Source organism: Pelodiscus sinensis, chromosome 4, assembly GCF_052426305.1.
Source record: "Pelodiscus sinensis isolate ZL-2025 chromosome 4, ASM5242630v1, whole genome shotgun sequence".
NCBI lineage: Eukaryota > Metazoa > Chordata > Testudines > Trionychidae > Pelodiscus > Pelodiscus sinensis.
The window spans coordinates 101257693-101329781 of NC_143055.1; the positions used below are offsets into that span (position 1 = coordinate 101257693).

Consider the following 72089-nt stretch of genomic DNA (forward strand, 5'->3'; position numbering starts at 1 on the left):
TAGATGTAGCCATAGTGCTGACCATGGCATCTGGTGCCCCTATCCACAGGTGCAGAACCATTGGAATGACGAGGCCCACTGCCAAGGGCTGGTCTAGAAGCTGGTGTGGGCCTTGGACTGCTGTGGGGCTATGATGCTGTTGACCACTATATGGAGACACGGTCCCTGGGTAGTTGGGTCAAAAGCGGTGCTGTGCCTGCACCCCTGAGTCTGGCACCAAGTTCAACTGCCACTTGAAACAGCTGCCCTGGAACAGCTACATGCAGCTGATCTGTGATGGCCAACTGGCAGCAATCTACGCCGCTGGCTAAATGAACGATGATGTGACATGACTGGGATCACAAGGCGGAGCAAGTCTTGGTGCCTACACATAACTGACCCGCACGATGTGTGAGGCAGGGACTGCCATCCAAACAGAGATTACCTTGAGTGGGCACATGGGCAGCTCCGAGGGCTCAGGGATCTTCAGCACCAATGCCCCTGTTCTCAGGCAGAGATCTGTGCCAGGAATCCCTGTCTGGGCTGCCAGCCTGACAGTTGGAGGGAGGAGTCAGTGGGGCTTGTGCTTCACTGCCCGTCTCACAGTGACCACAGGGAACGCTGCCTGGATCCTCCCCTTGGTGCGGTTTGGCATCACTTAGGCAGACTGGGGAGGTGTATGAGCCTGGGCAGCCAGCCCCAACAGCATCATCATGTCCTGCATGCAGGGCCTCTGGCATGGAGGGCACCTGGATCAGGCTGGAAGTCCTACCAACCTCTAGGGAGGTTTGTGTAGATTGTGCTGGGCTACTCTATTCCACAGAAGCCAGGGTCCAAGAGCTTGAGGGGGACCAAGAGCTCCCTGACATGGGTCTTTGCTTACCCCCCAATTTATCTTGCTGTTTGCAGGACCATGAACGGTTCTGCACTGTCTTCTGTGGCTTCTTTGCTGGAGCCACTGATGAGGAGCAGGTCGACTCCATAAGGATGAGAACCCCTCTTCTTTCTGGTCCTTGGCTTGCAGATATTGTGTTTGTCACTAATGTGACCTCCTCAAAGCAACTGCTCCATGAATCACTCATTGGCATAGGCTTCCTGCATGTGCTGCAGGATTTGAATCCCCAGCCTATGCAGAGCCCCAAAAGAGACAAGTCGTTAACTCTTGAGGTACTACACTAATAGGGAACTACATACACAAAAACAAAGGAAAACAGTTCAGTAAGAAGGGCTACATTGGGTAGCTGGAGTGAAGGCTGTTCTCTGCACCATCCCTGCTACCATGAAGGAACAGAGGGTGGGGAGATGTGCATAGTGCCCCTTACCTGGAGGCACCACTCCAGGAACGGCTAAGGGTGCGCTCCTATGGGTATTACTAAGAGGGGAAAAAAACTTCTGGCACCAGTGCAAGTGGTGAGCATGCACACCTACTGTGGAATGCACATGAGTGATCACTTGAAGAACTCTGAAGTTTCATTTTTATTCCAGTAGGTGGTGTTACTGCATAATGTAATCTACTGTGTAAAGCTCACAAGATACGCCAATATTAAACTGTTTATAAAACAAAGAGCAACATAGATTCCTTACTTTAAAAAAATCATTTTTCAATTACAGGTTTACTTTACACAGAATTGCTCTCTAGGAAAGACATGTGGATGGTTTTACCTTAATGCAAGTTAGTAAAAGGCTGCACACATGGCTATTTCATTCAAGTATTTTTCTACTTATGAAACAAAAAAGGCATGTAGCACAATCTATCCTGATCTAACACTGACAAGTCCCATGCAATTGCTTTTAGTGCATTCACTACTTATTTAGGCAATCCTTCATGTTTTTCTCAAGTCAAATCTTTATACTTTTTTTTTTTTTAATTCTATAGTGGAAGCTCATTTGCACCCAAGATATTTCAGATGGTTAATACATAAACTGTTTAGGTTTTATACAGATAAAGCCACCAGCTTCTGTGAATCAGTAGGAAATAGCAGTTCAGTGAAGCTTGGGTATCTCTATGTGGCCTGTCACTATCACCACCACAACAGCAGCGACTGGTGAACGTTGTTTAATTCAATGCATGAAGGATCCTCAGTTATTGTGTAATAAAAGCAAACCCTAGACATCTTTTTACTTGACATGAGGGGCTATATGGCCATACTGGTTTGTACCCGTGCAACAATCACTTGTAAAATAAAGTATTTGCATAGGAAAATGCAGCTGAAGTTAGAGTCTCCTTCCCTTAGGCAGGGAGAGGTTTGCAAATGAGTACAATAGCAGGATTGGACCCAGTATTTGTATGATTTATGTGCACAAACTTTTTCTGCCCATGAGAGTCTCTCACCTCATTGGTTTGGGCTCCTTTGGAAAACAGAGAGAAATATTTATCTTAGAGTGATTTAAGAGAGTGCAAAATGGAATAGACAAATACATTTTATATAGGAATGGACCTTTAAGTGAGGGGATGTTTACATTACATTACCCCATCCAAGTTATTAATTCCACTCTTTTTTGAGCAGTACTTATAAAAGGCATGTCTATACTAGGAACATAACTCAACCTATAGTAGGTTGACTGACCACCACCACAGTAATTTCTGCAGTGCTGCATACCCACCGTACCGTCCATGGATCAGTGGTGTGCATCCTCACCAGGAGCACTTCCAGTGACTTGAGAGGGCAGTGTGGGGAACTGCAAGCCTTGTCTCAGATTCACTGGCAAGCTCGCTGCCAGGAATCTGGCTCCGCACAGGCTCTCAGCAGGCTGCTCCCACCCAAATCCTGCCAGGAGCCTTTTCAGTTACACAGCCCAGTACAAATATATATGGAAAGAGGATAGACACACTTGCTATTAAAACTGTATCTCATCTTATTACATATTCTGTGCTAACCAGACACTTCCATCATGCACATTTTTTACAGACCTTCCCACCAGCTCAAACATTTTCAGAGAAAACGTTTATGCATATCATTATACAGGGAAGTAGACAAGAAGGTACAATAGAAAAGATAGATATGGGGCAACTGAATTACTGGGAAGTTTTCCTTTGTAGGTAACACTTCCTCTATCCTAATAATTTAAAAAAGAAGCCAATTGTTAGACAATGCTAGCATAGTAGCAGATTAACTTACCTTTAAGCTTGAGGGGCAAAACATTCTGCCAAGCGAGCCTATGACCACTGAAGAGAAATGCGATTTTTAATGTGAAACAAAACATGGGAAGAAACCTTTGACAGAGGATTTATTTTGCTAAGATGTGATTTTATCTCCTGGGTAAGAAACAATAAAACCCCGTTAAGTTGTGAACCAACAATGCTATTCTATAGACCAACCCCTGTAACAAATGTTTGTCTACAAAAGCATCGTTTTATCAAGAAGTCAAAAGTGGTTTTCAAAGCACCTAAGGTTGAAGTTTCAAACACACCTATGCTTTTAACTCACCTGTATCTTGCAGGCTACATCTTCCATTGTAGAAAAGACCTGAGTTGTGAAGTAGAACAGTAGTTTTCTCCCAGTGTTGAGCTGGGATACACTGCCCGGGGGAACAAAATGCCATCCTTAAAGAGACTGTAAGTAATGGGCAGATCAGCAACCCAAGATAGGTGAAGTAAAAAATAAGGTTTGTATCGGCCTCAGCATACCTACTATATGAATTAAGGACAGAGAGCCCATTAAAAAGGACAGTGATGATTGAAGTGGCCTAAAATTGAATGTTACAGGAGCTCTTGTTTTTAAATCTTCCAATGAACCTTTCCAGAGCTTGAGAAAAGTCTAAGATATAGGACTTGGCAACACAATACCCTTGACCAGATGCCCTAAAATTTAGACAACCTGGAGTAGAGGGGGCTATTTAAAAAGTTTACATTGGGCTGTTCTGACATTTCCTTCAAACTTCAATATCCAAGGGAAGGAAAACATAACCTCGTCTTGCTCTACATGGGACCCAAAAGGAATCTACCACCTAGCAGTCTAAGCATAGAACTAGAGGTTTGGACCATGGTAAACTTTATAGTTGTTTGCTAACTGACAGAACAAAGCCATATATGCTCATTACATATCCAGGTGAAACTGCTCTTTAATATAGCATTGAACAGCCAAAGGAGCTGCATCAACAGACAAAGCTGGCAAAGTCAACCACTCAGAAGTTAGCACATGCCAGAATCAAGGTTGCCTGTGGAACTTAAACTTGACCCCTTGTGCACGTGCACATTATGACAACCTATGATTACATGATCACACTCTTCCCCTGGCCATCAGGGCCCCAGCCTCATTCAAGTGCAAAGCACAAACAATATTCAATTAATGGGATATTATCCATTTATTTTTATCCTCATCATTCATTGTGGTTGCCCAGGCTTTGTGTTACACACCACTCACAAACCCTGCACTGAATATAAAGTTATCCATTTCCTCATAGGCTGTTCTATTGTATCTTAGTTCTTTATTACCTATTAATTAATTTATCTTCACCAAACATACCCCAATGAGGTGAGGTATGTTATGGTCATTAATATTTATTTTAATAAGTAAAAAAAAGTTTTAAAACACTTTATTTTTATATCGTTGAAAGTTATGAACTAAAGCAAACTTCTGCTTAAACAGCATCTTTGTTAACCCCTCTTGTTAACAAAATCCCAGCTTAATACAAGGTTGCTATCACATTGGCAGTAAATAAATATCAAACCACTAAAACAGAAGGATCTTTCAACACAAAACTTGTGATTTTTTTGTAAAGCTCTGTTTTTGCCAACTTTGGCTGTTGCAAATAACTCGAATGCAAAAGTGGTTCTGAAAGAACATCATTTTGTTTTTCTTGTTAAAGGAAGCAACAAAGCAAAAATGCCACCAGGCTTGAAGTTTTTCTATTAACCACTAATGTTTAAAAATTTCTCGGTTTGTGTAAATGTACAGGTTTAATGGCATAAACAACAAAAAAGGGGTAAGTTTTTTTCCATTTTTGCCCATTCTGGGCGTTCAGCCAAAGAAGTGATAAAAGCTGGTTTGTTCTGAAACATCTTACAAACATATAACAGCTGCAGTCTAAAGTTTTGTTTTAGCTACAAATAAAGTGACTTGTAAGGTTCTTCGCTTTGGTAACGTCTGGAAAGTTTAACATGTAATCAAGAAAGAATTGTAAGTGTACATTTTGAGAGAAGGAATTTGCAAATCTCAAAATATAACCAAGTACTCCCCACTCCCTTTTCCTTAATTCACTTAAGGTTTGTCTTTATAAATATGATTTTATGAACAAATATTCAATCCTAGTCAAAATGAGTTTATTAAAAAGAGGGATTTCCGAATACTGGGCAGATACATTTCACTAATTCTTTACTGTAAAAAGTAAATCAAAGTTCATGAAATGTTACAATAACCTATAACAAATAATAACGGAAAGCTAAGTTGCTTTCAATAATGTTATCAACAAGCACAGAGCCAAACTATATTAGTAGAAACAAAAAAGGTCCTGTTGATAATAATGATGCTTAAAATTATGCATACTAAAAACAGATGTGGGACTAAAAATTAATGAATCAAAACTGGTATGGCAGACATTAGGCCTGCCTGACAAAATAATAATAAGGTGAACTATTCCATGTACCATTTTCTTTGTGGATTCTTAAAGACATTTCATGGGGAGAATGGATGGAATCTACTGGAGTGAGCTTCAGCATCATGGCTATCATTCCCACAATTTCCCTTCGGCCTAACCCTAAGGAATGCCCTCACCACATCAAGTCAGAGAGAGGGATCCACATTACATGGCCATATCTACCAGTTCCAGCTGAATCCCTAAACAGCATCGGAAACAAAAAGGGATCAGTCTAATACCAGCAATAGTTCCTGATCATGGGTATGTCTACGTAGCAAAGTGATTTTGAAATAACAGCCCTTATTTCGAAATAACTTTCCTAGCGTCTACACAGCCAAACCGCCATTTCGAAATAAATTCAAAATAGCGGCACTCTTATTTTGAATTTGGTAAACCTCATTCTACGAGGAATAACGCCAAATTTGAAATAGCTATTTCAAAATAAGTGCTGTGTAGATACTTATTTCAAAATAGGGGGCCTCCAGCCTTCCCAGGGTGCCATGGTGGCCACTCCAGCCTCAACCAAGAATACTTCTCTCCTTCCCCCCTGCCCCTGGAGCCCTTAAAGGGGTTGACTCTGGCCACAGTGCCTGTGCCAACTCCAATCCTGCCAGCCCAGAGCCAGCAGTCACTGCCTCTGACCCAGTGGCCCCAAAACATGAGCCAGCAAGCCACTGGTAGCCAGCCCTCCACCACTCCCCAGGAGCCATCTGCCAGCTCCCAGGAGCCTTCCAGAGCCTGGAGAAGGTGGGCGCCTTCCTGGTCCAGGGTGGAGATCATGGACCTTATTCAGGTTTGGGGGGATGTCCCCAACGTCCATGATCTCCGCACTAGATGGAGGAACACGGCCGTCTATGGCAGGAGAGCTGCCAGCCTGGCCACCAAAAGCCACATGCGAACCCAGGAGCAGGTTTGCATGACAATCAAGTTGGTCTGGCGAGACCCCCAACCCTGAGCTCTGAGCTTCCCCCTTCCAGTTCCTTCCTCTCAGGCTTCCCCCTCCCCTCTCCCACCTCCTTTCCCCAGTCTCACAAGAGTTTCATTCCCTCCCCCCAGTTTTGTTAAATAAAGAGAGTTTGTGTTCATGTAAAATTTTACATTAGAAAGGGGGGTTAGGGAGGGGTAAGTGGAAGGACGTGAGGGAGGAATGAGGCACAAGACCCCAGTGGGGCAGACCAGGGAGGCTCTTAGTGGTCCTCAGGCTGGAAGCTCTCCCGCAGGGCCTCCTGGATATTGACAGCCCCCCGATGGACCTCCCAGAGGGCAGCCTGCAGAAAGTGCAGACAGGCTCGCAACAATGCATCCAAGAGAAGCACCAGAGTGCCCAGGGGCAGCTCTGGCTCCATGTTACACAGAGTGCTGTGGTGTCCCCAGTGAGGGCAACCAGAGCACGCAGAGACAAAATGCTTTGCTGTGCCTCATCGAGGTAGACAAGCAAGCAGGGAACCTGAGAACTGGCTGTCCGGGGGGGGGGTGGGGGGGAAGAAGAGGAAGGGTGTCCCTTTAAGCACAGACCTCAGATAGCCTCAGGCAGCAGCTCAACACAGTAAGTCCTGACCTGGTACCCTGCTGGAACTGGTTCTGGCCAGCCTTAAACACGATTCAGAGTCTACTCAGTGTAGACGCACTAATAGCAAAATGCTATTTTTCAAAATGCATTTTGTGTGTAGATGTGTTATTTCGAAATAAGCTATTTTGAAATAACTATTTCAAAATAACACTGTAGTGTAGACATACTCTATCTGAATTAACTTTTTTCCTCAAAAAAGGACAATCATCATAGAATCATACAATAATTAGAACTAGAAGGGATCGCATGAGGTCAAGTCCAATCCCCTGAACTCAAGGGAGGACCAAGCACCATCTAGAATGGATTATCCCTGACAGGCGTATGTCTAACCTGCTCTTAGAAGTCTCCAATGACAGAGATTCATATTTAGTAATCTCTAAAAGATGGATCAGAAAGGGTACTTTTCCATATAAAACTCCAGCGAATTGGGATGGGAACAAGAAAGGCTGTTAAAAATGCAAGCCTTAACTAACACTTTACATGTCAGAGTTTTTGTTTTTCCTCCTCCTCCTAATCTGTAATAAAACATTAAAAGGATTTGGAATGGTTTATTTGGAATGGTTTGTTTGCCATGGTATTGGGCAGGCTGAGGTCTCTGTATAGCAGCAAACCCTAGACCTTGTTTACCACTGTTTAATATGTTAACACTTTGGGTTATTTAATTCCTTCAATTTGTACAACTGGTGGCATGATCCCTATTTTACACATGGGATATGGAGGCACATAGATTAAAGCCAAAATGGCCAGAAGTGACAACTAATTTGGGTACTCAATCTGAGAAGCCAAGGACCTGGTTTTTCAGTGTACTTAGCATTGTATATGTTCAGAGCTAAGGTTCAGAGCTAAGGTCACTGACCTCAATGGCAGTTGGAGTACTCACTCCATTTACTAATCAGGCCTCGGGGTTTGATACTCAGAAAATAAGGACCTAAGCTGGGATAAGATCAATTTCCTTTGGACAGCATTCAACTGCTTGACCCACCTTTTCTATTCCTACCAGTTCCCAGCCTCATTTCCCACTCTTTCCAACCTTCACAACCAATGAGGCTGGAGTCCTCCACACCTCTTATTCACTGCCCAACTCATTCATTCCCAGAGCTCAGTCCATCGTTTTTACTGAACAAGGCAAGAATCAGGTGGGAAAAGCAGTATATGACCATGTAATTCGAGACCACATCATAAATAGGGATGTTAAGGATTAGTTGATTATCTGATAAACAAATGCTTATCAGACAGTCGATAGGATAGTCGACTAGTCACACCTCCCTCCCCTTTGCTGCCTCTATTAGGTAGAGGCAGCAAGGGGGGGGGGGGAGAAAAGAGGGGTACTTCCAAGTGGCAACGCCGCATGGAGTCCTGGGTCAGCTGCTCAGTGCTGCTCTGCCACTTTGAAACACCACGGGGGTGTGTGTGTGTGTGTGTGTGTGTGTGTGTGTCCGTGCCATGTGGAGCCCAGGATCAGTTGGGAAGTCCCTAGCTGACCCCAGGCTCCATGCGGTGCTGCCCCTTTGAAACGCCACTACGGTGTTTCAAAGAGGCAGTGCCACGTGTAGCCTGGGGTTAGCTGGTGAGTCCCCAGCTAACCCTGGGATTCGTGTGGCACTGACCCTTTGAAACACTGCAGTACTGCCCTATCGACTAATCGAACAGCAAATGCTAATAGTCAATTACACGATACTTAAAATCCTTAGTCATAATGCATACACAGAAGGCATCAAATTAAGGTTACACCTGGAACCCAATTATGGCATTTCCTAATTTCTCAGTGTTTGGCTTTACAACCTAAATGTTTTAGCATAGTACTTCTGAAATAAGTACCTACATTTTAAAAAGATATAAATGTACAGGAACCTGCCATTAGAGTGAGATGGAAACGAACTTTACCAGTGGGTTTCACATCTGGCTGCTAGACAACAAAGAAATGTTGAGACTCAGTCACAAATGGATTCTTTTCCAGCTCCTTTAGGGGAGTGTGCTTTAACGGTTACAAACCCTTCTACCACATTCCTCTCCTTCTACCTAGTTCTCCCTTTCTGCTCTTATCCACCCAGTCCCCAATTTTTTGCTATGGCTGCTATTCCTCCCAGATCCTGCTCACCATGACTCCTGCTCTGCTACAGACTCTGCCGCTCCTATTCTCCCATTGCCCAGTTCTCTACCATGTTTTTCTCCCTCTTCCTTTCCAGAATCTGTTCTGGAACTCCACCCCTAATCAGTTACTACCCCATCCGGCCCTCCACCCCTCAGCTTTCATGTCAGGCTTACTCCCCTTCCTCTCCACATCCAGTAGAGAACTCAGAGTGTAAAAAACCCCAAAACACCACAACAACACTGTTCTCCCTCCTCTAGCAACTCAAAGAGACAATTGAGAAACGGGAAAAAAAAAGTCTATTCAGCTGCTGCAGGCCCTGGGATGGAGCATGTTTCAATCACTCTTAACTGTACACATGCACAGTCCATTTGATATATAAAAGCTGTGAAAGGTTTGAGCAAGCGTCAGAGAATGTAACTGTCAAGCCCTAAGAAGTCTCTACTGAACAGATTTTTTTTAAAAGGCTTATAACTTGGCTACATGCAAACATTTCTTTATCAGAAGGGCAAATTGACATCACACCCTTACTCCAAGTGACCGCTCTGAGCCCTTGTTCCACAGAATGGCGAGGTTCTCAACAAAGAAGATGGAAATTTCCATCCCTAATAGCTTAACTTTGACAAACTTATATGTAACTTCAAACAAGAATTTATAATAGAAAATGCTTTTCAAGCTTAACTACAGTTGTCAGTAAAATATCACCTACCACCAAAAATAATCCAGACTAATAAAAGTATACTTTTATTCTTCAGAGAGACCAGGTAACTCTTTACACATTTAAAAAAAATCTTTAATACGCTCGTCTACATCTCTCTGATCCTTAATAGAATAATCTATCTGGCTAAAATTTGGTGCAATTTCTCAGCATATAAACAGCTCTTTTTTTTTTAAAGAGTTATTACTGTACACAAAATAGGTGGAGTCATTTATGAAGTGCTTTCCTTTACTCTAATTATCCCTACAAGCAGATGTCATGGGTCAAAAAAGGACAAAGATGACAGGCAGAGGCTTGTACCATAACAAAATGAATACTCTAAGGCTACGTCTACACTGGTCCCTTCTCTGGAATAGGCATGCTAATTTAGAACTTTGGAATAGGGAAATCCGTGGGGGATTTAAATATCCCCCACGGGATTTAAATAAACATGGCCGCCGCTTTTTTTCCGGCTTGGGGAAAAGCCGGGAAAGAGCGTCCAGACTGGCGCGATCCTCCGGAATAAAGCCCTATTCCGGAGGATCTCTTATTCCTACTTGCAAGTAGCCTAAGAGTGTTCTTGATATAATCGTCTTTGCCCTAGCCACAGTTTTCATAACATTGTCATGAATCCCTTTGAAATTAAATGTCACTGAAGTCAATGGAAGAATCACAATGAATTAATTTCATTAGATCCAATGTGGATGCTAGTGGAAAAAAAACCCAGATGTATTCGCTGGAGTTGGATTGAATGGCATTTAATTCTCTCAAGTGTATTCAAAGTTACCTTACAGATAGGAAAAACTTTAAAAAAACAATGAATAGTCCAGTAGCACCTTAAAGACTAAGAAAACATGTAGATAGTATCATGAGCTTTTGTGAGTATAACCCACTTCCTCAGATGACAGGATCGGACCCAATCCTTTCCAAGAACATTAATAGTATTTGGATTTAGAGAACCAAAATGCTTCAAAACTAGAGATTTTCTTGAAAGCTGCAAAGTAATAAATGAACCCCAAAAGGTCAGGACTGGAGATCACGTTTTCCCAGTTTAAGGTAATATCTTGCACATAAAAGGTTTCATGCACATAATGGATTGAAATAAGTATTAGGAGCAGAAGATACAATCTCTTTTTAAATGTTCTATTGTCTGTTTCACTACCTTAAATCTTATTTCAGCAGTTTTAGATTTTTTCACGTGACTACGTACATAAGGTTCTATTTACTGTATACCAGTGGTCCCCAACCATTTGAGGTTGCCGGGCACCAGGGGGCGTGGCCGTTTGCCCAACGGGGGCCAGGGGGTGGGGACACTTGCGTGCCCAGGGGCGGCCCGCCCCCAAAGCCGCGCGCCCGGGGGCCGGCACTCCCCCTGCCAAGCGCCGCGCGCCCGGGGGCCGGCGCGCCCCCCGCCAAGCGCCGCGCGGCCGGCTCCCCCCCCCCCCCCCCGCGCCCGGCCCCCCCCCCCCCCCGAAGCGTCCCGCGCCCAGAGCGCGGGCGGCCAATCCGCGGCACTCCCGGGGCCGGCGCTTACCGTGCGCCATGTGCCCGGGGCTAGGCCAGCCCCGAGCACTTGGCGGGCGCATACAAATGCCCCCGCGGGCACCATGGCGCCCGCGGGCACCGTGTTGGGGACCACGGCTGTATACAATAATGATATAACTATGAAGAGAGACAAGAAACCCAGTCACAGAATACGCCTTCAAACTCCTCCATAATGGCTGAAAAAAAAGCAAACCAATCCTAGTCAAAGTTCAAAAAGCTGGTATGTCTACAGAACTCACTGCTCTGTGGCTGTCTTACCACCTGCACTGTAACTATAAAAGGCAGTTCTCTATTAAGGCATTTACTGGACGTCAATCAACAAATTAAAGTTCTAGTCACACAATGATGAATAAATTCTTCCTAGAAGCCTCAAATTCCTATAAATGTTTTCCACCCATTGGCACCTTCATATAAAGAACCAAAAGAGATATCCTAAGCTTCCACCAGAATCATTGCAAGATCTCTAGCAATCACTGTAGAAATAGATGAATTGTTTTACTGTGTCTTGTAGGCCAGTGTTTTTTAACCTTTTTTTATAAAGTACCACTTAAACAAAAATTATAAGTTCCCCCAGTACCTACAGTTTTCAGACAAATTTTTTTTCTACCATTGCAACACATTTGTTTAAACAACTTAATCGTAGCAGGCGATGAAATTTTTGGGTGTAAAAAATAGAAAAATAATAAAGCACTATAAAACTTAAAAATTCAGTTTTCTTCAAGTTTCAGTTGTGTTGATGTACCCCTAAGAGTACTTGTACCACTAGTTGAGAAACACTGTTGTAAGCTATGTATTTAAATTTTTAAGTAAATGTTCTCAGCTAAAAGTATACTATTTCATTAAAATTCTGAAAACATTGTTTTTTCAAACAATTTAACAAATTTATTACAAGTGACAGCATATTTATTGCATGTGTGAGCAAATGACTCAAGACAGCTAGATTTACACAAAAGAATTTATAGTTAAAATTTCTGTTTCAAAATTCTTCTGAAGCAGTTTGTATAGTCATTCCGGTAGGCTAGCCTTTGCAATTGTCAAATCCTTCATCTACCGCATAATTTTGAAGATCATACTTTATAAGTAACTGCCTGAACAGATGGACATTACAAGAACTAAGCAGCTATATTATAAAATAGGCTGCAGAATGAGAAACGGTGGCGTTAAGTATTTGACAAAATTTAAAATGGAGAAATTTGTTGGTTCTGTCTTCAAGGATTGGAGGTACTTGAATTAGTTATGTTAGATAAAAGACTCACCTGATAGGAAATTATGTACAAGTGTAATTATCACACCTCTCCTGTGAAAATGCTCCTGTTGAGAGACTGGATGATCATTAGTAATGGGATACAAAGCATTTCCTCTCAGAATCCAAGTGCCAGTGTGACCCAGGTGAGTAGTGATCAGAAGTTACCAAAGGGTGGCATTTTTATATCTTACTAGTTGATTTACCCAGCATTGCTCGGGTCCTAAATCAAATAAGTTTTATTTTTCTTCATTTAAATCATTGGGGTGGGACTGTGGGTGAAGGGCAGGCTGCCCCGGGGAGAGAGGACGAAATGCAGCCTTCTCTCACCGCAGCAACTTGGGGCCAGGTGAGAAGCACCAGTCCATGGCCACAGCAGCTGCAAGTGGGCACAGCCGGGGAGAAGTGCATGTCCCCTGGATGGGGAACAGACAGACACACACACACTTTCTGGCCCTTACTGCCCGCGGTGGCCATTCTACAGTATATCTCCCTACTACTAGCCCCCTACCTTTCCATTTTACGAGAAAAACAAATTCCAGGCACATCCCATTGTCTTGGCACAACCAACCCTGACTTTAAGTTATGATAAAAGGAAACTGTATATCAAATTTGGTGATCCTAGCTCTTATCGTTTAGGAGTTCTTGAACAAAAGGACTCACAGATGGATGGAAAGACAGACACGCATTTCTAAAATATATAGTAAGAAGATCTGAAAAGAGTAACACCTCACTTCAGGTTCTGTTGAATGGAGGTCAACATCATGAAGCATTAATGAGCTGCATATGCTGTCAGTCAAAGACAGACCAAATACAGGTAACATCCTACCTTGTCACATGAAGAGGAAGTCTCTCTGTATCAGTGTTGCCATGACAATAGCATACCTCAGGAACACAAAAACTGCCATGGATTAGGGATGTTAGATGGCAGGAATTTGAACAGCCTTGTAACCGCATGAAATCTTTGCAGTTACATGACTACTCACTCCCAGGGAGCCTCCTACCAACGTGCACTGCTGCCTCTGATACAGCGGCAACAAGGGTCGGGGGGACGGGGAGAGAGAGATGCAAGTAGTCAACAAGATTAACTGATAAGCTTAGGCTTATTGGTTAATCATCTAGTCAACTACTTGCTAACATCCCTACCAAGGATGGAGGTTTCTTTGTATTTCTGAAACACACAAAACTGCCAAGGAAGACATTCAAGAATCCATATTTGCCTGTGAATCAACATCAGGTAACAAGGAGCAAGTTGTTTGTCAATGCGTCTACTGGACTTTCAGTGACATCAATGGGAGCAGTGTGCATCCACAGGCAGTCAGCATATTAAGAGTGATTGGCAGGTATTTACTGCTTTCCTTACATTGTTTTAGCTGCTTTGCTTTGACAGAGAGACACAAGAAATCTCAACTCAAGTCCTGGTAAGTAAATACAGAGGAAGTGATTTTCAATTATTTTGTTTCTGAAGTTTACATGCTTCACTAATTTGAGATCTTAAACAGTCTTTTCAACTCTGCTTTTCTGAACTAAACCAAAGCATCTCAGTTCTCCTTTAAAAAGTTATTTTTAGGTTAGACTGCAGTATCGAGGATTAATTGCTCCTTTCATATTTGATGCCAGGATACTTGTTCTTCAGTTGTAGAGAAGAAGCATGTGAGGAACAACCACCAGTGGAAGAAAGCGCTGAATTAATATCGCTTTCCTTCTCACTGTGCAGAGGTTGTTTTCAGTGGCATGGGGTTGTCTGGGGTTCAGCATCTACAATATTCACTACTAAAACATAGGATGAGTGCAAAACAATCAGGAAAAATAATCATTCCCTGCTTGTGGCACATAACTGTCAAGCATTCTGGGTTTATTCCAGATGCAATCCATTCCAAGCATCAAAGATGTTCAAATGAGCTACTAATATAATAGAAAATCAAAGATTCAAAGACCCCAATTCAATCAGAAATTGACTTCTAATTCCAGTCACTGCTCAGCTTTGGAGGGTGGAGGGGGAGATAGGATGTGCGTGCGAGTGTGTGTTTTTAAACCTTAAGCAAAACAACGATGGAGATTTCATCCAGCAACACAACAGGAACCTCTGTTTCTATACAAAGGAAAGCTGAATTGCCCAAGCAGAAAATCTACAAAATAAAAATCTTTAAAGGGAAGCTGAAGAATAAATAAAACTGGCATTTTTAAATAAAACCAAACAATCCTTGAAAATATTAGGAAACATTTTTATAAAAAAATACTGGAAGAAATATCACTATTCAACACTTCACAAGACATTTATAAAAGTTCAGTAGATGAGAAGTACAAGACACCTAGAGCCAAATTCTAGCCCAGATGAAGTCCATAGCAAAATCCTCTGGACTGTAGTGAGGCCAGGATTTATTCATATGCATCAAGTACTGTACAACCAGTTTACAGAGCTGGCTTTTCTACGAACAAATACCACACAGCTGCAACACGTGTGAATCACTTTCTCTTTAGAAGCTGTATTCTGGAGATGATTTCCTATAAGACGTTCTCGGCACCTCATCACTTACTGTTTAAAGATCCGCTGGCAAAGCAAAGCTAAAACACGATTTTTCAGTTACTGAACATAGTGTTTACAAGGTGAAATGTATCCAGATTTCTCTAGAAGCGCTTTTCATGGCTTTCTCCCCTTTCTCCAAATACTACCTCAATGGGGCTGTTTCAGTATTCATACTGAATTTACTGTAATAAAACTTGGCTTTCCCTAGTCATGAACAACACAGTTAACAAGCACTGGGCAAGACTCTCTACTTAAAAACAATACATGTCTATGTAAACAGAAGTTCTAGATCAAATATGGATCACTGCCACTTTCTGCTTTCCGTGAAGCATTAGAAAGAAGTGACAACATAGAATTGTTTCTTGTTTTTCAATCCAAACAGCAAAGATAAAAGTGTTTTAAATATATCTGACAAGTCAAAAATAAAAATACTAGAAAATTACTCCCAGGAATGAGTGGGGAAATTTAAAACAAATAGAAAAAATAGAGCTCTATTTATTCAATATTACACCAGTTTACTTATGAATCTAGGGGAGGAAGAAAGAGATGCCAGTATGGACAGCTTTTTTCCTTCCATAAATACAATGCAAGTCTATATCATCATCATGCAAAATCAAATTGCATTTCTGAGTCCTGACCCATTATATTGGCAAAAGAAACTAATATCTACATGAAGTATAAAGGGTGATTTGTTCAGAGTTTAAAGGGAAGTGTTAAAGTAAAAAAAAAATTAAAAAAATAGTTTTTTAAATTGAAAAAGATCAAAGCAAATGACTCCTCTTCAATTCTTATTCACAGCTTGGGAAGATAACCTCTTCTTGATGTTCCCAGTCTGCTCTGCCATCCTTCCTGGTGAATGAAAGCTGTCAGAAGGCATTTTAGCTCTTTGCCATCAGATTCTGTATCCCATCTGCCAAGTACAGTGATGTGCTAAATGCGGGCAGGCAAAGTATCTGAAACTGCTTGCAGAAAGCATAAGCAATTAAAAAAAAAGTCATCTTGACCCTAGTTGCTGGAATGACTCCCCTTAGTAAAAACAAGACTTAAAAAAAAGATACAGAGAAAAAAAGGCATAGGACCAGAGAGAGAACTAATGACTCAAATGAAATCAGCGTGGGGGAAAACCACCCCGGTGAGTGCCTCCACGGCCCCCTCTGAATCCACCTCTTTCACCTCGGAAATTAGTTCTATTTCTTTCTCTGCCTCTCTCTCCCCGACCAGCTGAAGTTCCGCCTCTTCCTCCTCCTCTGGGTGCTCCACCTCCTCGGTCTGACTTGGATTTTGGAGGTGGAGATTTAGGTCGAAGTCTCTCAATCTCTTCCGTACAACCAGTGAGATGAGAATTTGGAGCAGTGAAATATGAGGCATAGGTTTCTGCATTGAAATTACTGTTTGTGAGAGTGGGTCCCACGGTCAGCCAGCCTAAAGAAAATAAAAACCCACACAAGGTAGAAGATTAGCAAGAGCAACAAACTAAATGTTATGCTTTAAGGACATACTCAATTTTCTTAACATCTTTGTGTGGATGTTAACCAAAGGTCTAAGTTGACAGCAATGTTTTCTGAAAAACAATTCTGTTAGGTCTATGAGAAGCCGTGTGAACTCTTCTTAAAAATAGAAATGTGCATGGGAAAGTTGCCAACTTGTGGAAACATGAACATTTCAGTTTGAAATGTACACCAGTATCAATACCAAGGCAGGCGAGGTAATATCTTTTCTTGGACAAACTTCTACTGGTGAGAGACAAGCTTTTGAGATTCACAGAGCTCTTCTCTTTCATTAACAGAAATTGGTCCAATAAAAGATATCACCTCACCCGCCTTGCATGTCTCATATCCTGGGATAAATACAGCTACAGAAACACTGCAAACAACTGGGCTGAAAAGGCATGTATGTGAATGTGTAGTCCTCATATTAACTAATTTATGTAAAAATGAAGATATCAGTCAGGGAAAATGAAGTTACCAGAAAGACATTGAAGAGTAAGAATGCACCTCATGATTCTACAAGCTAAATAAGTTGCCCAGTATTTTACTCACCAAAGAATTCCTGAAAATGGAACTTACAATTAAACATCACTTACAAATAAAAAAGATGGGGCTTAATGGACTCAGTGCCAGCAGCAAGGAACAAATTAAAATCTGAGCTCTAATACTGACTTCCTGGCCTTTGCAAAAGTCAACTAAAAGTTTGCATCACTGACCCCAGCTCCCAATTTTAAAATAGGGAATAAAAATACTAGGTTAGGTTTACAATAGGGATGCAAAATCCCTATCAGTTAACCTGCTAAATGTTAGGTTAACATTAATTATCTTACCCATTACAAAGATAGCTTCCCCAATTATCACCTCTAATATCATTAGCTCACAGACATTTTCCTTCCCCTCTGCCCCCCATTCCTCTTCTGTTCTTAAATTTGATTTGTCCTTTTCATATGTGTTCACTTTTTTTTTTAAATTGTATCCTTTGGTATATATGGTTGTGACAATTTTCTTCCACTATTTGATCTGAGGAAGTGGGTCTGGCCCACGAAAGCTCATCACCTAATAAACCATCTTGTTAGTCTTTAAAGTGTTACATAGTCCTGTTTTTTGTTTCAGCTACACCAGACTAACACGGCTACATTTCTATCACAGGTTAACCTAATGTTTATCTAGTTAACTAAGCAGAATCCTGAGCAGGGGACCACTCCAATCCGGCTGAAGCAGCCACCAGCCATGCAGGGCCAGCTCACATCCCTAACCACCAGTCATGTGGGGCTGACTGGCAGGGCTGGCTCCTGTCCCAGCCTCCAACCGCATGGACGGTGGCCCCACACAGGGGTCCAGTGGGCAAGGACAGCTCTTAGGAAACCAGTTAACTATTACCTGGTAAGCATCACCCCATAAAGATGATATTAACCGGTTACCCGCTCACATCCCTAGTTTACAGCTGTCAGAGTGTTGTAAGAATTTCTTAGCAGTTGTTTGAAAAGCATTCTGAAAATGAAAAATGTTACTTAAATGCTAATCATCACTGGCAAGTAACAGTGTGCTCTGCTAATTTTTGTCATTGCCTGAATTAACAAAAGAGAGGTGCCACTGTTAGTCTAGTGAGCCAATCATATCATCATTAATTCCAAAGAACATGAGGGCCTTATCACTAGCTTAAAACACAGAAACAGCCCACTAGGTGAAGATACCATGAGATGAACTAAGTTACGTGAATCTCTGCAGTACTGACAGAAAGAAGCCTCAAGGGCACAATGTTGTCTCTTTCTCAAAGACATATATAACGAACCAAATGAAGATTGAGGCCACCATATAGAGAACATTAGAAGGCTGGCTAGATATAATAAAAGCTGGTTAGTCATTTATGTAACAAGTTATTGGGGAAGCCAGACTACAGTTTTGGAAAGGGCTCAGAATGCACTGTTTTCTGTTGTATCATTCTCCTTTCAACCTTAAATGGACTAACTTTGTTTTTATAAGCAAGCCTTACCTCTTATAAATGGCATAACACGTCTAACTAATGTAATACACTTTCCTAGTTTATTCAAACAAAGTCACTTCCATTTAGTCCAATACATTGTTTAAATGAGAAAGATACTTAGAGTCAAATCACAGCTTGGAAGTTTCCCTGAAAATATGCATCTTTTTAATAAATGTGTTACTATCCTGAACAAGTTGTTTTAATATCCAAAGCTCAGACTAATGAGATAGACAATCTCATTAGCACAGTCATTAACCAGGGAATGACAAACAGTGAAAGTAAAAGCAAGAGTTAGCTGATTTTAACCATTTTAAGAATATTGCCAGATAGCAACCATTCCTCTGGCAACAAAAATGTTTTTGAAAACTAAATAAAGTCAGTTGTCAAAATCCAATTTGTATTATGCCCTATAATGATAAAATACCATCTACTAGTGGTGTGAAATTTGGTAAAAGTGTGCACAAGAATGAATTTTATTCTACGTCAATATATTTTTCCTAATGAAACTGCATTTCATATAGGAAAGTGATGAAAGGAAGGGTCCAGGGCAGAGGAAATGTGCAAGACTCTAAACAAAGGAACCTCTGAAAGTGTGATGCAAGCACTGGTAATTTCTAGACTAGTCACATAGTAGATATTCTAGTTTTAGATTTGGAGCTGCTACAGGGATGTGTTTTAAAGTGCTGGCAATACCATTCAAGCTCGGACAGCTATTCAAATTAGAGTTAAAATAGCTTTTGAACAAGATGGCCCTGATAAGATGTAAAAGATGGTTCTGACAAGATACCAGTCATAGTATTTTATCTGACATTAGCTCAGCAATAATGAGTAAGGCCACTTAGAGCTGGTGAGGATGTCTTCCGTATGTTTAAAGGAAGGCATTTCTCCCTTCTCTAAAAGCAATGGCTGACGCTTTCCAGATTTAGCTTCTTTTTAGTGATTGCCTGCTTGGTTGGTGATGTGGGAGGAAATCTGTTCTTAATTTATTTGAAATCTAACACCGACCCAGGACATATCTGTCTAAAAAGCTCTTTAGGATATTCACACTAATTAGAATTTACAACCAGCAGCGAGTAGTATTTCCTGCATTGCACATGATGAAGACATTCACTTTCCAAAGCTGCTATGGAATCTGCTGTTGTAACTCTTTTTTAAAATGAATTCTGACAAGAGGGAAGACATCAAAATGGCTTTAAAAAAAAGGTATAATGTGTTTTTAGTTTTCCAAGTGAGAGCCTGAACTGTTTAAACACAGACAGTACACTAAAAAGATATTATGAGAAAGCTTGTAAGCTGGAGTCACAGCATTTTGTTCATTTTTGAAAGTAGACACAAATACCTGTACATTTATAAAAAAACAACTTACTGGTGAGCAGTGCTAAGTTGGATTCTTGATCTATTGCTATACCGCTCACTGATGGCCACATGAGCAGCAGCAGAAGGTATCGCCCTAGAAATAAAATAGCCAACACCCCACTCCAGCAAGGGAGGTGAAAGTACATCCCTTTTTTGTGTGCATAGTATTCCATCTACAGGTACAATCCTAATCCGCATTTGTAAGTGCCTCTCCTATTCTGATCAATAGTGAGGGGCAATAGCCCATGACTAATACTAGGATCTAATCCCTATGTTTCTTCACTGTTGGTAGAGGTCCCCAAATATACATGACTTCTTCCCACTTCACAATCACCAGGACCTTTTGTTTGCAAAATGGAAGTGTTCTGCCCAACGGTTCCTGCTGGATGAGCTCCATTTTGGAAACATCACTAAGAAATTTTCTGTTGGCCACAGCTTCGAGTCAAACAAGGATTACTGAAATCCATTTTATTGGAGTTTTTAAAGAGAACATGCTGTCTGTGACTAGTGCAGACCTAAGCAATATAAATGTACATTAGACTAAGGATATTAAATGCAATTATTTGGCTAATCGTATAGTTGATACAATTAGTCGATAAGCACCTCTGCAGAGCCACAGCAGGGGTAGCACCAGAGAAGTTGACTCGAGCCAGGACTGAGTAGTCCTAGCTCATGCCAGCTCCAGAGCCACCCCCCGCTACAGCTCTGCATTTTAAATGCTTCGTCCCGGCTGGCGCTGAGTCCAGCAGCCCCTATTCGCAGCAGACAGCCCTGGCCACCATGAACAGAGACTGCTCCGGCACCAGCCCCTGTTCATGGCAGCCAGGGCTGGCTGCAGACAGGGGCTGCCGCCTGAGCAGCCCTTGCCCGTGGCCAGCCCTCAGCACCACAAATGGGTTGTTTGGCGGCAAAAGCCGCTGTCCACAGGGAGGCCCAGCTCCCTGCTGGGATCCCTGCGAACAGGGGCTGCTTCGCTGCTGTGGGGGAGGAGAAGGGAAGGCAGAGCCCCAGAGATGGTGCTGGGGGGAACTTGCTTTTAAGCTGGCTCCTCCCAACACTAGTTCCTGTCTCCCCCCCCCACTGAGGCAAAGGGGGAGAGGGGGAGGCGCTGTAGAGAGTACAGGGCGAGCAGAGACTGCTTGAGTCCCCGCTTGCCCTGTACTCCCTATGGCACTTCTGCTTTTGAAATGTACAAATACTGTAGCTTCACAGAAAGCACCCGCAGTGGGAACTGAAACGGTCCCTGCTCGTACTGTTTTCCCTGCTGTGCCTCTGCCTCCACTTCCCCTCACAGACACAGTGCTGGGGGGGAGGGGGGAGGGAAATCGGCTTTACCAGTTTCCCCCCAGCACCGGCTCCTGCTCCCTCCCCCTTGCTGCCTCTCTCTGATAGAGCTAGCAGGGGGGAGGAGATGGGAGGTTTGAAATTCCACCTTATGTTGAAGTTATGAAGGGAGGGACAATTAGATTAAATGAACTTCAACCTATTTGACAAAACAGAACACCTGCCTGGTCGGATTGTACTATCCCTTCCAAAGAGATGAAGGCGTCTTCTTCCAAGGCAGAAATGTTCAATGATGTGAAAAATCTCTACAGGCTTTTCTATGTTGCCAATCTCAGGCTCTTCTGTGATAATTAAGTCAATATCAACATTAGCATGGATGAAGTCACCATCTGTACTGCGGCGGACTGTTCCTTTAATTCCCATAAGGCAGTGTTCCTAGACAGAACAAGAAAAACCATTACAGAGGGTGTCTCATCATGAAGGATACTTAAGCCCAATACAAACTATATAAGTACAATGCAATCATTTCTAAATCAGAGGACGACATCAACTGACTAGTGCTCAGCACAAGTTTAGGAAATGTTCTACAAAAACTACATGGCAGGCCCCTATCTTTAAGATAAATTACAAAGGACTAACTCAACATGAACAGGTTTTAAGGTCTTAAAAAAAGAATGAAACAAAGAACAAAGGTAACAAGAACCCTTCTAAAACAATGAGAAGAGAAATCCTAATTTAAAGAGTTTCTGATTGTGTCCATTTTCTGACAGTCAAACTGTCCTGTTAATCAAATTATTCAGGGTCCAAATAGGAATTTATTATAGATTCTAAAGCTGTTTCAAATTACTACTAAAAGGGAAGAGTCATGAAGAGGTATAAGATGGAAAAGAGTCCTTAGATTATCTCTTGAATCCATAAGGAGTACAAGATGGTGCTACAAATAATACCGAGTCAGACAACTCAATGTCCCTCTCCCCCTCCCCCCACTGCACTGGCACAAACATTAAACTAAATCATGATGCTAACAGAGGAGCTACAAAAGGGGAACCTCCTTATTGGGTAGAAGATGAAACGAGGGCTGTGCATACTAATGTCACATGTGAAATTCTTCTGTGAGCACTACACTCAAATGAGCAGTTCTTCTCAGATCATAAAACACTAATTTATTAAGCATTACCCAATGGTTCGCAAAAAATCGCAGTGTATAATCATTTCCAGATTTTTGGCAGAAGGGTTGGGGTTAGAGAGTGACTGTGAAAAAGCAAAGAAAACTGATCTAGCCAACATATTGAGCTTTCTGACAGCACTTTAGTTTTAGATTTCACCATTTCTCAGACAAATACTCAAGTAGACTAAGACAAAGCACAAAGGATGGCTAGACAAATTACCCATCAGGTCATACCTGGGGCTTACCAGCATATCAGTGAAAAACAATCTTTCTAACATGGGAAATACAGTTTACAAATGCCTCTGCTTTACAATATATTTAAATGAAACAACCTACACCAAGAGATATTAATTTCTTGTCTTAAGTATGACACATGATACTGTAGAGAAAACACTACCTTTTCCACAATCGATAGAGAATATGAATTTGGCCATCTGACAGATGCAAATAAAATTGTCTCTTATGTCTCACATTTTCTTGTTATATATTCCGACACCAACATTGTTATAAAATTCATGTATATACAACATTACACAGGAAAATTCTCAAGTTACCAGCACTCAATAATGTAACTCTGACAAAACTAAATTAAGATCAACCTTATCTCCAATGTACATAAAAGCTTTAAATCCTTAGTCACAAAAAAATTGTAAAATATCTCACCTTTAACAGCTACCATACACAGTAAATAATACTCACCCACACCTATCCCCTATTTACATTAAATGCATATAAACTCCTGGTACAAATCCCATTCAGGTCACAGAAATGCAAGTAAGATTAAAGCTCAAAGAGCAATAATCATTGAGATTCAGCTTAATGATCCACCCATGTCAATTTGATGATCAGGTCAGTGAAGTTTTAAATTGTTAAGTCAAGATTTGAGACATAGCTCCTTATAACCACTCCCACAAATCTGTTCTAACTACTATGTAAAACAGTTCCTAGAGACTGTGGCATATTTATATCACTGCAACTCTCACAATGTTAAGTTTTCTAACCTATAAGCTACTCTTACTACTACTCATTCAAGACATCTAATTTGGTCTACATCATCAAGTACATGTTTAATTTGAACCAAAGTTTAATATGCATGCATATGCATTGAAAAGCCTCTTCCTTTTAAGGCACTAGGAGATAACTGCCATACACCTGTATCCTTAAGGTCCATGTTCCTTAAAAAAAAGGTAGAAGAGCATGCCTATGTATGTTTTTCAACATCATTTTTACTGTAAGAGATTAGCAATGTGCTTTTAGAGTGCCCATGTCAATTTATCATTAAAAGCTTTAAAAACAGTAAACATCTTTAAATTAATGAATACTCACGTTGTACAGTCAAACTAAGTAATTCAAACAAAAGCAAATGTTCCCAAAAATCCTGTTGCCATTCTGATTTAGAAGGAAGTTTGTAACTAGTGTGCTCCAGAATTAAATAAATCAGTTTCTATACAGGACTAATGTAAATCCCAACCCAATTTCCATCTATCATTTGAGCAAATAATTAGAGGAAACATTTGTGAAGCCAGCATTTGCTCACACAACATGCATCATTTACATTTCAATGATGAGTTTATAAATTTTGACAAGCTAAAGTTAAAACACAATCAACTCTAGCAAGAGGTAAGTGCAATGAAAGCAATACAAACTTGTATCCCATTTTCATCATCTTAGGGACGGCTGATAGAATGGGAAGCATTTCTAAGAACCCTCTTGAGATTTGAATGAAGAACATACGATTGCATATTTAATCAAACTGAGTAAAGATTCTAGAACTGTTAAGAAATTAAATACCAACTCTGTGAAAACCAATCTATTGAAGAAAATAAGAGAAATCTAAAACCCTAGCACCTATTTTTTTGAAACTACAGAGGCCACTAATTGCAACCCAACATCTGGTGTTTGTTTAGATCAACTGAGAGGGGAGGAGGCACATTCAGATAGACCTGTACCTTTGTTCTTTGGAAAACAGCTTTAGGGTCCAAAGTCTTGGTCTTCCCAGGATTGTTTTTATTTGTTTTAATCCAACAAATATCTTCACATCGTCTGTAACCCCACTTGCGTAGACACTAAAATATTTCAAACAAAAATAGACACAAAGATGCTTGTATTATATCAAATACTGAAATAATGTATTTAAGGTTGACTTTGTAAGATATACTATAATAGGTTTGTCTTCTGTACTTGTTTAAAGGAAGGGGTCAAGCTTCAATATATAAAACATATATCTCCACACTTTTACCATGTTCTGAAATCAAGTTTCGTAGTAGGGATGTTAACTGGCAAAATTTCCTCTAAGCTACATGGCTGCGCAACTATGCAGCTATTTTCTGAGCCACACACAGAGGCAGGGCATCTATAAAGAGCAGCTAAAGGCTGCTCAGTGCTGAACAGAAGAGCTCCCAGAGCAGAAAAGCAGAAGAGATAAGCAGCCAAGATAAGGAGGCAATAAGTGTGTGTGGGGAGGGGGGAAGAGAGTCATTAATTAATTGGCTTGAGGGAAAATCAGAGGGAGGGAAAGTTTGGAGAGTCCTATCTGGGGGGGGCCAGGGGCGGGAGGGCAGGCAGAAGCCTAGCAGACTCTTCAACCCTCCTGGGCTGGGAAGGGGGAGCTAAGGGGCAGACTGTATGGGGTAGGTGGAGGAAAAGAGGGGGTGGGTAGGTGCTGGCATCTGTGAAGTGGTGGCATGGGGCAGTTTGTTTTGGGTGTCAACTTGCTGCCCCCGTGCTCCGCATCTTCCTGGTCTGCTGGTGACCAGCAGACCAGGGAGGCGGGGAGCAAAGCCGCGGAGGACCCGGCGGCGGGACCGCGGTGCGTCTCAGTCCGCCGCCCGCGTCTCCCTGGTCTGCTGGGGGGGGGGGGGCGCACTAGCTGTGCCCCCCCTCCCCCCCCCAGCAGACCAGGCTTTTCTCCGGACGCCTGTGGCAGAGCAGTTTCAACAGGCTGAATCTGGACGCCAGTTCGTACATACAGATTCAACTTAAGAACCTCAGGCGCCTCCAAGTCAGCTGCTGCTGAAACTGATCAGTGGCTGATTCCAGGAAGCCCGGGGCAGAGCAACTCTGCCTCGGGCTTCCTGTAGTCAGCGCTGGTCAGTTTCAGCAGCGGCTGAATCAGGATGCCTGGGGCAGAGCAGCTGGGGTGCTGCTGGGTTGGTCCAGTAGCGCCGAGGAGCGGAGCTACTGGAGCAACCCAGCAGCACCCCAGCTGCTCTGCCCCAGGCGCCCCCAAGTCAGCCGCTGCTGAAATTGACCAGCGCTGACTACAGGAAGCCCGAGGCAGAGTTGCTCTGCCCCGGGCTTCCTGGAATCAGCCACTGATCAGTTTCAGCAGCAGCTGACTTGGGGGCGCCTGAGGTTCTTAAGTTGAATCTGTATGTACGAACTGGCGTCCAGATTCAGCCTGTTGAAACTGATCAGCGGCTGATTCCAGGAAGCCCGGGGCAGAGCAACTCTGCCTCAGGCTTCCTGTAGTCAGCCGCTGGTCAGTTTCAGCAGCGGCTGAATCTGGATGCCAGTTCCAACTTACATACAGATTCAACTTAAGAACAAACCTACAGTCCCTATCTTGTACGTAACCCGGGGACTGCCTGTACATTAATTTACAACTCAGTACAGCATTTTACAACATCTAAGAGGTTTATTTTAGATAACTTGATTAATTTAGGAAATAGTACATAATACTCATTACCTGCATCAAACTGCAGATTCAGCAGCAGTACATTAGAAATGGTAAGAATGAAATTACACACAATAGCATTTGTCTCCCGCTCTCAATAATTTACCTGCGGGACAATAGAGTGATGTCATCACAACACTCTGAGTCCCATCTGCCTCCTTCCACCCTCCCTAGTGTTCAGGAGCCAGGGTCGTACCACAGCCTCGTCACACGCCTCCCCCCCCCCTTCCCCAGCAGCGGCAGGGGGATGAGCACAGAGCCTGGCAAGGTATTGGCCTGCCCCTCCCCTCACCACCTGGCAGCCAGGGGGGAGAGCAAGAGGCTGGCGAGGCCTCGGCCCAGCCCTCCGCCCTGGTGGCTGGGGAAAGAGAGCCCCTTGGCCCTCCTCATTGGCTGGGGGGTAGGGGAGGAGAGTGGGGCTGGCACGGCCCAGAGGGCGGGACGGGAGGAAGGGGCTAGATCCGGGGCTGGTGCAACCTGGGCCCTGCCCAACAGCTGGGGAGGGGAAGAGGACAATTTAGGGTTGGCACTTCTTAGCTGGTCCCCCTGGCAGCTGAGGGGAGAGCCAGGGCTGCCTACCTCCAGAGAGAGGGTGGTTGGTGACCATAAGAAACAGGGGGTGCAGCCCCCTAGTATTTTATTGAATATTAAATGTTACATATATGTTTCACTTTTGTAATTGCAGCTGTCTCCTGAGTTGCCAGTTGATGTCTGTCCTTAAACTTTTTTTTTAATTTTCAAATTTTATTAACTCTAAGCAGACAAGTCCTCAAAACACTAAATGAACAGTGTCCTTATAACTTCTACAACTAACTCTTTTATGTTATTTCATTCTTGCAGCTAGAACCTGTATCATCTTCTTGCATTGCTTATACTTGACACATTTTCCTTTTTACCCACAGACTGAGTTTCTTCAAATATTCCCAAATAGGGTCTCTCTCTTATGACCAAAAGTCGTGACAGTTTTTCTATGGCAAAACTGTGGGGGAATATAAGAAGCTGTGTGCGTGCTGAATATGGTCTTCCCTTTTTTCCTTCCCGTCCACTCCAATTCTCTTTTCTATGCTGTCTCCATGCTTTCCTATATGTTGTCTCTGTCTTTAAGATAATGTCTTAACTAACTCCTCTGCCATCATTAGTCCAAACCAACCATCACGTAAGTAGAGAAGAAAAACAATCCTGTACAGCCTGTTTCTTTCTTTGCACGTATTACGTTAGTCTGCTAAGAAACAGAAATTGAAAGGCCAGAACTTTCAAGAAGCAAGAGCTGCACAGACTAGAGCCATTAATTCATTTTTATGAGACTGTAGGTGCAGGATGTTTGTGATGAAATATAATTGCAATTTTTAGATAAGAAGTTTAGTATTTTATTGATTTTTTTTTTAAATCTGAATTTTGATTTTAAAAAGTCATTGATTTTTAACCACCCTGGCTCTGTTCAGCTAAGGAAGCTACACTGCAAGAGATGAAAGATTTTAAAGCTCAAAAATGTTTCTACAGGGATCAGAATAAAAGATATATGGTAAATAAGAGTATGCCTGAATTTAGGGTAGATACAGACACATTACTGCATAACAAAAAAAATTATACTACAACTTTGTACACCTCACTAAAAATATCACTAAGAGCTTAAACTCAACTTAAAAAAAAAATAAAGCTAACAGAGTTTATTCTAGTTCACTGAAAAACTAACATTCTGCTGCTATTTGTTTAGATTTCTGCACAGTGACGTAATCATCTAGAACTGTGGTTCTCAACTGGTGGTCCATGGTGACTTTTTTGGAGGTCCACAGGAACATTGTCCAAAGTCACACGGCGTTAGCAGGCGCCACCGTTAGGCTGTTTTACGCCTTGTTCACAAGCACGCGGTGCATCACCCATAGCGTCACCTAGGACGCAACCGTGTTGTTTTGCCAGTAACTTCTGTCTGAGGCTCTGAGCATCAGCATAGCTGCTGCCGTCGTACTGAACGGTTGCTGGGTCGTTCGTCTTGTGCTACACGTGCTGGAGGTGGTCCATGAAAATTTTTTGATTGGCCTGGTGGTCCATGGACTGAAACAAGTTGAGAACCACTGATCTAGAATAAGGCACCCTACTATTACTGCAATCACATACAAACTAGAAATAAAAATATAATTTAGCTCTTTGGAGAACACAAACTGTATTCATCCTCAGATATTTACAATTACACATCAGGAAAACAAGTGTCTAAAGGATTAATTTCCCCTCTTTACCACTTATCGTAACAAAAAACCCTTCAGCATTTAAAACTGAAGTGTCTATGCAAAGCAAAGAGACCTTCATAGGCGACTTGCATGAATGTTTATTTTGTCTCAGCCTAGACTTAATTTAAAATATGTTCTTACCACTCTGCCAAGATCCAGACCCTCTCCTGAACCACACCACAGAAAAACAAAAGACCGTGAGGCTGCAATCTCTTCAATTTCCAGTTTCATAATCTACAAAAACAGAATGGGACAAAATGTTGCATCAAGAAGAACATTTACTGTATATTTAATACTGCTGTGTCAACCTTAAAATACATGTTTTTAGCATTTATCTAGATCAGGCATGGGGAACTTCAGGCCCTGCGGCAGAATGTTGCCCCTGGCTTGTCTGGATCTGGTCCCTAAGGTTCAGGGCTCCCCCCACCCCAGATTTGGGGAGCCTGCACGGACACTCCAACCACCACGGGCTGGAGCACACAAAATCTACTAGCCTGGGCCTCTCTAGACTCTGGTGTGCAAGGGGAATGTGGGGAGCACCCTTCTTTCGCTCAGCTGGGAGCACCAACTTTTGCAGTTGTGATGTGTGTGTATTTTGGGGGGGGGGGTGGTGTTTGGTTTTTTTTTTTTTTTTTTTTGCTTCTCACTTGTATGTAGTCCTCAACTGATTTTTCTGTGGGTCAGCAGCCCCCGACCCAAAAAAGTTTCCTCACCCCTGATCTAGATCCTCATTCTCTTCCCTAGTGCCACTTCAAATATATTTGCAGGAGAATGGACTATAAAATTATTTTATAATGTTTAACTGGTTAACCAACTAAGTGGAAGCCTGACTGGCTCTGCCAGCTTCCAGCCTGCACGCTGGGGCTAGGACTAGCGCTGGCTCCCAGCTCCCAGAGTAGCTCCTGCCTGTGGGCACCCAGGCCTGCCATGGACGGAGGCTACTCTGTGCAAGAGCAGCCTCTGTCCAGGGTGGGACTCCTGTGGGGCAGGAGCAACCCCTACCCATGACAGGCAGGGAGCTGCTCCAGCTCTCACCAGTTCATGGGAACCAGTAAACATCACCCACTTAGGGTGATGCTTATCAGTTAACCATTCAAATCCTTAGTTCCAATAAGAACAAAATAAATTCAAGAAAGATAGGTCCATCAATGGTTACTAGCCAGGATGGGCACGGATGATGTCCCTATCTTCAGTTTGCCAGAATGGGTAACAGGGGAAGGATCACTCCATTATTATTCCTTCTGTTCATTCCTTCTAAAGCACCTGGCACTGGCCACTGTTGAAGACAGGATACTGGGCTAGATGGATCTTTAGTCTGAACCAGTATGGACATTTTTATATAGAACCCAAATGTATCTGTCCCTTGCTGTAACTCACCAGATCACACTCTCCTTCCAGATCTGAGACAGAGCCCAGGAGTCCTGACTGTGTGTCTGTCTCTCCGCACAGAGTTAGTAACTAAGGGTATGTCTACACTACCCTTCTAGTTCGAACTAGGAGGGTAATGTAGGCATACCGCACTTGCAAATGAAGCCCGGGATTTGAATTTCCCAGGCTTCATTTGCATAAGCAGGGAGCTGCCATTTTTAAAACCCCGCTGGTTCGAACCCCGTGCAGCGCGGCTACACGGGGCACGAACTAGGCTTCCTAGTTCGAACTACCGTTACTCCTCATTTCACGAGGAGTAACGGTAGTTTGAACTAGGAAGCCTAGTTCGAACTACCTACTTCGTGCCCCGTGTAGCCGCGCTGCACGGGGTTCGAACCAGCGAGGTTTTAAAAATGGCAGCTCCCGGCTTATGCAAATGAAGCCGGGAAATTCAAATCCCGGGCTTCATTTGCAAGTGCGGTATGCCTACATTACCCCGCTAGTTCGAACTAGCGGGGCAGTGTAGACATACCCAAAGTAAGAACATACATTAAAATGTTAACCCTAATCAGTGTTCGGTAAGTGACTTGCCACAAGATGTCAGAATGTTAGTATTAGAAATGAATCAATCTAATGTTAAATTAATTTTCTCTCTTTTATACCGCTATACGTTGCCCTGGTATATGTTGTGCTCCACACTAGCATCACTGACGCTTGCGGGAACTGTTCTGTTTTAAGTCTTCCCATTACCCCCTCTTCCATCACACAAGAAAAAAAAGAGACCAATTTGCACAAACAGAAGTCAACTGTGGGGAAAAAATTCCTCTCTTTGCGTCCTTTCACTATACATCCACTTTTTTTTTTAAGCATATCTTGGATGTATAGAAGGGGCGCCCTGTATAGAAATGTAATTAGGTACATTACTCCTGTCAGCTAATTGCTAACTTACCAGCCAAAAAACTAGAGTTTTCCAATGCTTTTGTAACCCCTGGAAAGAGGTGATATGGGATGGGGGATGAGGTTGATCTCCCTTCCCCAATTAGCTGCTTGTCTTGTACTGAGCATGTTCAGTAACAGTCCTGAAGCCGCTGTCCTCACTTTATCCCCAGATTCTTCACTCTGTCCCCTATTGTCATAACTTGCACAGTTTGGCCTCTGCTACTAAAATCTGAAATGACACCCCTGCACTCAGTTTTGGACCCCTCACTCCCATCCGCACCCTCCCATCCTTCCCCTAGAGCTGTGGTTCCAAATAGAGGACAGACATTGGCATGACTATGAAAAGTTTCGGAATCACTGTTTTGGAATAAAAGCAGGAGAGTGGTCGGCACATTAAATTAAAATGAGTCAATTACCACTGCTTTAGCTACTTTTGGAAACAAATACTTGTTGGCCATAGTGTTGAGTTCTTAGGTCTTATTCCATCCTGCGCTTCTCAGAACACTGGGCTACCCATATTTTCCATGCTTGCTTATCAGCTGCCGTGTAACCTAAATCCTCTCATTTCAAATTAAATTTTTCTATGTTGTTGACAGCTGTACACTTCTCAGTTATCCTAGATCTACCCCTATTTGTTGGTGGATTTTCTGGCTTCCAACTGACAGCCATAATCAGTAGTCAGTTATGATCCATTTGTAACATGTCCTAGCCATTGATGACTTCTCTTACAAATTATGTGTGACAGAGACCTCACTTTAGCCATTTTTCTAATCTCATGATTCATTTCTCTTTTTTCATAGCTTACTCCTGATATTCTCTGCAGGCTCTTATGTTGAAACGTATCTAATTTCTGAGCAACTGTTTTCTTAAGTTGCCAGATTTCACTACCGTAGGTTGCTATGGCTAAGAGTAGATGCTTAGTTTTGTATGTAAGGAGACTGTATTAGGTTTCCGAATGTTCCTAATTTTACCTTCATCTGCGTTCGCTTTCCTCAAATAAATCTACATAGAAGTGAGTATTAAAGACTTAAAAAAATATATATCTATATTCAAACAATTTTCTTGAAAACACGAGAATATCTTAATCTCATCTCATTAGACGTTTTAACCCAGAAATACTCAGCTTCACTTATCCAAAACCAGTCACAAGATTTAGGCCAGGTCTCTACTAGCGGAGAAAATTGATACAAGATATGCAACTCCAGCTACATGAACTGTGCACCTTGCATCAATTTTCTGGAGTGGCCCCACAGTGGACAATGTTGACAGGACTTCTCTAATTCCTTGCAACTGTGAGGAGTTCCAGAGTCAAGAGGGGAAGGGGGGGGGGGGCCTGAGTGTTCAATTTAGTGGATCCTTACAAGATCAACATCTGAAGTGTCTATCTTCCCAGAAGTGTAGATGTGTGCTTACCTGATACATATTTATTCATATTATTTATTATGTATAATATAAATATATACTATGTATTTATATTTAGGTATTACATTTTTATTTATTATTGTTATTTATTTATATGTAGCTGATACATATTCATTTATATGAGAAGCATTCTTTTCATTTCCGGGTTTACAGAAAATAGGGGAAAAAAGCATCAAAATTGAGGCTAAAAAACAAGACTAACATTTAGAGTGAAACAACTTGTAATGACTAACAGATGCACACAGGTTGAAAGGATTCTCATCTATGACTTCCTAATGCAGCAAAACAAATCTCATTTACTTCAATGGCAAAAAAAATAATGAAGCAACCAGAACTACTACAAGATAAAACAGTAAAACTTAACACAAGTTGCTCTTCTTTTATGCTTTCAATTTCCCTCCTCTCCCAGATTATTAGATGTGTTATGCTTCTTAATTGCTTCAACTATATTTTCTTGCTGAATCCTAAGACAAAAGGCTACCATCACTGGTAAGGTATGACAGTTTCAAACACATTTATTACAGATGGATCCAAGATATGAGTTACCAGTTGCTTCCCTTATTTTTCATCTGTGCCTACTGAACATCTGCACCTGCATATTAGCCTGTTGCTCTCTGAGCAGAAACCACAGTTGTGCTTGTAAGTCAGGACAAACAACTGAGCTGGTCAAGGGTATATAAAATTAAATTACAAGACACTGGAGTAACAGAACTAAGTCACAAGATCCCATCTGTTGTCCAATAACTGGGGGAGGGAGGGAGACACATAATTCAGAGCTCACTGAAGTTAGAACAAGGTGATTTTCTTCTTCAATAAGATCTGGGCATGTCATTATGTTTGGGTGGAGGGCATTTTAAAAGTGTATTTTGTGTCTCATTTTCCTACTGCTAACAAAAAGAATGCATGCATTTAAATAAAATAAATACTACAGTAAACAAGACCCACAAAGGGAAAAACTGGACTTTTTTTAACTTCTTTATGATGTACAAAGTCTGAAAAGATTTATCCAGAAGCTTCCCTCTTTATTTTTTACATTAGCAACTCTGATCTTGTCTATCTTGGAAAAGTCTATAGTGACTTGACATTTAGTAAAAATGACATTAGGGAAACAACAATTAAGGGAAAGAATTTTTAATCAGCCTTTTCAGCATTATGGTGAGTTTCTGTTGTCTTGTAACCCCAATACATAATGAACACGTGGAGAAACGATGTCTGTTAAATATTCAATTATCGCACCCCTTCAGTTAAGGAACAAGTGACCCTAATACACATCTGAGACCTCCCCAAGAAGTTTTCCGGAAAAAACAATGGAGATCAGACTGGGTATTTCCTAAGATTTCCAAGGTTAAAAACATGCAGTAAGAATGAAGGTGGTTTTTTTGAGGGGGATATAGGGGTGGGTATTTAAAAAAAAAAAACATTCAGGGCTTCCTTAATCATCATAAAGGACCAAAAAAGGTTATACACCTAGTTTTTAAGAAATACTTGAAGAGTCATCTTTAACAATGTAAGTGTGTGTACACAAGCACAAAGACCTTAGTTTTTACAAAACCTCACTTTTCTCAAACAAATCCTATATCAAAAATTCCACACACACAAATCTACACGTCAATCTATTTTATAATGGCATTTGCAAAGACTTTATGCATAGTAAGAAAAAAAGCTTACATCATCCCAAGTCCAGCACTTCTCATTGGCTGTGATGCCGGTCTCTCTGTAGTATTCTTCCAATGGTGGTTCCAGAAGAATCACATCAAATTTGGATTTCAGTTCTCTAACGTCAAAGGCCTCCAAGTCTGCTTGTAAATACCTATTTAAAGAGATAATAAATTGTGACAAATTGCTTGGAGATTGCTTGTGATTCTTGGAAAGATGCTTGTCCTTTTGGTTTCTAGGGGCTACAATACATTGAACAGATGTAAAAATACATTAACATCTTGAACATAAGCAAGTTCTATGGTGACAACACAGATATAGTGAATAACGAATAAGAGTACAGGAAGTCCCCAAGTGATCTACATACACCATTACACTATGAAAGTCCAATACAACTAAACTAATGACATTTTCAAAGAAAGGTCCTTTTAAAGACATAGCAATAAGGACTGATGGATAGAGAGTAGGGAAGAGCAAACAACTATCCACACATGATCTGATACAGAATCAAGGTACAGATTATTTACATGGAACATTTAAAAAAAATCTCAATTTAAAAAGAAAAGCCAGGTGCTGCTCAGATGTGATTTTTTGGGGGTGGGCGAGGGAATAGTACATATACAGTAGTGAAATTGCAATGCTAGAATATATAGTTTCTATCTGCTCTACGTGAACTCTACAAATACGGAGGACAATTACATTCGGTGTATTGGGAATGTAGCTTTACTACTGGAAATTTTGCTTTGAGCAAGCTATTTAGTATTTGTCCCATTTCCTGCTCATGTATATTGCACCCTCCTCACCAGTTGCTAATTACTGTTCTATCTACACTTTTATGAAAGTCTTGCTAGGTTTGACTTACGGAATACTCTCTCTCCTGGCTATATCTAGGAAGTTTTGTTTGATTTATTTAGGGAATGCTAATTGGATTTTTTTTATTAAACAGATAAAGGGTGATGGTAAGAAAAATGCTATCATATTTTTAAACCACTATGATTTTTATTAGCCAACAATTAATGTTAACGTATGCCAATTGATTTCAATCAAGTTAACTGGATAAGTAAGGAATACATATAATTACTCTCTAGGTACAGATTAAAGCCAATCCAAAACTGCATCAGTCAACATTCATGAGGTTCAAAAATATGGGTAGAAAAATAGAGTATTTTAAAATACAGCAGAAATTCTGCAGGAACTGGGAGAAAACAAACAAGTTATAACATGGCAAGCCACCTCTCAAGCCAATCTCCTTTTGAAAGGATCTTTCAAAAAAGGCTTTTCTTTTTGAAAGAACCATATCTAGCCCGTGGCTTCACTTTCGAAATAGCGTTTTTAAAAAAAACCCACTGTGACGCAATTATGCAAAGGAGGCACGGGAAATTCAAATCCCAGCTTCATTTGCAATTTCGATATGTCTAATTTACATCCCTCTTTCGAAAAAGGGATGTAGTCTAGACAAAGCCTTATTGTAAAATAGATCTGGATGACCTGGACACCAGGTGTGGTACACACATGTGAAAATTATACTTATTAAATAGCATTTTCACAATATTTGGTACACAGAAGATTAAATAAATTGCCAAATTTTCTTTTAAAAGTTTGTACTGTGGTTTGAAACTACATTGTTCTATGTCAAGTTTTTTCATATATATTTCTCATTTTTGACAGCTAGATGTATGTTTGTATCTCAGTGAGATTGAAACCACAGTCTACAAAAAATCTTTTTCAGGCTTCATGAACTATCATGCTCTGGTAAGAAAATCTAAATTTATATACAATTAAACACTCAATTAAATTATCCAAAATAAAATGGTTACATTCTCTTTAGGATTCACTGATTTAATTTACATTCACAAACCAGAAATAGAAAGTGTAAATCTTAAACAGGTGCTGAAAGATAAAGAGATTTGTGGAGCAGACAGTTAACATTAAGAGAGTCTGGAAAGCAGAAACCAGTTTCTACCAAAACACTTACATGGGGGGAGTGTTAGATTTAGATATTAGCTCGTCCTTTAGTCTGATGAGCTCTCTAAGTTTGGGATATTCTTCAAACCTGTCTGCTAAGCCTGAGGAAAGTAAGAAAATTAGTTAATTTTCGATTTGTTCTAGGAGAAGAAAACCTGTGCAGACAGCTAATAGACAAATCCATTAAGTATTCTGAAATAGACCCAGATGTTTTAGTAACTCGTTTTATTTAAAAAACAAAAGAACAAGCAAACAAAGTTCTTCAAAACAATCAACAACCTATTCAGGTTACCCCAATACTTAATAAAAGCTTCCTATCTTCATTCAGTTGTCCATGCCCAAAGTTATTGAATATTTTAATCAATGGAATTTCTCTACAATAATAAAATGAAGAAATATTAGAAAAGATTATGAATGACACTTTGTCCAAAAATCTCCAAATCTTTCTAGTAACCTATGATTCACTTTTGTTCAAATTAATTTGGACAAAAGACATACAGTGGAGAGTTTTATATTTTCCCCTGTAATTTTAGTTTAAGTTTATTTTATATATTAAAACAGAATGACACAAATATTTAGTGATAACAAATATATACATTATTGTCTCCAGAACAACTGACCTTTAAAGACCACTTCTAATAGGCAACTGATTGCAGCTCCTCACTTAAATTGGGTTAATTTTAATTGTTACACTAGCAGATGTGCATACACAGAAGTTTCATAGACATTTTCATTTCTTAATAGACTTGAAGGCAAAATTTTGGCTCTGGTATGTATAAGGTACAGACCTTGTTATCTTCATAGCATTTATATATTGGCTGTGAGCAATTCTCCCTACAATCCTCCTCCAACCAAAAGAAAAGTTAAATGGAAATATTTTTGTAAATCCTATTAATACCCTAAATATGGGGAAACAAAGGATCCTGATGTATTTCCCTCTCCCAAACAAATATCAGCTCAACTTTGAGTAACTTGCAGAGCTTTTCTTATTTGAATTGTTCTACTTTGTGACCTTATGAGACTTGGAAACCATAAAGATTCTCTTTTGCTTTTATATTTGTGAAAATTCCTGTCCTGGTTATTTTAATGCAGAACAGTGGCTTCAGCCTCTACCTCCAATTTCATGGGAAAAAAAAATGTGTTGGATATTCCTAAACTCCACCCCAGCTGACATCACAGCTATTTGTATCTAATGAAATGGAAATATTTTCTTCTCTTATACATACACTTCACTTACAGATTGCATGAAACCAGTTATGTTTTCAGTAACAGCCACTACTTTAGCCCACCTTCACAGCACAATGAGAGTGGGATATAGAAAACTTTGACAGCAGGTTTTATATCATTAGGATATAATGCTGATCTTGTACCAAAAGGAATCAATGGAAATGAACTGTTGCTTCTGACAAACCCTGCAACTTTCAACAGAGACTTATCAAAAAGTTCGCCAGAGTTGCATCTCAACTGTGGTTTTGATCTACATACATGTTTAATATTCAGTTAGTAACCATGATCAGCTAACAGTGCATCACACCTACCAGCTGCCTCATATGGCACAAAACAGTCTTCCTGTAACTGGTTAACATATTTGTTTCATAAACAGGACACCATAATCATGTTCTTGTAATCAAGTTTGGGCACGTCCGCCTCCCTCTCAGCTCCACACGCAGCAGAACATCCCACAATGTATTGTCTCACATGCTATTGCATGCATATTGTCTGAGCACCCAGTTCCCAGCTAGCACTATGAATATCTGCCTAGACTTGCTTTGAAAGATTGTCCAGTGGTTAAGGCACTAGCCAAGGAACTGAGAAGCAGGTTCAAAATATAATCCTTTTTCAAAAGGAATCTGTTTAAGGGGAAACCTGAATACAATATAAAACACTAAACTTGTTATAGTCTCTTAAAACAAAAAAATAAATATGATGAATCCATGAGCATCTATCAAAAGCTTTAAAGGCTTCTTTTCTATATGAAGAATCACAGGGAAAATACTTAACTTTTGAGGTCAAGCTTTATAACTATGAACTAATAGGTCGTGTATTATATTAAGGACTTGATCCTGTGGGGAACAGAGGAGCTATGCTACAGGGTGAAAGAGACTGGCAAAGTCATCACAGGCATTCAGACCCAGCCAATAACTCTTGGAGATACTATAATTTTTTTTATGGCTACACAATACATCAGAGCAACTACGGACAAGGCAAGCAATCATTCATTATCTTCATACACAAAGTATTCATTATTCTCAATAATTTGTAAAAATAGTTAAATAAAACTTTCAAGCATATGAACATCTCATGTAACAAATATAAATATATCGGACTCAAAATATGCAGATTGTGTTATGAGTGTTAGAGCTATCAAAATGAATAAACTATTTATAGTGGAAAGAAGTCAGTTATCTAAAACCTCTTATTTCAAAAGCTTATGCCAAAAGGTTTTTTTCTTAAAGTGTTCAGAAGACTGTTACAAGAAGCATGTCTATTCTGAAGTAGCATCCAGGTGCCATGATTAAGATGTGTTTGTACAGCTCTTAGCACAAGAGCTGAAAGTCCTGTAATTAGTTCAAAATGAGATAAAACATTTCAGAGAATTTTTTTAAATGCTAAGTTGGAATGACACATCCATGTTGGAGGACAGGACCAAGGGATGTTATTTTAATTTTACAAATTCAAAACACAGAACAAGTTGGTATTTACATAGCAAACAGTAAATTCTCCATTGGCCTGAACATGTGAAACTAAATTGACGTAATAGTTTAGAAGAGCATAACTATTTAATGAAGTTATCCTAATAATGAATTTTCAGCACTTACTTTACATAGTATTATTCCTATTTTATAGATCAAGAAAACACACAGATGTCAAGTGAGTTCTCTGGGGCAGCACTGTGAAACCAATCGCTAAACCAAGATTAAAAAATAACTGTCCGTGGGAGCCAGGGATTCTCAATCTATTTTTTTTGGAGCACCCCTCCAACATGCTATAAAAACTCCAAAGCCCAGAAAGCACACTCTTCCCCCCTCCCCCCGGCACAGGTATAGTTTGACTTCCAAGTGGAGGAAGGGACACAGCAGCAAGGGCCAGCGTGGCTCATGCCAGCTCCACCCAGCAGAATCCGGGGAGGGAGCAGCACCTCCACTCCCGACCCCTCTCAACAGGTCAACCAGCTTATTCACACTGTAGGGCAACCAAAAATTATAAATGAAGGTGGAAGGAGCGGGGGCCCGAGACTCAGCCCTGCCATAGGTGCTGGAGTTTCAGGATTCACACCTGGTTCCAACCCCACATAGGCCCCAGGACTCTGGGTTTCAGGTGCAGAGCACTGTGCGGACCAATGGTTGAAAACAGCTGCACTTTATCACAGTGGAACATGAAATTTGCCAGTTAAAAGGCTTTTAATACTCAACTATTTAAAATAAAATGGGCAATAGCATCTTCCTACCTCTATATAACTGATATGACAAAAAACAAAACAAAACAAACAAACAAAAAACACACACTTGGTAATTTTACAAATGGAAGATCAGAAAGAAAGACTCTCTTCCACTACCTTTCTTGTTTCAATTAAAAAATTATATATAGCATGCTCAAGTATAAGTAATTATGGTTGTGGGGGAGGGGGAACAGGAGGAAGAAAAAGGAATATATTACAGCAAACAGAAAGAAACATTCTTAGATGACTGACATACCCACATCTCTGATAAAATTCTGCGGTCTGTGTCCTGTATCCACAAAATGTTGACAATAATCATTGTGAGGATTTAAGCTCTGGGTTCCCTAGAGAAAAAGAAAAAAAGAACAAAAAAGAGAGGGAAACAATTCAAGATATGCACATTTCCAACTGATTTAACATGCTACACAGCAAATACTTTCTAGCTTACAAAATACTGTTCTGCCCCTTCCTCAACATGTCATTCTATGCTATAAAGATTCAACAATACACAAGTTATGCAATAACATAAACTTTAGCCACTGGTACAGGTTCACAGATACTATGGCTCACTGCAAGCCAGAAACAGGCCTAAAATAGAACAGGCTGATAACATGCACTCATTTAGTCAGATGTTGGCCAAGTGATTCATGAACAATGGAAAGGCCATGTGCTTATGGATGATGTGAAATTAAGTTCCCTCATTAACCTCATAATCAGAGAAATAAGTTCATCCCATAAAATATTTCAAACTTCTTTAGCTGCGGATGCATCTTACAGTAACCACATGATGGGAAAGCAATGGCTGCAAGGTGCAGAGGAGGCTTACCTTAAGAAAGGTACTGGAATCTTTGTAAATCTCTTCTTCATAGGGCAGGTTCTCTTCATCTTGATGCAGCTCTACTTCATCCTTTGGAATAAAGCAGATTTATATGCATGTAGGCACATCCTGTTTCTCTCCTCATTATGACTCCGCTTCTTAATAAAGGAGGAACTGGGCTGTCTATGAGTATAAGCCTCCTGCAACAGTAGATCATGAATGTTTCCAATGCCAGTTTTGGAAAAGAAATAACTGACATGTTGCCAAAAAGGGCACTGTCTTTCTCTTGTTGTTGAGTAGGTTAGCTTACCAACAAGGCCTTGAAAATAAGTACAAGTAATAAAGTAAGAAACATTTATAAAGCATTACAAATATATGATGTGCTTTACATCACAAAATCAGACATGCACTGTCCTGAAGAGTTTACACCCCCTTTTTCATCTCTATCCACCAAAAGTATTATTTTTACACAAGGTAAACTGGAAAGCCTTAGTAATTAAGACACTCTCTTGTAAGTTACTGTCCATGTTTTAATGAGTCCCTATAGCCCATTATAAAAGCCAACATTTTAACTCCTTCTCCCTAGCCATATCTTCAAAAATACCTAACAAACAAATAGAACACAAAGCTTTTACAAAAAGGGTGACTGACTTACCTTTGGCTCAGTAAAGGATGCTACCTTTAAAGAGCTTCAAGAAATTTCCTTTCCCTTTAAAAGTAAGTCATCATCATCTATGTATGTTTATACATAGATACACTCAAGAGAACAAAACTAAAAGATGCCAATCTGGTTCACTCACAATCTAAAGCACAACAATGACCAGATCAGAATTTGGTTCTGCTCAGTGTATCACTCTCAATATATTATTTGCAAACAAAAGCTGCTCTCACCTGCTCTGTATAAACCAAATGGATTTATTATGCACCCTCAGAGTAAATATACTGGGAGAAAATATATATGACAGTCAGACAAAGTAAGGGAAAATTATTATTTTTTGCCTTAAAAATAAAAATGGTTCTGTTACAGAAGTTCACTAAGACAGCAGTTAAATCTTTGAACCTGAGTATCCCTCAACAATTTTCCCCAAAAGTTACGTCTCTCTTCCCTGTCCCCAATCTCTTGGTTTTCTGTAGTTACTTAAGCCCAAGTTAATGGTGGTGACAGTCGGATCTAGGCCTTAGACTTCAAACTCCCCTTGGAACAAAGAATGTTTAATTTTTTTGTTCATACAGTCTGTCCAGTGCAATCAGACCCCATCGACTGGCTTCTACAGGAACAAAACCAAAAAAGACTGAAGGGTTGGACTGCAATGATGAAATAAGCAAAGGAAAACTTTGCTTCCGCCTTCATTATCTTCTCTAATGCATTTTTGCACTTTGTATTTTAATACTAAAATGAATTCTTATTTGCTTTTCACAAATCTGAAAAGTTACTAATGCAGTCAAAGAAAAGAAAAGCTAGCCTTGTGGGTTAAAGGCTAAGGACCTAAGTTTGCTTTTGAGCTCAGCCACATATTTCCTGTAACCTAGACCAGTGGTCACCAACCAGTAGATCGGGATCTACTGGTGGATTTTGGAGCCTCTGACAGGTGACCCTGACTGGTTTGGCCAAGAGGCTATCAAGTGCAGCGCTTCATCTGCGCTTCCCCGCACAGCTGCACACCTCCTGCCCTTTGTCTTGGAGCTGCCCCTCTCCGGGAGCCTCCTGCTTGCTATACAGAGCAGGGAAGGGAGAAGAGTGGTGCTTATGTCAGGGTGCCCCTCTCCCCTCCTGTATTCTACCTCCACAGAGCAGAGAGGGAGCACAACAGGGCTTGGGATGGAGGGAGTTTGCTAGCTGTTTCTGAGAGTGGTGCAGGGCCAGGGCAGGGGTGAGCCTGCCATAGCCCCACTTCACCACCACTCAGGAGCCACCTGAGGTAAGCAGTGTCCATCTGGAGCCAGCGCCAATCCCCTGCCCTAATAATGAACCCCCTCTTGCGCCCCCAAGCCTCTGCCCCAGGCTCAGTTCAGAGCCCCTCTCACACTCTAAATCACTTAGCCCAAGACCAGAGCCTGCGTCGCAACCCTCTGCCCGACTGATGAAAGGGAGGGAGAATAGGGGTGGAAGGGAAGATGGAGTGAGCAGGGGCAGGACCTCGGAGAAGTGGCACGAAGGAGGCGGGGCAAGTGTATTTGGGTGTGAGGTAAATCTTGGACTGCACTTAAATACAAAAAGTGATCTTGTGCTTTAAAAGGTTGGAGACCACAGACCTAGACCAATTAAGCCCATTCTATCAGAACTCACTTTCTCATTTCTAAAATGAAAACTACTTCAGAAAGGATGAATATCTGCAAAATTTAGTGTGATATTCAAATGAAAGGCAATGTAGCACCATGTGAGCTATAGGGATATAAAAAGTTAACTGGTTACCCAGTAAATATTAACCAGTTAACCTTACCAGCATTCTTACCTGGTAACTGAAGGGCTGGGCACAGGAAGCAGCTCCCGCCTACAGCACAATCTTCCCCCAGGTGGGCAACAACCCTTCCCCCTCCACCCACGGCATGGCATGACACCAAGTTGCCAGAGCAGCTGATCGCCAGCCATGGCAGGAGGACAAATGCCAGCCATATGATTAACTGGCTAAATTATTACAATTAATATCAATTAATTGGTTAACTTTTAACTTAATTGGATATTTTCCTAACTAGAGACCCATCAGTTCACAGAACAGAATTATAGAAACGCAATATAAAAATACTCTACATTTCATAAGCTTGGTACAGAGGAGAGAGAAAATCTGTGCTACAAAATAAAACTCACAAGTCTTGAAACACACAAACACAAAACCCTTGACTTTGTGCTCAAAAAAGTACAAATTCCTCTTTATTTAATTTTCATTCAGCAATGTTAACATGGCAAATAGACACTTAGGAATAATGTACATTATTAGTTAGGACTATATTAAGCAACATGATTTGAGTATCAGAAATTCCTGAGTGTCTGGATTGGGCTATGCATAATTGCACTACTGATTTCTGCAAACCTGAGCTCAACCTTGCTTTAGATAATACTATGAGTTTTCCAGTCTTCATTATATCTTTGGCAAATTTTGGTCTGCATAACCAAACTACAACATAATTAGGCTTTAAGGGCTACCTGTGCTGACTGTGGCTCTTGGATCAGAAAACTACAAAGACTATTGCAGGTTAATACTGCAGAGAGAGAGAGAGAAGCAGGAAAACTTAAATCAATACGATCTGTCTCTTATTTTCATAAACTTGACAAATCAATCTATAACTGCTTATTAATGTTATCCCTGGAAGGAATATTTAGTCTAAGGTACCCACACATTTTACAAAGGAGTACTTTAACTTTTACACTTAGTAGGGATTCAGACTTAGACCACTCATGAGTTTGTATTACTAAATTATTAAATTTAACATGCTTAAGCTAACAATGAAAAAATATTAAGCAAATTCAAAGGCCAAAATTTTATTAAATAAACCTCCCCCCCGACCATTAGAAAAACTGCAGTCTATACAAGATAGTTCTTTGCTGTATTTTAGTCAGTCTATTGGTAATTTTAGATTTTCATGCGAGTAATTAAATAATATACAGGTCTCAAGTCTGAGGCTTTATTCGTGTACTTATTTTTTAAATTCAGTAATATCGCTACAGATTGGTCACCCACCTAAAGCCTTGTGTACACTACCGCAAGCTGTCTACCTCAACTTCAGCTACATGAAAACATAGAGGAAGTCGACATTCAGAGATCTGCTTATCTCAATACAGTATCTTCACCACTGTAAAGTTGACAGCTGACATTCTCCCATAAACTCTGCTTATTCTTCTCTTTTTAAGAGAGCACTAGAGTTGACAAGTCGATTTGTCTATACTAGGGATGTAATAGTGTAGTCGATTAGCCAATTAGCAAAAGCTTATAGGTTAACGATATAGACTACATGCATTTCCCCCCATCCCCACCAGTAAATTTTTTAGCAGGCTGGCCAATAGTCTAGCTTGCGACGGGATCGGCCCCTGCTATGGCTCTCCATTTAAAGTGTATTAGGAGCCAGGTAGCCCAGCTCAGTTCCGGCTTGCACCGGATCCGGGAGCTCAGACCCCCACTGGACAAGGGCTACTGCCACCCTATGCTGCTGCCTCTGTATTAGAGGGAGCAACACGGTGAGACAGGCAGCCAATCTGCGAGGACAGCTAGTTTTTAAACAGGTTCCCCTGGCAGACCAGCTCCTGCCTGACACCCCATAATACAGAGGCAGCAGTGCGGAGTGGCAGGGGATTCCTTAGAATAGGGCTGGCGCACACTGGTTGCCTATCCCACCCCCAGGGACTACAGAATAGTCAAGAAACTGATAAGAATTCATTAGGTTACTCGACTACTCAATTAACAGCTATTTAATATCCCTAATCTATACTAAATGTGATAAATCAACTCCTGCTGTATTGATCACTGCCTGTCAATCCAGACAAGCCCGAAGTAGCAACAGGCTAATTAAGAATAGGTTATTTACTTTTCATACGGTACTGATAATCAGGGCTCGCCAAGCGGCGGCGAGCCCTGCTCACCAGCCACGCGGTTCTGCACTCTGTGCATGTGCAGATCGCTCTGCACCAGCTCTTCCGGGTTGTAATCTACGCCATGGGCAAGTAGATTACATTATTTGTCGAGCCCTGCTGATAATCTTTGTGTATTAATTGTATGTGTTTTGGTCACTTAAGTATTTTAGAAACAAATTAATTCAATTTACCAGAACACAAAAATAATTGATAAGGCCTATAAATACTTGTTTCTGTATTCTATTCCAATGATACTTTCAATATATCAAAGGCTCACCTTATTTTATGTTTGCTTTCTTTACTCAGCTCAGTGAATGTATTTTTCTCATGATACCCCTATAGCTAACTTATTGTACATATGGAAGTGGGTATGAAACAGACTGTTTCAATGATCCTCCCAATTCCAGTGATTATACTATTTTTGTGCACCCAGAAGTACTATAAGCAACATCTCATTGATTTGATATAAGTCAATAGTGAGTGTCATCGAAAAATAAGGAAAGGGGAGAAAGACAATGGTAACAATTAACAAGGTCACAGCTAATCAGTAAGATACACATGCCTTGAGAGTCACTATTTGGTTCAACCTTCTCCACCAATCATTTATCCGAAGAGTCAAAAATGAATTTTTAGGAAGTACTTAAATGAGATAAAGGAAATAGGCTGTCACATATGTCTGGGATAGGTGTCTCAGGAATATGAGGAAGCAAGGAAGACTGACTTTTAACCAACATTTCCTTTGTAAAAAATATCTTCTGATGTCTTATCTTAAACAAAACATGGACACAAACCAACCTCCTGATCTCTCCTTCCAACAAACTCTTTCTTTTGCCTTTACTGAGCACACAAACATTCATCCTCTTTGTCACTTTGCCCATACTTCATGGGAATCTTCAACTCCCTGACCTCATCTAAAGCCAACTCCTACCACTTTAAAAATCCAATCTATTTTGCTTGTACTGCAAGTTCTTGGACAGGAAATCAAAATGAAACCTCTTTGGCCTCTCAGCAATACATCACACCATTTCATTTCATATAAAATTACTAGTTACGTATTCCTGGCCATTTCCTCTGACCATATCACACCTTTCCTTGAATCTGCCCACGTGTTCAACCTTCACCACTATACTCATCAGTGCTGTCATGGCCCTCTGTAATTCTGCCTTTTCACATGTATTCAGTCTGGTCTCTTCCATCACTAGCCATCCCTCCTCACTGTAACAATGCTTTTTTACCATGTTAAAAAAATATTTTCTTTGGACTGTTATTTATCTTTTTACCTTATATTCTTCAATTTCTTCTTCATCAGCTTCTCCCTCATCTGGATATTTGCGTTTTGCATTTGATGCTGAAGTATCATAAGAAGCCCTAAAAAACATATAAAAAATAGATGTAATGCAATTTCTCTTGCTTCACTACATTAGAACATATATTATAACCTATGATTATCTACAATGAATGCATATTGGTTTCTGATTCTAATTTAAGGGTCTGGTTGTACTCTATAAAGCCTAAAATTGCTTGGGACAACCTCTCTGCTAATGCTATAGCTTTCTGACAAACGAACTCTTCTAAGGAGTAGTCTCTCATTTTCTCAAATGTTCACATTGTTATAACCTTAAAATAACACCTTTACTTTGCAGTGTTTTATACTAACCAGACCCAAAACAGTCATATTATAAGGACAGCTGAAGCAGTGAAAATCCAGTAGTCATTCCTACTGACGTTATAATTTCATTAGTGTAAATGTACAGTAACAACGGCCATGCTGGATCAGACCAAAGGTCCATCTAGCCCAGTATCCTGTCTGCGGACAGATGTCCCAGAGGGATGGATCACAACAGGTAATCTTCACTTGATCCCTCCCGTCTCTCACTTCCAGAGAAACAGAGGCTAGGGGCACCATGCCTACCCATCCTGGCTAATAGCCATCAACTCTGCGCTGATTAGGCATCAGTTGGAGTACTGTGTCCAGTTCCGGGCACCACATTTCAAGAAAGATATGGAGAAATTGGAGATGGTCCAGAGAAGAGCAACAAGAATGATTAAAGGTCTAGAGAACATAACCTATGAAGGAAGACTGAAAGAATTGGGCTTGTTTAGTTTGGAAAAGAGAAGATTGAGAGGGGACATGATAGCGGTCTTCAGGTATCTAAAATGGTGTCACAAGGAGGAGGGAGAAAACTTGTTCTTCCTGGCCTCTGAGGATAGACCAAGAAGCAATGAACTTAAACTGCAGCAAGGGAGGTTTAGGCTGGACATTAGGAAAAAGTTCCTAACTGTCAGGGTGGTTAAATACTGGAATAAATTACCTAAGGAGGTTGTGGAATCTCCAACTCTGGAGATATTTACGAGTAGGTTAGATAAATGTCTATCAGGGATGGTCTAGACAGTACTGGGTCCTGCCATGAGGGCAGGGGACTGGACTCAATGACGTCTCGAGGTCCCCTCCAGTCCTAGTATTCTATGAACCTAACCTCCATGAATCTAGCTAGCTCCTTTTTGAACTCTGTTAAAGTTCTTACCAGAGGATGCGGTGAAGGCTAGAAGTTCCACAGGTTGACTGTGTGCTGTGTGAAGAAAAACTTCCTTGTGTTTGTTTTAAACCTGCCACCTATTAATTTCATTTGGTGACTCCTAGTTCTTATATTGTGGGAATAAGTAAATAACTTTTCCTTTTTCACTTTTTCCATGCCAGTCATGATTTTATAGACCTCTACCATAGCCCCCCCTAGTCTCCTCTTTCCTAAGCTGAAAAGTCCAAGTCTTTTTAATCTCTCTTCATATGGGACCTGTTCCAAAACCCAATAATTTTTGTTGCCCTTACAGTAACTGAAAATAGTGTCCGTCTCCAAGGATGAATTTGAAGATGGGGTCTAAATTCTACTTGCCTTAAACAATTACTTCAAGGGGGTTCTGAGGACCACTTCAACAGCACTGGAGCAGCCCCCAGCCCTATGCTGGAGCCGGCTGCCAGCTCCATTGCCAGGTCCCACCTCCGGCCAAGCAGCCACTGCTAGCGGGGCACCCAGGCCCACCGCAGACAGAAGCTGATCTGGAAATTGGAGAAGCCCCTGCCTGCAGAGTGCCTAGGCTCCCGCCATGGACAGAAGCAGCTCTGGATGAGAGCAACCCACGGTGGGTTTCCTACAGGGCTGGAGGAGGCCCCTGACTGTGGCAAAGGGTGATCTGCTCCAGCCCCCACTGTTTACCAGTTAACAAGAACTGGTGAGCATTACCCATTTAGGACTCTACGTGGCATTTCAAAGTGGCAGTGCTGCATGGAGCCCAGAGTCTGGCCCCAGGCTCCACACAATGCTGCCGTGTTGAAGTACCTCCTCTTCTCCCCCCTTTTTGCCTCTTTCTGATAGAGGCAGCGGAGGGAAGAGGGACGAGCGACTAGAGGACTATCCTTAACATCAGCATTTGCTTATCGGTTAGTTGACTAGTCCTTAACATCCCTTCTTGTGACTGTGAAATATTTTTTTAATTCTTCTTTTCTGGTGTGAACTAATGTTTCTTTACTTTCGTTAACATGGATGAAAAAATGCTTGTCTTAAGAAACCAATCCTATTTGCTTCTTCCCCTCTTTCAAAAACCATAGTCTCACACCGTGCAAGATTTCTAACAGAGAACTACATCAATACCAACCTGCAAGTTTCTCTTGTTTCAGCGATCTCCCTCTGATCATCTTTGCTGTTCAATACGGCACCAATACTATCTGCACTCTCAGCTCCCAACTGAAATAAGGGCAACACACCACTTTTTTGTTTGTTTGTTTCAGGCAAAGCATGCAGGCAATTAAAAAAAAATGGGTCAAACCCTCAAACCCAACTGACCCCTTGTGATGAAAGTTAGACACCCCGGATCCCACAGTGACATTCCACATGCACAGGTCTGGAGACCAGAGCACAGGAGGGACCTCGGGAGCACACATGGACATGGCGGGTGGCGCCTCACACGCCCTAGGCACAAATCTGCCCCCGCCACTTAGTGCTCAGTAGGAGTCTAACCGAATAACCGATCAACAGCCAAGCTCTGCAGCCGCCTCCCTAGGAGCAGAGCCGGCAGCCAGGCCACTCTCAGGGCGGGGGCTGGGCAGTAGAAAGTTTAAGCTTTGCACCGCCAAACCCACAGCACGTGCACCCACCGATATTTCCAGCGGGTACACGGTTACCGTTTAACCGCCTTCGCGCTTCCCCGGCGCACCGCCCCCCGGGGCCTAATCACCAGCTGGCAGAGGGGCCATGCGGCGATGACGTCACCAGAAGAGGGCACTGGGCAAACCCGCACCTGCCACAGGGGGCCGCGCGCGCGCGCAACACTCACAGCCCCCCCCAGGCTCGCGCCTGCCACAGCTGTGGGGGCGGGGTCAAAGGATGAGACCCACCCCCGTACGCCCAAGGTGGCTGCGCGCCGGGAGCGCTACGTCCCTTCCCCCACACGCCCTCTTGCCTAACCCGCCCACCGCTACCTGCTGTGCTAAGAGCTGCCGGCGGAGTTTCTGTCGCTCCCTGATCTCCTGCAACCGGCTGTTCATCGCCATGCAACCGAGGCGGGCACGCCGCTGGCGCTTCCTTAAAACGTCACTTCCGCTTCCTGCCCTAACTTCTCCGGAGACTTCGACGGCACGGGGAGGCCCGAGCGCGCGAGTCACGTGACGCAGCCAGTCGCTTTTTGCCGCAGCTGGGCGGCAGTTTCTGGGGGGAGGGGGGGGAGATGCTTGGCTGTTTGCTCTGCGCATGTGCGGCTGGGCCTGACTGTCCAGGCACCTCATGCTCATAGCAGTCAGTACCACAGTCTCCCTTTGCCTCCTCCTCTCCGCCCCTACCTGGGCTGTACTCCAGTAACAGCCAGCTGGGGTGCCTGTGTCTGACTGTACCAACTCCATTGCTGTGTGCCTGCCACAGGGGCTAGTGCCCTTTATGCAAGTCAGCGCTGCCCCTTGACGTTCACCCTGGATTCTTGCATTTCCTTGGCTCTCAGCTGGGTCCTGTACCTGCGGGACCAGCTGTCATAACACTTTGTACAGTTCTGCAAGTCAGCATGAATCCCAGAATGCAACAACACAAAAATGTCACAAAATGATATTGCCCCAATGTCACGTCACAACTCCCTCACTTCACAACACAGCATTCACATATTGCAATACAACAGCCACATTAAAAATGCAACATCCTATTGCCAAAATTACTTGAAAGTGAATGGACGGTTATGTTCTGCTTTTAGCAACAAAAAGCATGAACCAGAGTTTAATTGTGCACGAATTTTAATGATATGCCACATAGGTGTGGATCTGTATAAAAGTATAAAAAATAGATTTATGGATGTATAATATGACTACTCCATATGGCTTTCATCATTTTAAATGTGGCACAGTTCTACCTGCAATCGGCCTGCTCCCTGCTCTCCCCGCTATCAGTTACACTGTTTTCTCATATACTGTCTTGGTGAGAATCCTGTTTTTCCTGCTCTCTTCCTCAATCCAGAGATACCACATCCATTCTCTCCCTCTAGAGTTCAGTCCCAACTGTTGCTAACTTCTGGCTTCCCATCTTATCACATCGAATAGCTGAGTTTTTAATTTTTTTTATGCCTACAGTTCTAGGTTTTTACATCGTGCCTATGACCATAGACTTCAAGTGGCTCTGTAGTAACTGAGCAGCATTGATTGAATAGTGAATCATACCAGTATTTTGACATTGTTAGATACCATTAGATACTCTTTGTTGGATAGCAAATCATACCTGGTAAAAGACACTTACCTGATTATTGACTAGATCTGTGGAATCCAATAGTCACTAACCACATGTATCTTGAACAATGTGGCTATTTGGCTGGTTGAGTATGGCTAGTTCACTATAGTGGCCACTATATAGTGACTACTGCTTCAGAACTGATTGGACTGGTTGCACCATGGGGCTAGACTGTCTTGCAGTTAGACAAAGGAGAAAAAATAGGAAACTAGCATATGAACTAGATCCTAGTTACCAGACATTTGACTGGCTGAAACTGCTTAATGACTTTCAAGTCTATCATTCTTTGATAGAATTAATGCCATAAAATGAATACTCTGCAAGACAACCATGTAAATCTTCATGAAGGAAAAAGCCACTTATCCATCATCTTTTGCTGTGTGTCCCTGGAATATGTATACATATGGCTTTTTTGTTGGGTTCATTTCTGTGTTTCAATTTAAAAGAGAGAGAAAGAAAGATTAAAATCCTTTTAAAAACATTTGGTTGTAATCTCCCATTCACAGCTGCTTCCAGTACTGACCTTTCAACTGTGTCATTTATTTGAAGGGTTTTGTATAAGGGATAACCATCAGTTTTGCAGAAATGCCTAGATAGCAAGAATTAGAATGATATTTAATGAGGATTTGATTACTTTGGAACTGTGAATGATGTACATGTATGTGTGTGTGCATGTGAGGAGCCCTTTTCCCATGTAAAAAATGCAATTTCCAGTATTTTTGAGGAAAGACATAATATTCAGACAAAATTGCCAATAAAACAATGGGAAAATTCTGAATAATAAAAGTAAGCATCATCGTATCATCAAGTATTTACACATATTACTGCAGGTCTGTCGTTGCTTTTCTTCAATAGGATGCTGTGACAGATATGGCAATTTCCTGCAACATCCTGGACAAACCTTATTGAATTAAGATTAAGTATTTCAGAAGTTCATTGTATTAAAATGCAAATATTATTGTGGACTGTATGTAACTCCTGTATGGGCCATGACCATGATTAATGTAAAACTTGGGAAGTTTCAGGAGCTTCAAAGGAGTCTTTGAAATTATGTGCTAGCTAAATAAATAAAATTAAGTGAGATTTCCAGGAAACACTTGGAAGAAAGAGAAAGCCACTTCTCATTTCCAGACCCATCCTTTTGATGCTGCAGCCTGAGGAGAAACTCATTGTCTACTGATCATCTGTTTCTTTAGGGCCAGACCAGAGTCCCAGAATAGATAAAAAAGCAATTCATAGATAGAGACTGGCTTGGATTGCATCTGCATCTCTATCTGCAAAAATGAGTTGCAGATACCCGCAATGACATCCACAGATGCAGATACCCACGGATATAAAATGTATATCTGCAAATTTGGAGGGAGAAGATACAACATTTCTGAAAAAAATGAGCCACGGATATTCACATCCACAGATGCCCACATATATAAAGCGGATATCCTCAGATTTGCTTGGTTCTACTCTCAGATTAATGGGTGTGTTCATTTTGAGCTAACATCTGTTATGAATTTGAGATTACAGGAAAACCCATTGGTGGATTTTAATATTCAGCAGCCAGAGTCCTTGTTGGAGTGAGTGGGTTATTGCTAAGAAGCTTATTAATACGAATATAGATTCTTTCATTGCTTTTTAATATTTTATATAATGCTCTTATCTTAAGAATAAAAATGCTTGCTTCCAAAGAGCTATGTGGTAACTTAACTGTGGCAATTATATTGTTTATTTATATTGAGAAGACAAAGCAGGCCAGCTGAAGCAATCTGCATAGCTGGAGGATTCACAATGTAATGGGAACTGTGCAGTCTGGAAATACCCTGACAGAAGGGAGAGCCACACATGTCTTTCTTTGCCCTTAGACAGGAGACAGCAATTGGAGTTGGAAGCTTGAGAGTGGATCCCTAGCTGGATCACAACGGTTAAATACATGGTCAGTTGTCTTGAGGTATGACAGATGCTGGTGTGTTACCTGATCCTGGTAAAAGTCCCATATTCAGAAAGTCCCACCGTGTGACTGTAAACTTTTCCCTGGTTTCAAAGTTTTAATGCTGCCTAATTTTCAATAATCTTTTTACATGTGTTGGGGTCACTGGGCATGATCCTAGGTAACTCGGAGGAGTGGAAGATCAAAAGAATTGATGAAGCGCCCCACTCTAGGCCCAAGCACCCTAAAAGCACCCCCCCTTCCGCCACTTTCCCCCTCCCAGGCATAACTTTTCTCTGGCTCACTAATAGCTAGGAACGGCAAGACAGACCTTGAGGTTGCCTAGTTACTATCAGTGGTATAGAAGAAGAATTCAGATATGTCTCTGTAGAGGGGAGGAGGAGGATAGGGCTGGCAACATGTCCCAGCGTGGGAATCTTGCTACAGTTCACTATTTCCTGCAAGTAAACAACCTGGGTATATAAGGAGGGAAAACTGCTTACATTGGTGTGCTTGATCTGAGATGTCTAGTCTCCTGGCACCTATCTGAGCGTTCAAATAAACTTTTTTTGCTTCTCCACACCGGTGTGTTTATTGAAGCGCGCACACCGGGCACCGAACCCAGCTGTTGCCTCCCTCGGGCACTCTGTGCTGGCAACACATGTGTACTGCATAATACTGATTCTTACAAAAGGGTTGGGACAAAATACTTTCCAGTACTACTTCAGCAGACCGGCCCACAACATTTTGGCACCTTAGGTGGGGAGCTCAAATGACGCCCCCCTGTTCCCTTGCTTGAGCCAAAACTTTGAAAGTTCTCAATTCTGCCTTCTTCCTGTTCTATTTCTCTCATGGTACTGCTCTGCTACCTACCCCAATAAAAGAGAACTAACAACTTAAAATGCCTTGTTCAAAAATTTGAAGTAACACTTAACTTCCAGAGTAGAGAGAATACATATGCACCAGCAGCAGACAATTTTCTACACTCTTGGTCCTAGTGGCGCTCCGCCACAGTCTGGCACCTGAGGCGGCTGCCTTAGTTTGCCTTATGGTAAGGCCAGCCCTGCACTTCAGATACCAGCTATAGTACATTGCCATTAAGTTCCACTGAAGTACTTGTTCTCCCAAAGGAACGTCAGCAATTCAAACACATGGCTATGCTATACTAAAACTCAGCTTGCAAGTTTGTACAGCAGCAAAACATATTTTAGAAAAAAAGAAAGAAATGCAAACACTTTGATTTTTACAAAATTATTTTATGTTACAGTTTGAGAGTAGGACTGTAACTGAGGCAAGTCTCCAGACTGTGACACAGAGGTCAGTGTCACAGTACTCTTCATTATGTGAGAAAACAAATAAGAAGCTTTTGGATACATTACGTAAGAATTAAACTCCAGTCACTTTTAAACATGAGTGGTTGTGGCCCAATGGAATTCAGGCCTGCATAGCTAAAGAGCAATTTTGATTCCTGGTTATTTTGGAAATAATGAGTCTTATTCTCAGTTACAGTACTTTGTTCTTGTTCTTGTGGTAGAGAGAGCAGGATGTGGGGGGAAGATGGTTTTAAACCATGTTTATGCTCCCTATAGTCCAGGCTTTGCAGGAGCCTATCTTGAATGCTATGTAAATTAGGGCAGCTCTAAATTATACTGACTTCTCATGGCCTATGAGCCCTGGGTAGATCTTTGCAACATGCTAACATATACCTCTGACCAACCTGATGACCTGGAACTTTTTCTCCGTCTCTTAGTACTGGTATGAAAATGTTACTGGTACTTTTCTTCTCCTCCCCTCTTTGCTCTTAGGCTTTTATGTCTACTTATGTTTTCCTGACTTTTCCTTATTTGTTTCATTAAGTTTAAAGCACTGATCTTTACAGTGTGCTTTTATTTTTGTAGTGGTCCAAAGGTTATTTCTAGCAAAAGTTTTATAGTGTTTTTCCTCTGGCTTTTGATATTTTATTCCTTTTTATTGAATTTATTCCATAATTGTTATACCGCAAACCTACTTTTGTCCAATTAGCAATTTGTTCTAGAATGAGAATTAAAAATGAATGAAATAAGGATCAAACAGGCTTGATTCAAATGCCTCTGAATAGGCTTCAGTTCTTGGTGCCTTCCTGGGAGAAATTGATGAAACAGTAAAAAAATATCAAAAACTGTCTCAGTAATTCTAACTCGTTTAAATCTTTGTTCTCTCATAATAGACCAATTGTTCCTACAGTTGTCTGACCAGAAAATGTGAACAGAAAGAGCTGAAGAATAGCAATATTTATCTTTTATAGTAGTATGTATCCATTATATAATATGTATCTATTATAGCCAAAGATAGTGTTCTTTTACCATGAAGTGTTCTAATGTGGTGCCAGATGTTACTCCTGGGTGCTATAGTATCAGCTGTTATTCTGATTATGATATGTCAACAATTTGTTGTATAGTAAATTTAAAACCGAGACAAGGAAATTACAGAATTTTGGAATAATGAAAAAAGAAAATATTTTCACTCATCAACCTTTCTCAAGGAGATGGAGATTTCATACTACCCTAACTCTGAATTCTGTAAGATGATTTAATATCTGCCTTAGTGATGAGGTTACTACTTATACCATCCCATCTACAGAAACTCCATGGAAAAAAAAAGCTTTCTTAAACTACGATACACTTTGCTAGTACTGAGATCAGAGGGGTAGCTGTGTTAGTCTAAATCTTCATAAACAACGAGAAGTCCTGTGGCTACTTATAGACTAACAGATTTATGGGAGCATAAGCTTTCGTGGGCAAAGACCCACTTCATCAGATGCATGATGAAGTGGGTCTTTGCCCACGAAAGCTTATGCTCCCATAAATCTGTTAGTTTATAAGGTGCCAAAAGACTTCTCAGTGTGTTTGCTAGTACAGGCAGTCCCCGGGTTACGTACAAGATAGGGACTGTAGGTTTGTTCTTAAGTTGAATTTGTATGTAAGTCGGAACTGGAACATATTGTAGGGGAAACTCTAGCCAAACATTTCTCCAGAGCTCAGTTTTATTCTCCCACACCTCACTTCCCTCAGTCCTTTATTCTCAAGCTGAGGTGTCTGCTGAGAAAAGCCGCTCTGTGTCTCCTTCGTCTGCTGGGGGGGGGGTGCTAGCTTCGCGTCTCCCTGGTTTGCTGGGGGGAAGCAGCTAGTGCGGGGTTGCCTCACCTCGTCTGTAAGTAGGGATCCGATGTAAGTCGGATCCATGTAACCCGGGGACTGCCTGTACTGTAATGAATACAGCAGGAGTCCCTGCACAGTAACAAAATCACTTCCTCTTGGATATATGGACTTCCACAAATATATATAGCTATGATGAAGGAGAAGTTTGTATGAGTGTGAATGCTATTTTTAGAACTGGTTTGTAAGACAAGGTAGTTTTATTGCTATTCTACAGGCTGTGAAAAACAGAAGATCGTGTTATGTATCTGTACTGATTTAAAATAAAAGGTTAATATTATTGCAAAATGCTGTTTGCCTTTTCTTCTTCTTTCTATGTGGTGCCATTTGGCTTTCTAAGGTATCAACATTATACACAATTTATACTGTTTTTTTCTATTAATAAATACTGGGACAAAACAGGCCAGTCTAAAGCCAAAGGAAGCTGCATGTATGCAACCCTGACAGCACAATTCAGCCTGTGGCTTTGGTTTTGACAACCTTGAGTATGTTGCTTATAATGCCAGATGCAGAGAATAAGGATATGATCCATGTTGCTTTGTACCTTTCATAGCCATTTACACTGGTACAAAGTGGATATAAAATACTCCTACACAAGAATGATTGTATTTTACAGTATGTTTGCACTCACATTGCACTGATGTATATGCTTATGCAAGGGTGCAGGTAACACAGAATATGTTGGGCTAATAAACCATGGCTTCTGACTCTGCACTGGTGTAAATTACTATATGAGGTGTGGCAACTCATGCTTAAGCTCTTATCTTAATAAAACACAATCTCAGTCTAACTCTCCTTTCCCTTTGCAAAGATAAAACTAAATTATGCCCAATTAAATGCTCATTTAAATTGCTAAATCAAGGCCACTGAATGATCAAATAGTTGCAATGGAGGGAATGCCATCTCTCATCTTATCTCATCTCATCTCATCTCAAAGAAAGAGAAAATGATCTAGTATAATGTCAGCACAGGACTAGAACTCAAGAAATCTGGGTCGTTTTCCTAGCTGAAACATCCTTCCCATACTTCACATGTGAGTTCTTTAGACAAGTCACTTAGGCCTATATCTTGAAAAACACTTACTAATTTTGTTAGCGTCAGTTCTTGAACCCACTGTGAGCACCTGCTGAGCACCCACAAATCCCATTGATTTAAGTTGTGTGCACTTTCCAACTCTGAAAAAAGAGAGTCCTTGGTGTTGCAAGTTGGTTATGCAAGAATGGAAGCATCCTAAAGAAGTGGACACTTTTGAAAATGTAGTCCTTAATCAATTAAGTATCTATTTTCTAAAGATGATAAATATTTTTCCACAAGAAAACAGTGTAAGTTGTTCCCACAAGTGTGCTCAAACTCCTTTTTAATTATAGTGGAAGCCTAATGGTTCTGAGCCAAGGAGTCATAGGCTGCGTCTAGACTGGCAAGTTTTTCCTGCTTTTGCGGAAAAACTTGCCAGCTGTCTACACTGGCCACTTGAATTTGCGCAAGAACACTGATTATCTAATGTAAGATTGTCAGTGTTCTTGCGCAAATACTATGCTGCTCCCGTTCGGGAAAAAGCCCTCTTGCCCAAATGTATTTTCACTAGAGGGCCAGTGTAGACAGCTAAAAACTGTTTCATGCAAAAAAGCCCTGATGGCGAAAATGGTGATCGGGGCTTTCTTGCGCAAAACCGCATCTAGATTGGCACAGAGGCTTTTCCGCAAAAAGTGCTTATGTGCAAAAGCGTCCATGCCAATCTAGATGCTCTTTTCCGCAAATGCTTTTAATGGGAAAACTTTTCCGTTAAAAGCATTTGTGGAAAATCATGCCAGTCTAGATGCAGACATAGTGTAAGCACCTGGCTTACCAAGTGGAGTACAGATGTATTTTTATTATGTTTTCTGTAAATTTTGCAAAAGAGCATTTTTGTTTTTATTATGCTTTCTTTTTGTGGCTGTATATTTCATTTTACTTTGTTAGAGTAATTCATGCAAAATAATAAAAATGTTTTAAAAGTGTAACAATTTTTCACATGTTTGTTTTAAAATACATACACTTATAAACCTGCATTTTAAAGAAAAAATGTATTTGAGATTGAAAAGTGCTCTAACTGGTGCAAGGAGAAGGACCAGTCATGTCTACAAGTGCAGGCAACACCTGAAAAACAGCCCCATGCAATGAAATTTGTTTCTTCTCTGAGAAAAAAAATCCATTCCCAGCTAGCTCTTGTTGCTGAATGTTCTCTGTGTTCGCTGGCATAATTTATAAACATGTCTCTTAAGTTGCACATGACACCCTCTTGTAAAATGAGGTACCTATGCTTGTGCACTAATTAGTTGTACTGTACTTGCTATGGAGAAATCCTGTTTCTTGTTTGGGAAAAAGGCTCCTTTAAGCCCAGTTTTCCCTATTTGCACAATAGAAAGTAGGATTTAGCTCTTTGTAGCAAAATACTATATATTTTATATTGCTACCTCCACAGAACAAGTAAGTATTTTCCCATGTACTACATATGGCCTGAACCAAACTGAAACCACCTACAGTAGGGCTACGTCTACACTGGCCCCTTTTCCGGAAGGGGCATGTTAATTTCAGCTATCGTAGTAGGGAAATCCGCGGGGGATTTAAATATCCCCCGCGGCATTTAAATAAAAACGTCCGCCGCTTTTTTCCGGCTTTTAGAAAAGCCGGAAAAGAGCGTCTACACTGGCCCCGATCCTCCGGAAAAAGCACCCTTTTCCGGAGGCTCTTATTCCTACTTTGAGAGGAATAATAAGAGCCTCCGGAAAAGGGCGCTTTTTCCGGAGGATCGGGGCCAGTGTAGACGCTCTTTTCCGGCTTTTCTAAAAGCCGGAAAAAAGCGGCGGACATTTTTATTTAAATGCCGCGGGGGATATTTAAATCCCCCGCGGATTTCCCTACTACGATAGCTGAAATTAACATGCCCCTTCCGGAAAAGGGGCCAGTGTAGACGTAGCCCCACGGGTGTAAGAGTAGAATTTGCTCTATAGTTCTAGGTAGTTTAGGCATTCCAATTTTGGTAAGATTGTTAGATTTACTCATGTAAGATTTTACTCCACATGGACCCAATGAGACTACTCACAGAGATACTAGGAAATGTGAGTAGGGGTATTGCAATCTGATATTGTTCTTTTCATCACTGTAGTATATTGCATATTATTTCCTTATATTCAGATTATACATGATTAGTATCTAGCTGCCTCTCACTGAGAAGGCACAAGATGCTAGTCAAATATATTTAATATTACTACTCATTATTCTACAGTCACATCTAGCTAGCTTATCAAAGATTCATCAATGATATGTCGCAAATATTTTAATAAGCAGTTCTCACAGAAATGTTCCTTTTTCTAATAAATCCAAAGAACCATGCAAATAAGTTCATCAAAATACCATGCAAATTAACTCTAAAAGGATTGTCAAATTTTAACGGAACTTAAAAGTCCACAAGAGTCTACTTTCAGCACATCACATGGGACTTGAATATTAATGATCCCATTCACTGTGAGGCTGAGTTAAAAAAATGCAGCCAGCTTTCTCACTGAAATGGCTGTATATGTAAGTTTAAAAAAAACTAACATGCTGCAATGCTTTTTCTGAAGCCAGATGGATGTTGTATTGAATCTAACCCACACTTTAAATACATTGTGTAAAATTCAACTCCCAGTAACACAGATGCAAATCTGGAGTTACTGCATTGACTTTAATAGAGATACATAGTTTGATGGAGTTACTCATTGTAACTAAGAGCAGAATTTGGTCCTCTCTCCTCAAACACAATATAAACATAATTACGTAACATCTGTTGGCTTTATTATTTTAATTTTAGAAACATTATGCGCCAAACACCAAAGAAGCCTAATAGCATTCATTTCAGCATGCACTGTCTTTATAGACTTAAATCCATGAGCAGGGAGATGAGAAAACATTTTGTGTATATTTTTTCCATTTGGTCTTCCTTCACACAATACATTTTATACTGCCAATTATATACAGTATACAGAAATTAAGTCCTGTCATGCTTATGGTGTGATGCAATAAAAATAACAATTTTTATTGTTTAACATTCTGTATTCTGCCATTTCATGTGCCTATACTAGCACTACTTTGCTTCTCATCCTTATTGCCTTTATTAAAACATAATAAAGTAGATATACAAAACTATTACTATTCAAAAGCCTTTACGTACCAGAAAACTCAGCCTTATACAGTACCCTCATATACGCTATGCATTTACTTAAAAAAAATTGTATTCAATATTATTCCAATATTTCCCAGCACACTTCCATAACCCAGAATGATTAAATAATTAAATGGCTATTAATTATTATTATCTGATTACTATCTTATTACTCTGATTATCTGGTTACTACTTGATTTTTATGACTATAGCATCTAGGTGCCTACTCATGGACCAGGACCCCACTGTGCCAGGAGTGCTACAAATACAAAACACATCTCTTTTTCTTCTATCTCCAAAAGAGTCATCATTTCCAATTCATAAAGGAGACAAAGACAAAACATAGGCAACATGCACTTTTCCTTTCAATTTGTTACTTAGTGCCCAAATTACAATACTCCTACCACTGTTAATGAATAACTAGCAATTTTATAGGTAACTAACATTGCTAGTAACTAACCATGTTTATCTATGAAATGTGGCTTTTTAAGAGACTATTGTTTTGTACTAAGTTCTAATGTTTTCTTACTAGCTTTATTACACCATACAGTACTTTTTAGATATTCACACAGCTCTTTAACTTTCACATTAATGGGGGATATGGATTAAAATTTTGACTCTGCACTCATCAGGAAAAATTCCTATTGAAGCCAACAAGAACTGTAATTAGTGTATTACTGGGCTTCATAGTATGTAGATTTCAATTACATATAAGGATATAATTAAAATATGCTTATAACAAGATGAAGGTAATATATCATAGAATCATAGAACTGGAAGGGACCTTGAGAGATCATCGAGTCCAGTCCCCTGCCCTCACAGCAGGACTAACTACCATTTAGATCATCCTTGAGGGTATGGCTAGACTGTGGGGGGGTTTCGGGATACCAAAGGTATACCAAAAAAACTCCGCTGCGTCCAGGGAACGCGTTTGCTCTTCTGCTTTTTTTTGGCAGAAGAGCAAACGTGCTCTTTTGGAAGCCCCTGTATTCCTCATTGTACAAGGAAGAAGGGGACTTCTGAAAGAGGGTTTTTTTCCCAACATTTGGCCCAGTCTAGATGGGCCAAATGTTGGAAAAAGCCTCTTCTGACAAAAGAATTGGACAAAGATATGCAAAATGTGGAGCGCATTTTGTACCTTTTTCTGACAAAAACTTGTAGTCTAGCCGTACGTATCCATCCTGCTCTTAAATATCTCCAGCAATGGAGATTCCATAACCTCCCTAGGCAATCTATTCCAGTGTCGAACCCCTCTAACAGTTCTGAAGCTTTTCCTAATGTCCAACCTAAACCTCTCTTGCTGCAATTTAAACTAAATTTGATAGAGGCAGTAAGGGCGGGGGGAAGCCACTAGTTGACTATCCGATAACCATATATGCTTATTGGAAAGTCAACTAGTTGCTTACATCCTTAGTCTGAATGCAGTTTCATGTGGCTGTGTGTTATTTGAGGGAGATCTGTATGAGGAGAAGGTTCATGAACACACAGAAACACACAGAAAAGGCAGAGAAGCCCCAGAAATGACCAGAGAAGCAACTGTTGCCCCAGAAATGACCAGACTGGCAATTGTAGCATGCAACTGTTTACTGTAAACTGTGTGCTTGGGCAGCCACTCAGGTGAGATTCAAATGCTGACCAGCTGATTTGAATACTGGCAGCAGCCAGCAGTATGAGTTTCCTCAGGTGGTGCACATCCATGTATGCCTCAGTGCCCATAACAACATTTTTTTCCATACACAGATGGGAAAAAAATTAGCGACAACAGCAGGCCGACAGCCACTGTGAATTCTGGAGTAAGCTAGCTAGCAGAGGTGGCTCCACGCTCCTGGAAGGCATGGAGCTGAAGGCAGAAGGGGCAGGGCCGAGCACAGTCAGCCCTTAGCACTGTGCAGACCACAGCACCCCAACCCAGCCCTCAGAGCCGTGCAGAGGCGTTCCTGTGGCAATTCAAAGGGGGCTGGGGCTCTGGCTGCCACCACTGCCACAGCAGCAGTAATGGCCAGGAGCTCCTGGCCCCTTTGAATATCCAGGCCCAGAGGCAACTGTCCCTTTTGTCCTCTGGTGGTGGGCCTTAGAGAGAATATTGTGCATGATCTTAAGGGTATGTCTACACTACAGAGTTTTGTTGGAAAAACAGCCGTTTTTCTGACAAAACTTGAGGAACGTCCACATTGCAATTGCATTTTTACGCAAGAAAATCAAAAGAACAGAGGGTTTTTTCTGGCATTGGTAATTCTCATTCTATGAGGAAGAAGCCTTTTTCCAAAAGAGCTCTTTCGGAAAAAGGCATCTGTGGACGGGGAAGAGGGAGTTATTTCAGAAGAAGAGGAAAGAGGAAAAAGCATAGGTGCCTTGGTGGCCATGCCATCCATAGTAATCACAGCTTACATGCGAGAGAGTGTTAATTCAGTTTGGACACTCCCTTTCGAAAAAACAGATTGCTTTTTCGATGCACTTTTGCAGTGTGAATGCTCTCTTTCAGAAGAAGTTTTTTCAGAAGATCTCTTCTGAAAAAAACTTTTTCCGAAACAAGGCTGTAGTCCATATGTAGCCTAAGTAAAAGCTAAGAATGAGTGAGCTTTTGGGTATAGTGTGGGCCGGTAGGAGGCTTAGAACTGTGAGCAAAGAAACCATCCTATGCTGTTTAACTCCTACTGTATTCAGGGAAACAGAATTTTGTATATACACTTTGTAAATACAGAAAACTGCATCAAAGAAATACCTAACTCCATTATCATTTTCTCCTTAAACAACCTTGTAAATTTAAACAGAAAAAAAGTGCAAGCATGAAACAGCTGCAAAGAGGAATATGTCTCATATAGCTTCAGGAGACAGATATAAGAAAAAAAATTAACTGTTGTACTTTATAATCTTCATTTAAATACAAGTCCTAGTCCAATTGAAGCCAATAGTAACACGTACAAAACTTTCCCCTAAGTTTTTTATATATATATATATAAATAAAGATAGGTTTTGTGGTGTTTAGGGCCATTACATTTAACAGTATATTTTAGCTGACATAGTATTTGGTCTATAATTTGCTCTGATTAAAGGAAGGGCGAGCAGGTGGACAACTCCAGCCTGTCTGGAGCGGCGCCCCCACTCACTACTGAATTGGAGCACTCCTCCGCCCACTTCCTGTGGCCTCCCTGCTGTAGGCAGGGGCTGCACTGGCAAGGGTGGAGCAGCCCCTGCCTTCAGGATGTGTAGGCCTGCTGCAAGCAGGGGCTCCAGCCCAACTAGAGTAGCTCTGTCTGCGGCAGGACTCCTGTGGGGCTGGATCAACACCCTGCATGGCAGGCGAGGCGCTGCTCCAGCCCCCAAAATGTAACCTTAATTGGAAAGCCTCGCCCATTAAGGCTGAAACTTATTGTTAAACCTTCACATTCTTAATCTACACATTTATGCTAGACCATGTCAACTAACATGTTCTTTCTCACATGGTTAAAAAGTTGAATGTAGACAAGATAATGTATGCCCTACCACTGATATTTATTTTATTTACATCAAAATAACCTGGTAAGTTGATTAAGTTAAGGCCAAGGCTCCTACCAGGTATTACCTCAGCTTGATTTTCTTGTAGGCAGTGTGACTTGTCTACATTAACCTTTTGAAACACTTTAGCTAATGAGGTCTAACAGCATGTGTTTTATCCTCATCTAGACAAGGGGTAAATTTTTCAATAGTGTCCAAGTGACTTATAAGCCTAAATCCCATTTGACTTTCAATTAAACTCAGACTCCTAAGTACCTATTGAGATTTTTACTTTTAGGTTCATGTTCCTTTCTTTATCTCTGAATGATCGACAGGGGCGGACTGGCCCGGCAGGATACCGGGAATTTCCCGGTGCGCTGTCGTCCGGTGGGCCGTCGTGTCCGCATGCTGTTGCCCCTCACTCCGAGCAACTCTGTGTCCGTGCTGTATGCGGCATGCAGAGCCCGAGCCGCTGCCTGCGCCACGTGCCAGACATGACACACGTGGCGGGGCTTGAGGGGCACGCAGGGGTGACGTCATAGTGAGGGCCATTCTCAACCCATTTCCCAGGCCTATTTTGATTGCCAGTACGCTCCTGATGATCGACTATCATCTCAACCAACATGACTTTAGAAATGTAAAGATGAATTAAAAGGGAAGAGCAAAGGATTTACCTTTCCACATTGCCATTAAGTTATTGAAACTGTCATAAAAATATATGGCTTAAAGAGGAGTAAAAGAGAATTAAGGAATATATAAGGATGGGAGGTCAGTCAGGAGTCAGGAGAGATTTAGGAATAATTAAGTCAAGAATGAAGATTACAAGTAAGCAATATATCATCGTAATGAATCTTCCCCCCTTATGCACCCTCCATTTCCCTGCGTTTGTAATAGTTTCTGATAAACATATTCAACATTCTATGGCAGTGAGATGGTTCTAAGTGCCATTATAAAGCTACAACAATGCCAGTATTGTTCCAGTTTCCAGGGGCTGGTTCAACAGGGCAAGGTCACGTTAGATCTCATCCTGTATACCTTCTTTCCTCTACCCCAGACAATAACCTAACCTCATTTATTTTAATGCTTATACAATTGCATTTGAGAATTGCAACCAAAATATAAAAAGGAGGCACCAACATAGGAGATTGTAACAAAGTGCATCTTTGTGCTTATGTGGTTCTAATACATTAGTCAACATGAAATGTTTTAACAGCTTGTTCAGCTCTGTGCATTTGTAGAATTAAATTAAGGAAAGTACTAACTAATTTATAGTTAGTGTCGATTTATAAAAACACATTATTGTGTGCAGTTTGTTTTAATTTTTCACACAAAAGATTCAGGTAACAAGACAATCAAAAGTAATACATATAGACAAATGGGTAATGCTCCTTTTTATGATGGCCAAAATATGCATGAGAAGTTTCTCTGATTTTGATGAGAGTACTTATGAATAAGACAAAGATGATTTTGCTCAGTAATGCAGCCAACAATGCACTACATATTTTAACAGTAACACTTCCTAGCTAACTAAAACCACAAAAAATAACAATGAAGAACATATTTTTAACCTGAAACTTTATGCTTCTTTCCAATAGTAGAGACTTGCATGTAGCATTATTTATCTTGTGACTGTCCTCAGTTCTTGGGGGAAGGGAGTATTAGAAAATGCAGCAGTCTTGGAAGAAAGGACTAAAAACATCCTATTTTTTTAAAGAAGATTGAACTGCACTGAATAATCTTCCAGTGCCTCCTGGGATGAGAATTACCATTGCTAATATTACTTTTTGGTAACACCGTGTTTAAATCCTTCAACTAGTGATGAAGATAAAGTCAGCCCCGATGGCAAGCAGAATCAAACTGTTTTTGTCTCCCTCCATACTTTAAATCAATGAAAATGTGTTCATTAAAAGTAATCAGATTCTGAAAGGGGGTACTGTTACTAATGATTATCAAATGCAGCTATTGTGTCTTTTTTCTCTAATTTTTAAATGTGCTTTTCACTTATAGATTTTGCTTGAATCCCCTTTCAAATTCAAATTGCCACATATTTTAAAAATAATTATTTATGAGGGATTTTTGGTGAAGCTATTTAGGATTTAATCTCAAGAAGTGCTAAGCCCTCATCAATTTCAGTGGGAGAGCACCTTGCAGAAATGGACTGTTATGCACTAAGAACAAGCCCCAGTGGTTCAATTTTCCTCTGTTAGCCTTGGCTAGAACATGAATGATGGTGGAAAAGAAGAACTGGCAAGAGACTGATTTATTTTCACTTCAAGCATGGAGAGACTTTTTATTTTCACAGATTCCTATATTACAAGACCAGAAGGGATAATCTCAAGTATAACTCAGACCTCACTTATAACATAAGATATATATATAAGTCCCTGAAACAATTCTGAGAACATATTTTTTACAAAAAACATGCAATCTTGATTTAAAAATTGCCAGTAATAGAGAATGCACCACGGCCTTTGGCAAATTGTTCCAATGGTTGATTGCCCTTACTGTTAAAAATTTATTCCTTATTCTGGTTTGTCTTTGTTAGCTTTAGCTTCCAGCCATATATTAAGGTTATACCCATTCTTGCTAGATATAAGAGCCCCATTGTTAGTATTTGTTCTCTGTATAGTTTTTTATAGACTGTAATCAAGTCACCCTTAAGTGTCTCTTTGGCTATGTCTAGACTACTGGGTTTTTCCGGGTTACTAGAGGTATCCCGGAAAAACTCCGCCGTGTCCAGGGAACACGTCTGCTCTTCTGCTTTTTCAGAAACCTTGTGTTCCTCCTTCCACGAGGAAGAAGGGTTCTGAAAAAACTATTGGAAAAAAGGATGCAAATTGCGCAGCACATTTTGCATACTTTTTTCCGATAGATCATTGTACTCTAGACATAGTCTTTGTTAAGCTAAATAGATGGATCTCATGTACTCTATCATTGCAAGACATACTTTCTAATCTTTAAATCATTCCCATGGGTTTTCTCTGAACCTTCTCTTATGTATCAACATTCTTCTTGACCTGAGGACACCAGAACTGCAGCAGTTGCACCAGTGCAAAATATTGTGTTAAATGACCTTGCTATTCTTACTTAAGATTCCCCTTGTTTATGTATCTGCAGAAGAGCAGTTGGCGGGCTTGTTGGCCTAGTGCTTGGCATACCTGATTTCCAGTTTCTTGCCTCCCAGCAGGAAGGACCTTCAGTCCAATTCCTAACATTTGTATGTGGCTTAACCTCACCTCAGCATTTTCAGTGGAAATGAGGTTTATGCCCCTCTTGCAACAAGGGAATAGGGGATAGGGAATAGGGTTGCCAGGTGTCTGGTATATTTCCCTGCTGCGTCTGATGCAGGGTGGGAGGAGCATGGGGATTTAAAGGCGTAGTGACTCGTTTTTTGTGTGCAAGGTTTTTTTTTTTCTTTTTTTTGCTCGACCAATTTTCCCCGCCACCATGTTAAATATTTTTTGTGAAACTATCTGGCAACCCTACTAGGAAAGCCTGTGCCATCCTATTCAGCCTTGCTGTGACTATGAAGGCACTGCAAGGGTCAGTAACGTTAGGCACTCTAGCCTAGAGTGTTTCAGAGATGGCTCTGTGGATGAGTTCTTACCATCTGTCTCCCCGCAAGTCTCCATGGCTAAGATAGCAAAAGAAAAAGGAAGACAACCAAACCTTCAGTTTCAGCTGAAATCAGTAGATAATCTTCCTCACAGCGAGGCTTCTTTGGCATCCTTATTCAGGGGTCTTCATGATAGGCCCGCCTTCCTCCCCAGTCTTTCCCCTTGTGAGCTTTTTTGGCTACACAGCATCACTCTGATAGCTCTTGTTCAGCAGATTATCCTAAAAAAATGTCAAGAGTTATTACTTTCCAGGCTTGAATTCCCCATCCTGTCAGTATTGCCTACATTCTTTGTTCCTAAATGTTTCCTTTTTTTATATTTATCTGTATTAAAACACATATTGTGTGCTTGCTCCCATATTAACCGGATGATTTAGATCACTCTGTATCAATGATTTGTGCTTTTCATTATTTACCATTGCCCCAAATTTGTGTCATCTGCAGACTTTATCAGTAATGATTTTATGTGTTATTGATAAAAATGTTAAACAGCATAGGGCCAAGAACTGATGCCTGCAGGATCCCACTAGAAATATATCCATTTTATAATGATTCCCCATTTACAATTACATTTTGAGACCAATCAGTTAGCTAGCTAGCTTTAAATCCATTTAATGTGAGCCATGCTAATTTTTTATTGTTCTAGTTTTAGTAATCAAAATATTGTGGTGGTAACAAGTCAAACACTTTACAGAATTTTATTACATCCACTACTATGCTACCTTTCTTCCAGTTTTCTGGAACTTCACCAATCTTTCAAGATTATGAAAAAACAACATAAATGGTAAAACAAATCCTTAGACACCTCTTTTAAGTCTCTGGATGTAAGTTATTTAGACCTGCTGTTTTAAAACTGTCTAACATTGGCAGCTGTTGTTTAACATCTTCTTGAGACTCTAGTGAAGTGGAAGAATATTATTATATGAGATCACCTCATCACCTGTTTTTTCCAAACATAGAACAGAAACGTTTAGTGAACACTTCTACCCTTTCTGCGCCATCATTGATAATTTTACCATTTCCAGGTAGTAATTAACCAATACTACAGGCAGTCCCCGGGTTACGTACAAGATAGGGACTGTAGGTTTGTTCTTAAGTTGAATCTGTATGTAAGTCGGAACTGGCATCAGCCGCTGCTGAAACTGATCAGTTTCAACAGCGGCTGAATCTGGACGCCAGTTCTGACTTACATACAGATTCAACTTAAGAAACCCAGGCGTCCCCAAGTCAGCTGCTGCTGAAACTGATCAGCGGCTGATTCCAGGAAGCCTGGGGCAGAGCAACTCTGCCTTGGGCTTCCTGTAGTCAGCCGCTGGTCAGTTTCAGCAGCGGCTGACTTGGGGACGCCTGGGGCAGAGCAGCTGGGGTGCTGCTGGGTTGCTCCAGTAGCGCAGCTCCTCGGCGCTATTGGACCAACCCAGCAGCACCCCAGCTGCTCTGCCCCAGGCGTCCTGATTCAGCCGCTGCTGAAACTGACCAGCAGCGGCTGAATCAGGATGTCTGGGGCAGAGCAGCTGGGGTGCTGCCGGGTTGGTCTGGAGCGGCGCTGCAGGACCAACCCGGCAGCGCCCCAGCTGCTCTACCCCAGGGGTAGGCAAGAAAAGCCTGGTCTGCTGGGGGAGGGGGCACTAGCTGCACCCCCCCCCCCAGCAGACCAGGGAGACGGGGGTGGCGGGACTGCCCAAGTCCTCCACGGCTTTGCTTCGTCTCCCTGGTCTGCTGACCTGGGAGACGCGGAGCAAAGCCGCAGAGCACGCGGGCAGCGGGACAGTCCAGGCGCGCCGCAGCTGTCCCACTGCTGGCATGCTCCAAGGCTTTGCTCCCCATCTCCCTGGTCTGCTGGTCAGACCAGGGAGACGGGGAGCAAAGCCGCGGAGCACGCCCGCAGGGGGACAGCCCAAGCGCGCCTGGGCTGTCCCACTGCGGGCGTGCTCCAAGGCTTTGCTCCCTGTCTCCCTGCAGACCAGGGAGACGGGGAGCAGTTTTTCTCGCCCCGGAGGACGCGGGCGGCGCATCTGGGCGTCCCGCCGCTCCCGTCCTCCGGGGCGAGAAAAGCCCCGTTCGTAATTGCGGATCCGACGTAAGTCGGATCCGCGTAACTCGGGGACTGCCTGTATTGTTAAGTTCTTTTTGTTCATAACGTATTTGAAAACTCCTTCTTATTGTCCATCATTCTGCAGGTCAGAGAGTTCTACTTGTGTCCCTTTGTTTCCATTATCAATTTTCTACAATTCTTAGGTTCTGATTTATATTCATTACTATCAACTTACCCTTTCTTCCATTTGTTAAATGAATATATTTTTATATAGATGCCTTCACTTCCCCACTAAAACAGGTAATTTTTTAGCCAACATGGCCTTCTTCCTTGATTATGAGATTGTAGCTTTTAGGCATCTAGAAAATGTTCTTAAATTATTCCCAATTATCATGTGCATTCTCCTCATTAAATTCTTCCAATTAATGTGGCTTATCATTGTTTCAGATTTCGGAAATCATCTTTTACAGGACCAAGTGGGTCTATAAATTACTGGTCTGAACTTTGTTCTGTTCACACATTATAAATGTACATTAAATCAACTCATGATGACTTGTACCAGAGTTGCCATTAATTTTTATTTCTGTGATTAGTGCCACTGTATCTGTCAAGATGAGGTCTACTATAGAAGTCCCCTGTGTTGAATGCAAGACTTTTTGAGCTAGGAAACCATCATTGATAATATGTATACATTCCAAGGATTATTTAGTACTGGCAGGATGAGACCTGCAGCAAATTGAAGTCACCTATGATGATGGAGCTTTTTTCCCTACACATTATAGATAGGTGAAAAAGAAATGGGTTGTTCTGTTCCCTGATGAGATTGTGTGGCTGGCAGCAGTCACCAACAAACAGCCCGGCTGTGTCTAGACTGACAAGTTTTTCCACAAAAGCAAATGCTTTTGCGGAAAACTTGTCAGCTGTCTACACTGGCCTCTTGAATTTCCGCAAGAACACTAACTTCCTACTGTCTGAAATCAGTGCTTCTTGAAGAAATACTATGCTGCTGCCATTCGGGCAAAAGTCCTTTTGTGCAAAGCTTTTGTGCAAAAGGGCCAGTGTAGACAGCTCAGATTTGTTTTGCGCAAAAAAGCCCCGATTGTGAAAATGGCGATCAGGGCTTTTTTGCGGAAAAGCGTGTCTAGATTGGCACGGATGCTTTTCTGCAAAAAGTGCTTTTGCGCCCCCATGTTATTCTTTATAGGATAAGGCCTTGGTTGGCATGTGAAGCTCCCACCATAGCTGCAGCCCCAGAGCACAGGGACTGAATGAGGCATGACTGCAGGCCCCGCCCCCCCCCCCAATCCGAGAGCTCTGGGACGACGGGGTGGCGTGGCTTAAGCCCCACAAGCCCCCAAGCACCAGGAGGCACCAGAGCTGCAGCCTTGCCAACCTCAGAGCAATAGGAGAGCGTGTGACAAAGCCCCCGCTCTGGAGCACTGGGAGAGCAGGTTGTGGGCCCCAAGGCAGGGCCTTCCCACACGGAGACTGAAGCAGCTGTGTCAAACAGAAGCAGGGGGGCTATTGGGGTGGAGCATTGCCAGGAACACACCTGGCTGTTTGGGGAGACACAGCCTCTCTCAGCCTATTCTACCCACTGCTCACAATCATTCAAGACTGTGTTCTTCAGAGATATCAGTGGCTTAGTAATGCCATTTTCTACATAGAATGCAATACCCTTCCCTTTTCCCCCACTCCGGTGGGCTGGGATCAAGAACGAGTGAGGGTTCCAGCTGGGGATGCAGGTTCTGGAATGAGGCCAGAGATGAGGAATTTGGAGTGTAGGATGGGGCTCCGTGTTAGGTTGAGTGCAGTCGAGGGGTTGGAGTATGGGAGGGGCTTTGGACTGAAGCAAGGGGTTGGGATGTGAGGGGTAGTATAGGCTCTGAGCTGGGGATAAGAGTTCCAGGGTGGGGACAGAAAAGGAGAGTGCAGGGTGTTGGAAGGGGCTCTGGGCTGCGGAAAAGGGTTAGAATGTGGGGGAGCAAGGGCTCTAGTTGGGGGTGCAGACTCAGGTGGGGCTGGGGATGAGGAGTTTGAAGGGCAGGAAAGGGAATAAAGGCTAGGACAGGGGATTGAGGCATAGGGGAGGGGGAGAATCCATCTAGGGGTACTCTGGGGTTGGGGATGAGGAATTTAGGGTACAGGAGGGCGTTCCAGTTTGCGGCTGAAGAGTTTGGAAGGCAGGAGAGGATTCAGGCCTGGGGCAGTAGGTTGGAGTGCGGGGAGGGGAGGGCTCGTGGGTGCAGGCTCCAGACAGTGCTTATTTCAAGCTGCTCCCAGAAGCAGTGCCATGTCTCCCCTCCAGCTCCTAAGCAGAGGCATGGCCAGGAATCTCTGTGCACTTCTCCTCCATAGGCACCACTCCTGTAACTCCCATTGGCTACAATTCCCAGCCAATGGGAGCTGCAGAGCTGGCACTTATGGTGGTGACAATGCACAGAGCTCCTGGAGGGCCCTATGCAGGAGCCATGCAGACAGCAGGCAGGGAGCCTTCCTTAGTCCTGCTGGACCACTGACCGTACTTCTAACGGTTCAGTTGGTGGTGCTGGTGCTCCTTTTTCGACTGGGCGTTCCAGTAAAAAAATCAGACACTTGGCAACCCTAGATGATACCTTATTAAAATATATATTCCTGATTTCTCATAGAGACAGATTCAAAGTGACATATGTGAGTCAGCGTATACTAGTTCTTGTTCTAGTAATATAGAAACATGATTAAATGAAGATGAATAGAATACTTGAGGAGTTATTGCATTTATCCAGCTGCAGATTAATGGTAAAGTAATTCCTGTATCCCTCAGAGGTTTTGTAGTTCCTTGGAAAATTTCCTCTCGTTTACATTTTATATATAACTTGAGTTCAGGTTTCCTATAGGACATCTGAGAAAGTCCCTGCCGGAAATATTAGAAATGCTGTAGTATCACTACTGCTAATTAGAAGCTGATACTTGGACTGGATGGAAGAGGAAACAAAGAATGCCATGGTGTCCCCACTGCACATTCATTTACATCTCACAAGAATGGGGTGCTATATTCTAAGATAGACACTGTTGAGGTTCAAAGGAAAATGTTAATAGTCAAATGAATAACTCCACCTTGTACAGATTCAGATGGTAAGAAATCAGTATGATGTGAATACTATTTTCCACTCTGCCTCTCCAAAATATCCTCCTTGCCGTGTGTATTTCAATTGAATTAAAAGATAGTTGTGTCTTTAAATGTCCTTTCTATACACTTGTAAGTTTTTTCTTTTACCAACAGCTAATAGACCAGACATATCAGATCTATTTTGTAGCATAGGGAAATAATACAGTAACTTATAAACCATCATATGA

General features: G+C 41.5%; 1 protein-coding gene across 1 annotated transcript; it reads right to left on the reverse strand.

Annotated features, from left to right (window-relative positions):
- Positions 1-14911: 14911 nt before the first annotated feature.
- On the reverse strand, positions 14912-49192 carry METTL14 (methyltransferase 14, N6-adenosine-methyltransferase non-catalytic subunit). Its single transcript, XM_006112610.5, has 11 exons — positions 49052-49192; positions 48229-48317; positions 45858-45945; positions 40023-40103; positions 39453-39540; positions 35768-35858; positions 33805-33946; positions 28549-28641; positions 24456-24572; positions 21563-21773; positions 14912-16649 (listed from the first exon to the last, which is right to left on the reverse strand). Exons 1-11 carry the CDS (start codon positions 49121-49123, stop codon positions 16336-16338), a joined length of 1386 nt encoding a protein of 461 aa, XP_006112672.1. The 5' UTR covers positions 49124-49192; the 3' UTR covers positions 14912-16335.
- Between the last annotated feature and the right edge of the window lie 22897 nt (positions 49193-72089).

Bases quoted from the DNA above. Each gene is read 5' to 3' on its own strand.
- METTL14 (XM_006112610.5), bottom strand. From the start codon at position 49,123: ATGGCGATGAACAGCCGGTTGCAGGAGATCAGGGAGCGACAGAAACTC. The intron at 33,947-35,767 runs GTAAGTGTTTTG...CTCTTTAAATAG, and splicing joins AAATCTAACACTCCCCCCAT to GTATTTACAAGCAGACTTGG. The intron at 16,650-21,562 runs GCAGGTGTTCTG...TATTTTCTTTAG, and splicing joins GGATAGTACAATCCGACCAG to GCTGGCTGACCGTGGGACCC.